This window comes from Lithobates pipiens, unplaced genomic scaffold, assembly GCF_037356315.1.
Source record: "Lithobates pipiens isolate NorthernLeopardFrog02 unplaced genomic scaffold, aLitPip1_a1.2 Scaffold_19, whole genome shotgun sequence".
Lineage (NCBI taxonomy): Eukaryota > Metazoa > Chordata > Amphibia > Anura > Ranidae > Lithobates > Lithobates pipiens.
Genome location: NW_027507764.1, coordinates 582,421,761 through 582,493,849, shown reverse-complemented (window position 1 = coordinate 582,493,849; position 72,089 = coordinate 582,421,761). Strand labels below are relative to the sequence as shown.

Genomic DNA, 72,089 nt, shown 5'->3' with positions numbered 1-72,089 from the left:
CAATGGTACAACACCCAGAAACAGGACCCTGATTAAAAGCATGGTACAGCAAGACCATGAAGAACACCTGCCTGTCTACCTAAGAGAAATTACAAGCCTGACAACCCAAGCCCTAGGAATTAGGGAAAGGTAAGAACAAGGATATTGCCTGGCCAGACAACCCAATTTCCAGGTAGACTGCACAACCACAAAACAAAAATTTTTTACCTCTAAGTCAGCCTGACTTAAAATGGGGTGCCCAAGGAAGGAACTTTGGAAGGTTGGGCAGTAAAGAATAACAGTCTCCCCATCAGTGGCGGCCCATCCATTAGGGGCACATGTTCACCCATACCAGTGCAGGGGGTTATTAATCTCACTGACATCACCTATGCTGGAATTCACGGACCCCAATGCTGGGGGTTATTGAACTCCCTGACACCAGTGCTTGTGGTTATTATTGTGGTCACTGACACCAATACTAAGCATTATTCTTACTGCAACTGACAACAATTCTGGGGATTATTACTCTTGTCTATGACACTAATGCTGAGGTTTTTATTGCATCCACTGACCAATGCTGGGGGTTATTTTTGAACTCACTGACACCAATGTTGGGGGTTATTGTTGCACTCAGTAACACCAGTGCTGGAGGTTTTTATTTCAGACAATGAAACCAATGCTGGGGGTTATTATTGAACTCAGTGACACCAAAGCTGGGGGTTATTACTGTGTCCACCAACACCAATCCTGGGAGTTGTTTTTGCATGCACTCACAGCAATGTTGGGGGTTATTATTGCACTCACAGCAATGTTGGGGGTTATTATTGCACTCACTGACACCAATGTTGGGGTTATTATTGCACTCACTGACACCAATACTGGGGGTTATTATTGCACTCGCTGACGCCAATGCTGGGGGCTATTATTGCACTCGCTGACGCCAATGCTGGGGCTATTATTGCACTCACAGACACCATTGCTGGGGTTATTATTGCACTCACTGACACCAATGTTGGGGTTATTATTGAACTCACTGACACCAATACTAGGGGTTATTATTGCACTCACTGACACCAATGCTGGGAGTTATAATTGCACTCGCTGACACCAATGCTGGGGATTCTTACAGCACTCACTGACATCAATACTGGGGGCTATAATTTCACTTACTGACACCAATGCTGGGGGTTATTATTGCATCCACTCACACCAATATTGGGGGTTATTATTGCACTCACTGACACCAATGCTGGGGGTTATTATTGCACTCGCTGACACCAATGCTGGGGATTCTTATTGCACTTACTGACACCAATGCTGGGGGTTATTATTGCACTTGCTGACACCAACATTGGGGTTAGTATTGCACTCGCTGACACCAATGTTGGGGGTTATTATTGCACTCACTGACACCAATGTTGGGGTTATTTTTGCCCTCACTGACACCAAAGCTGGGGGCTATTATTGCACTCGCTGACACCAATGCTGGGGATTCTTATTGCACTCACTGACACCAATGCTGGGGATTCTTATTGCACTCACTGGCACCAATACTAGGGGTTATAATTGCACTTACTGGCACCAATGCTGGGGGTTATTATTGCACTTACTGACATCAATGCTGGGGGTTATTATTGCATTCAGTGACATCAATGTTGGGGTTATTATTGCACTCACCGACACCAATGCTGGGGGTTATTATTGCACTCACTGTCATCCATGTTGGGGGTTATTATTGAACTCACTGACACCAATGCTGGGTGTTATTATTGCACACACTGACATCAATGTTGGGGGTTATTGTTGAACTCCCTGACACCAATGCTGGGGGTTATTATTGCACTCGCTGACACCAATGTTGAGGTTATTATTGCACTCACTGACATCAATGTTGGGGGTTATTATTGAACTCACTGAAATGGAGGGGAATTTTGGGACTTTAAATGAGGCACATGTGCAATGTGCATCCATCCCTGTTCTATATGGAAAAAAGAAGGAAAGGTGGGACTTTAGATGAGATGGATGACTTTGTGGAGGCAGATTGAAAAAATAAAAATTTTATTAGTAAAAAACATATATGAAATATAGCAATCAAAACCACATATATAATAGATATACTGATTCATATTTACTCCACCCACACATAACATACAAGTGCGGCATGGATAAAAAGTTACAATGATTAATATATTGCATTGGGTAAATTCATATATATATATATATATATATATATATATATATATATATATATATATATATATATATATATATATATATATATGTATATAATCATATAAACCGCACTAGCAGCAAGAGTATAAGTATATAAGATAAAACCGTAATTGATGAATCCATAAATGTCAACATTAGTAATCTGCTGCAGACCAGGGTCAGTATGTCCATTACGACACAGATCAGCATCGCGTATGGCCGACGCGTTTCGTGTAGAGACTCTCTTCAGGGGCGGATGCTCAATTATGTCTACAGAGTGTAAACAGATCATAACATTAGTCTAGTTATATTGGTAATGAAAAGGAGGGGCGAATTAGCCTCTCCTTAATACTCACAAAGGGTCCAATGCGGTAAAATGCTGCGACCATGGAATTAAGGTCCTCAGCTCCCGGGGAAGACTATTTTGGGACCTTAAAGGAGCACTCCTCCCTAAACTGATATTGGCTTATGTTTTGCAGGTAATGGAGGTTGGGTATGGATTTACTGCTCCGCTCATGATATTTCTCTCTTGTTGCGCAGGGGGCAGCGATTGCGTCTCCTGGACATGACGGGCACCCACAACTCCTTCCTGGAGCAAAGCCCCGGCACGAAGAGCACGTTGTCACGCACGGTGACCCTGGCCAAGGCATGCATCGAGCTCTCCAGGAGGCGCCGCAGCGAAGCCACGCAAGCGGCAAAGAGGAGGCGGGGACACGAAAATTCTGCACTGGTCCCGTCCAACCCCCTGGACTCTGTGTATGTGGAAGTGCGGGTGGACCTCTTTGTAAACAGCACGTCCTACTCCGTCCTGCGGGAGGCGCTCCAGGCGAGCGTCCACGGCCCAATGCGCCTGCGGTGCCGTGACCTGCGGGCCAAGGAGCTGTCCCTGCGGAGAACGGTGGCGCTGCTGGAGCTCCTGGAACCGGCGGGGGTGCGCCAGATCGATCTCAGCTTCAACAACCTCGGCCTGGAGGGCCTCAACGCCCTCCTGCCCGCCATGGCGAAATTCAGCTCCCTGCGCAGCCTCAAGCTGCCGTACAGCAACGTGGACGTCCGCCGCCTGACGCCCGACATGGAGGACTCCATGAGGAAATTCGCCGCGCTGGTTGGACAGCTGAGATCCCTGAAGGAGCTGAACCTCGGATCCTCCCGACTGTCCGGGCGGCTGCGGCAGGTGTTGGGGTACGACGCCCAAGTATCTTCAGAAACCGCATTAAGTTTAGTCTGATCTAGAGGCAAAACGCCCTTCAGAATTGGCACCACATCCCAAAAAAATATAATGAATGGGAATAAAGAGAAAAAGGGATTTTGACGGTGCATACCAATAAATATTAACCAAAGATAAACAATAAATCGTATTAATAAATTTCAGAGTTAAAAAGCATTTATACAATAGGAATAGTTGTAGTGGTTCACAAGTATGACATGTTTCGCTGAAATGCTTCTTCAGGGGATGTGCGAACCATCAATTGTATAACAGGATAAACTACATATAAATAAGAGAATAAAATAAGATGGGGAAAATACATACTGTGGAAAACAAAAATAACATTCATAAATTGACACATTAATAGGTAAATATAGCAGCTCCCTGAAGAAGCATTTCAGCGAAACATGTTGGGTTATGTTCTCAAATGTACCAGCTTGTTCAGACCACCATACCTGTGAACCACTGCAACTATTCCTATTGTATAACTGCTTTTTAACTCTGAAATGTATTAAAAATTATTAAAACGATTTATTGTTTATCTTTAGTTAATATTTATTGGTATGCACCGTCAAAATCCCCTTTTTCTCTTTGTTCCCATTCATTATCTTCCGAAACAATATGGCTTCCTCTTAACCCTTTCGCTGCCCACGACTTAACCTTTGCATCATGTATCTGCCCACCTTGTGATAGCAAAGAAAAAAAATTCTAAAACGTCCCCAAAAATGTTTTTAAAAAAATACAGCCACTCCCAAATTATTCTACGAGATCTCTGCATTAGACATGTGCAATTCGGTTGTTCCGAATTTCCAAATTTTTCAATTTCGGAATTTCCGTAATTTTCCGAAATGACAAATTTCCGAAATTACAGATTTCCGAAATTCCAAATTTCAGAATTTTCAAAATGACGAATTTCTGAAATTACAAATTTCCGAAATTATGAATGTTCAAATTTCCGAAAATGCGGAATTTCGGAAATTTAAAAACCCGAAATTTCGGAAATAATAACTAACTAATACTAAATATAAAATTATAGGTATTGGAATTTCCTTTTCAAGTTTGGCTGTTGGTGAACGTAACGGGTATGAATTTATCCGGCAATCTAATAATAATAAATAATAATAATGAAACCTTTTTTATTATTATTATTTATTATGAATTTGTTCCGTTACATTTGTTTAGATATGGCATTCGTTATTTCAGATAATTTGTGACTTCGGATATATTCATACTCGTTACATTCACCAACAGCCAAATTTGAAAGGAAATTCCAAAACCTATACTTTAATAGTTATTATTTCGAAATTAAAAACTGATTTTCTTTATTTATTTTTTTTTCGGATTTTAGAATTTTTTTTTTTAATTCGGAAATTCAAAATTCGAAAACTCGGAAATTTGCGAATTCCGAAAATTTGGAAATTTGCGAATTCTGAATTTTTGAATTTCCGAAAAAAGCAAAAAAAAAATGAAATGGAAATGAACACATTTTTTGTTGGTGCACATGTCTACTCTGCATCCTGGAAAAATATCATTTTGGGGGTTTTAAGTAATCTTCAGGCCTAAAACGTTTCTTTTAACATAAAACATAAATGCAAAAAATGTAAATAGAAAAAAAAAAAGTCACAGACTGCGAAAGGGTTAAACGCCAATGTAAAGAGATTGAAGGGCAGAATTGTTTTAGGAGTCCCTTTTAAAGTGGACCTGTCAGAGCTGGGAGAGTTTCTACAAAAAAAATCTGCGATTAAAAAAAAAAAAAAAAAAAAAAGAAACTTGATTCAAATCCATTTTTTTTTTTATTATTATTATGGATGCCTCGGACTAGGCCATGCCCCGGCCTCGCCTAAAAACTCCTGCCCGCAGCACCTCAGGCCCAAATCGGTGTCAGCGCCGGTCCTGGTGAAAAAAAAAATAATCAAAAAAAATCGATGTGTATGTATTTAACCACTTCAGCCCCGTAAGGTTTTACCCCTTAATGACCATGGCATTTTTTTTTTTTTGCGTTTCGGCACTGCGTCGCTTTGGCTGACAATTGTGCGGTCGTGCGATGTTGTACCCAAACAAAAATTGATGTCCCTTTTTTCTCAAAAATAGAGCTTTCTTTTGGTGCTATTTGATAGGTGATCAAAGAAAGCTCTATTTGCGTTTTTTTTTATTTTTTGCACTATAAACAAAAAAAGACCGACACAGCTCTTTACCTTCCCGCAGTACAAGCCCCTTCCCCACAGTTAGCAAGCACTCCCTAGGAACACGTTTTAACCATCTGATCGGCCCCTGATGTTAACCCCTTTCCAGCCAGTGGCATTAGTACAGTGACAGTGCATTTTAAAAAAAATTTTTTTTAGCACTGGTGTCACTGGTTCCCAAGTAAAGCGTCGCTAGGTGTCTGATTTTGTCTGCCGCAATGTTGCAGTCCCGCTATAAGTCACTGATTGCCGCCATTACTAGTAAAATTAAAAATATCCCATAGTTTGTAGACGCAATAACTTTTGTGCAAAACCAATTACTATGCACTAATTGGGATTTTTATTTTTTTTACCAAAAATATGTAGCAAAATACATATTGGCCTAAAATGATGAAGAAATTAGATTCAGCCTTTAGGGCTGAATGTGTGCAAAAAATATGCAAAAACAGCTCTGGCAGGAAAAGGATTAAGTAGCAAGTGGGCGGGACACATAAAGATGGGTGGGGACACATAAAAGTGGGTGGGGACACAAAGATGTGTGGGGACACATAAAGGTGGGCAGGGACAAAGTAGGAATGATGGAAGGGAGTTCTCACTATTTGATAGGAACACAGGTTATGGGACTCCACCTATAGATATCACTTCTTGAGTGAATTGCTCCTGAACTCTGTGTGTGGTAATGCTGTGCGCACCTTTTTCTTTTCTCAGGGGTATCCAAGAGCCGCTGGAGAGTCTGGAATTGGCATTCTGTTTCCTCCTCCCGCCGGATTTGTATTATTTGACGCAGAGCCTCCACGCCCCCGCCCTGAAGAAGGTGGACCTGAGCGGGACCAACCTCTCGGAGCTCCTCCTCCCCCCCTTGCAGCAGCTGCTGGCCGCCGTCTCCTCCTCCCTCCTCCACCTGGACGTCATGGAGTGCCGTCTCACTGACTCCGCCCTGTCGGCGTTGGCGCCCGCCCTCTGCCGCTGCTCCCGCCTGCGGTACCTGGGACTCTTCAGTAACCCCTTATCCTCCCAGGGACTGAGGACTCTCCTCCAGAACTGCCTGGGGCTCCGGGAGCTCCGATTGGTGGTCTACCCGTACCCCGTGGACTGTTGCGGCGAGGGACTGGATTGGGGGGATTTTTATGGAGCGCCGACAGATGGATTTATTGACCAACAGAAGCTGGCGCGGTTCTCGGCAGAGCTGCAGGAGACGCTGGCGAGGGTGGAGCGGACGGACGTTGTGTGGACGACGGATTTGTGTCTTCACCGGAACCTGGACTACCTGAACCTCTAGTGCCGGCAGTCGCCGAAATACGGACTCGGGGGCCCAAGACGCAGAAGTGGAACGCCCATTTTTTTTTTGTTATGGGTGCAGAAGGGGAATGGCCATATTTTTTTGGGTTATGGGTTGGAACGGCCATCTTTTTTTGGTTATGGGTGCAGAAGTGGGACGGCCATTTCTTTTGGGTTATGGGTGCAAATGGGGAACGGCCATCTTTTTTTTTTTTTTGGGGTTATGGGTGCAGAAGTGGAACGGCGATCTTTTATTTTTTTTTTGGTTAAGGGGGGAGCAGGGAAAGTTTTATTGATGTCTGTAGCTCTATTAGGGGAATTTTTTTTCCTCACTTCCTGTTTTAGCCGACACCCACAAAATCTCTCATACCTTAAAAATCACCCTGGCTCCGCCAACAACTGAAATCATTGGCTATTCCTCACTACAGAAGCCATATGTAGTTATATTTTGTATGAATATTTGCATTTTTTTTCTACGCACAGTGATATGATATCGTTGTAACTTAAATTCAGAATAAAGTTTTATTCTTTCAAGATATTATCTGCAGCGAGAAAATCCTCTTTTCCTAATGAAATTTGAAATTGAATCCACTTTTATTGTGTCCTCCCTGGTTCTCCCCCCCCCCCCCCCAATGACTTCATTTGTTTCATTGCTAATTAGTTAGAAACCCCAAACATTATATCGTATTTAGAAGAAGAGGCCCTAGAGAATAAATTGGTGGGTGTTGCAATTTATTATGTCACATGGTATATGCACAGCGTTTTTTCTTTTATACACTTTTTTGAATTCTATTGGAAAAAAATAAAAGAAACAATACATAGCTAATTTTTTTTGCAAAATATAAAAAATTGTGTTCCGCCGTGCAAATAGATGCCAAACACGTTGCGCTTTAAAATTGTGCATATTCGTGCAGTGGCAACAAATGATGTAATTTTTGCAATCCATAGGCGACACCTTTAAAGTAATTGTAAAGGTTTGTGTTTTTTTTTTTTAAATAACAGACATGTCAAGCTTACCTCCTCTGTGTAAGGGTTTTGCACAGATCGGCCCCGATCCTCCTCTTCTGGGGTCCCCCAGTGGCGCTCCTGGCTCCTCCTCTTCATCAAGTGCCCCCCCATTCGGAGAGCCGCATTCCATGGGGGCGCACTTCTGAGTCCTGCTGCTGTGTCTATTGACACAGACAGCGGGATTCGGCCCCGCCCCCCCCTGGCTCCTGTGTCACTGGATTTGATTGACAGCAGCGGGTGCCAATGGCTCAATCTATCAAATGAGGTCAGAGACAGAGGCTGGAGCTGCTGGGCTCATCCTCAACGCTGGAACGATTGGGTGTGTGATGTCATCACTTCCGGATTACTACAGTGGACAGCCAAACATAGGTAATCCCGGCTTTGCTTGGCTGGCTGGCTGGCCAGATGGCAGACATAGCGTCTGGTGGCTCTGGTCGAGAGAGCCACGGAAGTCGTCGGGGAAGGGGTCCTCTCCCTCTGCTTGTAATAGCAATCCAGTGCCTAGTTAGAGCCGACCGCTGATGCTAAGAAACAATACCTGGGTGTGCCTGCAGCTGCATACCCTCCCCTAATAACCACTGAAAGTCCAGCGACATACGGCTACAACGCTGGCTGTTAAGTTTTTTGAAAGCCTGTGGTGTGCAAAACGCACTCAAAAACTTTACCCGGTGCATAAAAAATGTGCACACACATAAAGAGTGACACAAAAAAGTGCAGATGGGTACACAAGTCCTCTAAAATCACAGGGCCCTGTCCTGAATCCCCCAGGGTGTTAGGCTCCAGACAGGGACAAGAACACTTAAAACTTGGTCTTTCTGGCCGAAACCAGGCAGACCCCGTTCTTTGGAAGGTCTGCTGAAACAGACCCACCCAAATACTAGGTGAGGCTCCCCCATAGGGAGACCCCAACCCTAAGAGAGGGCAAACGAAGCCAGAAGGCTATGTCCACCCCCTCCCCAGACTTTCAGGACAGGCCCTGGGACCTGTGACCCTACTCATCACAGCAAATGTGCAAAGTGACAAAACAAGACGTGACACACAAGAAAATAAATAAATAAAGTGGGGAAGGGATAGTGGAGAGAAGAGTGAAAAGAGTGGCCATTGTGGAAAACAATGACCAGGCCCTCCGGCCAGGAATAAAAAATTCCTCTGGTCCTAGCCAAAAGGCCCGGCCCAAGAGGCAGGTGCTAAAAAAGCGTGTTGTTTCATGGTGCAGTGTTCTTGGTGCCCAAAATCAAAGTGACCCTCACTCACAGTGATGTTTAGGCACCCCTGGACTGCCACTCCAGGAGCACATTTTTTTATTTATTTTTTTAAAAGCCTGTGGCATGCAAAACACACCCAAAAATGTGCAACGGGTGTCTACTGTCCTCCACTAGGAAGGACCTTACCCTGATCCCCCAGGTACTTGTGTAGGGGCTCCCCCGAAGGAAGACCCCCCCAAAGAGAGGGCGAACCAAGCCAGAAGGCCTATGTCCACCCTCCCACAAGACTTTCAGAGTTGGCCCGAGGACCTACACCCTACTAATCAAGCGTGCAGGTGACAAACATAAAACGTGACACACAACAATCAAAAAAATAAATAAATAAAGTGGGGAAGGGATAGTGAAGAAGGAGAGTGAAAAGGTGGCCATTGTGTAATACAATCACCAGGCCACTCCAGGAGCACATTTTTAGATTGAAAAGCCTGTGGCGTGCAAAAGACAATCCAAAAACTTCCACCTGGTGCCAGAAAAAGTGCACACACACATAAAGAGTGAACACAAAAATGTGCAACGGGTGTCTGCTGTCCTTCACTAGGAAGGACCTTACCCTGATCCCCCAGGACATTAGGCTCCAGACCGGGACTGATGTACCAATACATGGCCCATCCAGCCGAAGCCGGACGACTGCCTTTCTCCGGAAGGTCTGCCGAAATAGACCCACCCAGGTACTAGGGTAGGGGCTCCCCCGAAGGGAGACCCCCCCAAAGAGAGGGCGAACCAAGCCAGAAGGCCTATGTCCACCCTCCCCCAGACTTTCGGGGTTGGCCCGAGGACCGACACCCTACTCATCAAATGTGAATGTGACACACAACAATCAAAAAATAAATAAGTAAAGTGGGGAAGGGATAGTGAAGAGGGAGAGTTAAAAAGGTGGCCATTGTGTAAACACAATGACCACGCCCTCCGGCCAGGAATCAAAAAATTCCTCTGGTCCTAGCCAAAAGGCCCGGCCCTAGAGGCAGGTGTGAAAAGATGTGTTATAGTGACGTGACCAAGGTGCCAGATATCAAAGTGACAAAGCATAGTGAATATAAAGCACCCCTGAACTAGCACATCACCATAGGCTTTTCAACAGAAGCATCCCCGACCCCCAGACTACAGCAGCCCCCACCCCAGCTAGAAAGGCATGGAGATCCAGGAGCTTAGTGGAGCCCTTTGCCATCAGTCCTCACCCTCGCTCCCATCTAATTACATTCAGGAAGTACAGGCCGTTCCCCCGGTGGGAGAAAGGGGAACCAACGTTCCCTCCCGAAAAACTGACCGTAGCTAAAGCTGCCCCAATCCAGGCCAGAAGGCCAGGGTCCCCTCCCCTGGCACCGACCAGTGGTTCTCCATCCTCATCAGAAGGCTTCCCTTTCGGCTACAAACCGCTCCGGGTTACTTTCACACCAGCAGGTTTTGCATAGCAACCGCCACCCCTGCTCCACCTCGCCGTAGAACAGGGACGGAAGCAAGCGCCACCTCCTGGTAACTGATAAGAACAGATTTTTTTTTTTTTTGAAAAAAAGCCCATGGCGTGCAAACACACCCAAAAAACTTCCACCCGGTGCATAAAAAAAGTGCACACACATAAAGAGTGACACACTAAAAAGTGCAGACGGGTGTCTGATGTCCTCCAAAAGAAGGACCATACCCTGATCCCCCGGGGCGTTAGGCTCCAGACAGGGACTGAGGTACCAGACTCAACACAGTGGTCCCCAGACGAAACCGGAAGACCTCCTTTCCCCGGGAGGACTGCCGAAACAGAACCTCCTAGGTACTTGGTACTATGGGGGCTTCCCCGAAGGTAGGCCCCCCTCATGGAGATTGGACCAAGCCAGAAGGCCTATGTCCGCTCTCCCAGAGACGTTCAGGATTGGTCTGAGGACCGACACCCTACTCATCACACGTGCAGTGACAAACACACACAAATAAAATGTGAGAAAGAGATAGTGAAGAGGAGAGTGAAAAGTGGCCATTGTGCAATACAATGGCCGGCCCTCCGGCCAGGAATCAAAAATTCCTCTGGTCCTAGCCAAAAGGCCGGGCCCTAGAGGCAGGTGTAAAAAAAGCGTGTAATGGTGACGTGACCTAGGTGCCTAAATCAAAGTGCTGACGCACAGTGAAAGAAGGCACCCCTGGACTGCCACTCCAGGGGCACATCACCATGGGCTTTCCAACAAAAGCATCCCCGACAGCGACAGCCCCCACCACAGCCAGAAAGGCATGGAGATCAGCGAGCTTAGTGAGACCCTTTGCCATCAGGTCAAACCCTCACTCCCGTCACTCCTACCTAATTATATTCGAAAGGTACCGGCCGCCCCTCTGCTGGAACAGAAGAGCTAAGCGTTCCCTCCCGAAAAACTGACTGGGGCTAAAGCTGCCACAATCCAAGCCGGTCTGCCAGGGTCCCCTCCCCTGGCGCCGACCAGTGGTTCTCCGCCCTCATCAGGAGGCTTCCCGAACCGGCTACAAACCAGTCCGGGTCACCTTTACACCAACAGGCTTTGCATAGCAACCGCCACCCCTACTCCACCTCGCCGTAGAGCAGGGACGGTAAACAAGCGCCACCTATTGGCAACTGATAAGAACAGATACTACACTTGATCTTAGCCAAAAGGCCGAGAAGTGGTTAAATAAAAAATTTCCATTTTCATTAACTTATTTTAGATTCAGTGATGTCATCACTGGGTCTCTGCACTTCTCTATGCAATGCAGGCAGATCATGGCTGGTGGGAGGGGCCAGCAGTCTGCTGTATATGGCTTTGTGAAAACATCACAGCACCCGCCCTCTGTACTCCTCTCAAGAGCTCTCAGCCCCGATGCAGGCAGTGAGAGGGGTTATGCTAATATCAAAACTCCTTGATGGGTGGGTGCCAGTCTGGGGGAGTAGGCGTTCCTAGGCAGGGGGTATTTTGCATAGGTAATGCCCACATGTGATGCTGAGTCAGTCTGGAGGAGTGGGCGTTCCTAGGCAGGCTGTATTTGCATAGGTAACGCCCACATGTGACCCTGAGTCTGTCTGGGAGAGTGGGCGTTCCTAGGCAAGCGGTATTTGTATAGGTAATTCCCACCTGTGATGCTGAGTCAGTCTGGAGGAGTGGGCATTCCTAAACAGGCTGTATTTGCATAGATAACACCCACCTGTGACGCTGAGTCAGTCTGGAGGAGTGGGCGTTCTAGACAGGCTAAATTTGCATTGGTAACACTCACATGTGACGCTGAGTCAGTCTGGGGGGGGGGCGTTCCTAGGCTGTATTTGCATAGGTAACGCCCACATATGTGACGCTGAGTCATTCTGGTGGAGTAGGTGTTCCTAGGCAGGCGGTATTTGCATAGGTAACGCCCACATGGGAGGCTGAGTTAGTCTGGAGGAGGGGGCGTTCCTAGGCAGGCGGTATTTGTATAGGTAACACTCACATGTGACGCTGAGTCAGTCTGGGGGGGGGGCGTTCCTAGGCTGTATTTGCATAGGTAACGCCCACATATGTGACGCTGAGTCATTCTGGTGGAGTAGGTGTTCCTAGGCAGGCAGTATTTGCATAGGTAACGCCCACATGGGAGGCTGAGTTAGTCTGGGGGAATGGGCGTTCCTAGGCTGTATTTGCATAGGTAACACCCACATGTAACGCCAAGTCATTCTGGGGGAGTGGGCGTTCCTAGGCAGGCGGTATTTGCATTATGGGTTGTGAAATGGTAAAGGGGGCGCTAAAATACAATAATAATAAAGTGCTTTAGTGCTTGATACCACAAGTACCTTAATAATCAATACATACTGCAACATGCATTAAATACATGAGATTAATCAACTCAAAAAAAGTGAATATATATAAAAAGAAAACAAATTCTCCATATGTAGTGAAAATGAAGTAGGAATAATTCCTGTTGCCACTTTGGAGAAATGGACAAACACAGCACCCAGTGAACTATGGTAAGTAGCCTACTCACCTTGACCTCTTTATTGGAAAAGTAAGGTCAGGTGAAACTTTAGCAGGTTTAAGGAACTGCCAACCTTGATGGGGAAACTCTGCTTAGGTGTACAAGCGATATTATTTCAATCCACGTTTGCTCAGGAAAAAATATAGAGAGAACCGGACCATGGCATAATAACGTTTTATTTAACCACCTTCAGACCGGACCATTTTGCTGGTAAATGACCAGAGGTCTTTTTACAATTTGGCACTGCGCTGCTTTAACTGGTAATTGCGCGGTCATGCAATGTTGTACCCAAACAAAATTTGCGTCCTTTTCTTCCCACAAATAGAGCTTTCTTTTGATGGTATTTGATTGCCTCTGCGATTTTTATTTTTTGCGAAATAAACGTAAAAAGACCGCAAATTTTGAAAAAAAATGATATTTTCTACTTTTTGTTATTAGAAAAATCCAATAAACTCAATTTTAGTCATACATTTAGGCCAAAATGTATTCAGCCACATGTCTTTGGTAAAAAAAAAGTCAATAATTGTATATTTATTGGTTTGCGCAAAAGTTGTCACATCTACAAACTAAGGTACGTTTTCTGGAATTTACGCAGCTTTTAGTTTACGACTGCCTATCTCATTTCTTGAGGTGCTAAAATGGCAGGGCAGTACAAAACCCCCCCAAATGACCCCATTTTGGAAAGTAGACACCCTAAGGAAATTGATAAGTGGCATGTTGAGCCCATTGAATATTTTATTTTTTTGCCTCAAGCGATTGAATAATGACAAAAAAAATTTTTATTTATTTTTTTTACACAAAGTTGTCACTAAATGATATATTGCTCACACATGCTATGGGCATATGTGAAATAACAACCCAAAATAAATTCTGCTGCTTCTCCTGAGTACGGGGATACCACATATGTGGGACTTTTTGGGAGCCTAGCCGCATACGGGGCCCCGAAAACCAAGCACCGCCTTCAGGCTTTCTAAGGGCGTAAATTTTTGATTTCACTTCTCACTACCTATTACAGTTTTGAAGGCCATAAAATGCCAAGATGGCACAAAACCCCCACAAATGACCCCATTTTAGAAAGTAGACACCCCAAGCTATTTGCTGAGAGGCATTTTGAGTCCATGGAATATTTTATATTTTGCCACAAGTTGCGGGAAAATTGCAAACTTTAATTTTTTTTTATTTTTTTTTCACAAAGTTGTCACTAAATGATATATTGCTCACACATGCTATGGGCATATGTGAAATGACACCCCAAAATAAATTCTGCTGCTTCTCCTGAGTACGGGGATACCACATATGTGGGACTTTTTGGGAGCCTAGCCGCGTACGGGGCCCCGAAAACCAAGCACCGCCTTCAGGCTTTCTAAGGGCGTTACAGTTTTGAAGGCCATAAAATGCCAAGATGGCACAAACCCCCCCCCCCCAAATGACCCCATTTTGGAAAGTAGACACCCCTAAATTTAGGGGTACACTAGTGAGACTAGGTAATAAATGGCGGGTGCCCTGAAACTATAAAAAAAATAACTAACCAACCAGCGTCACCTGTAACAGTTATATGGTGATCACTGGTGAAAGGGTTAACTAGGGGGCAATCAGGGGGCTTTATGCGGTAGTATATGGGGGTCCCTGGCGCTATAAAAAGCTGCGGCGAACCTAAATACCCACCTGCCTAACTAGCGTCACCTGTGACACTAATACAGTGATCAGAAAAACGATCGCTTATTAGGCTGGGTTCACACTGGAGCGATGCGGGAACGCCACGAATCCGCGGCGGGTTCCCGCATCACATGCCTCCCGGCGGCAGTTCACACTGCCCTATGCGAACTGCTGGGAGTGTCAGTGAAATGTTAATGACACCCCCAGATCAGTTCGCATATCGCAGTGCGATCTGCAAACTCGGATCGCATGGTGTGAACACCCATGCGATCCGATTCTGCTGCGGACCAAAAAAAGGGTCCCGTGCGAGTTTGCGGCGGGTGCGACACGAATTCAGCCATACTATCTGTATAGCTGAACTCGAATCGCACAGAGATCGGATGTGATTTGCACTGCAGTGCGGTGCGAATCACATCCGTTCTCATAAACTGCTGCAATGTGAACCCAGCCTTAGTGACACTGGCGACGGGGGGGTGATCACGGGGTTAAACCTTTATTGGGGGGGTTAGGGGGGTACCTTAGAACTAAAGGGGGCTAACCCTAACTGCCCTAACAGTTATTACAGTCACAAATGACACCCGCCGGGTGATCAGGGGGTTAAACCTTTATTAGGTAATAAATGGCGGGTGCCCTGAAACTATAAAAAAATAACTAACCAACCAGCGTCACCTGTAACAGTTATATGGTGATCACTGGTGAAAGGGTTAACTAGGGGGCAATCAGGGGGCTTTATGCGGTAGTATATGGGGGTCCCTGGCGCTATAAAAAGCTGCGGCGAACCTAAATACCTACCTGCCTAACTAGCGTCACCTGTGACACTAATACAGCGATCAGAAAAACTATCGCTTATTAGGCTGGGTTCACACTGGAGCGATGCGGGAACGCCATGAATCCGCGGCGGGTTCCCGCATCGCATGCCTCCCGGCGGCAGTTCACACTGCCCTATGCGAACTGCTGGGAGTGTCAGTGAAATATTAATGACACCCCCAGATCAGTTCGCATATCGCAGTGCGATCTGCAAACTCGGATCGCATGGTGTGAACACCCATGCGATCCGATTCTGCTGCGGGCCAAAAAAAGGGTCCCGTGCGAATTTGCGGCGGGTGCGACACGAATTCAGCCATACTATCTGTATGGCTGAACTCGAATCGCACAGAGATCGGATGTGATTTGCACTGCAGTGCGGTGCGAATCACATTCGTTCTCATAAACCGCTGCAATGTGAACCCAGCCTTAGTGACACTGGCGACGGGGGGTGATCACGGGGTTAAACCTTTATTGGGGGGGTTAGGGGGGCACATTAGAACTAAAGGGGGCTAACCCTAACTGCCCTAACAGTTACTACAGTCACAAATGACACCAATGCAAAAAAAAAAAAAAAAAAAAGCAATTGGTGTCACTGTGACTGGGGGGTGATCGGGGGGTAAAGGGGGGGTGTGAGTGTGCCTGGCATGTTCTACTGTATGTGGGGTGTGTTGGTGCAACTCACCGAACCTCTCTCCTCGGTGCCGGAACGAAAACTACCGACACGGAGGAGAGAATACATCACTTCCTCTCCTGTGTTTACATTACAGGAGAGGAAGTGATGTCACCGGACATTTTCATTCGCCGGGAGTGATCGCGAGGGGGTGGCCATGAATGAATGAATGGCCGTCCCCTCGTCCGGGATCGCTCCCGAACGAATACCGACCGCCGCAGGCACCGGGCGGGCAGGCAAGGACGTACATGTAAGCCCTTATGCCTGCCCGTGCCATTCTGCCGACGTACATCGGCGGTCGGCAAGTGGTTAAAATAACATAAAAACAAAAATAGCCAAATGGCCTCTTACTTTAAAAGTGCCATAACCTCGGCACTAGAGGGAACGAATGTATCAGACCCGGTGAATTGGAACCTAGCTGTGCCGCTTCCCTGCTTGAATTGGCGTGCGTTCCACCCCCTGGATCTCGGGAACCAAGCGATTCGGACCAAAACGAATGCGCCTCGACGTACGTTTCGTCATAATGACGTCGTCAGGAAGGTATTTGCATTAGATTTGCCGAAACAATGTAATATGAGGACCAGCCTCACCTATCCAATCAATTTCCATCTAATCACCAGGATGGGAGAGCGAAAGGAGATTGGACAGCCAAATTGAATGTATATGATGAGCTTTGGTGTGCCCAATTGAAGATTTATTTCCTCCCTCCTACTCCGGTGACAACGATGAATTTTTGGATCTCCTATCACTTTTTGTCCTGATCACTGGGACAAATAAAGAGGGTGAATCTCCTGGGGGACGGGGACAGCAATAAAGACCTAACAGGGGTTCTAAACCCTCTCCACTCCATCCAAAACTAAAAAAGTGAACTTTAAAGTATATGGTTTTTTTGGGGGATAGAGTGGGGAGGGATTAGAACTCCTGTCAGGTCTTTATTGCAGTCTGTGTCCCCATTAGGAAGATACAACCTCTCTATTGGCCTCTGGTGGGTGTTGGGTTGTCACCAGAACAAGAATAGAGGGGAAATCTTCCATTGGGGACACTAGTTCTGGGATTTACTCTCACTTCCTTGATTTGTATATGAGACAGGAAGTGAAGGGGAAATCTACTCAATGGGGAAAGTTGAAAAAAACAAAAACTGACAGGTTATAACCCACCCTTACTCTATATATATATATATATATATATTTTTTTTTTTTTTTGCCATTAGTTCTACTTTCATTTTGGAGTAGGTAAAGGTCTTAAGGTGACCACGCAGGAATCTCCTTAACCGGGAAAACAGCATAGAAAGAATTGTTTGCTCCATCCATAAGTAGGGATAAAAATGTTCTGAGTGGAGCGGGTCTACAAAAAAAAAGTCTTTTTTTTTTTTTTAAAAAGAACATTTTATTTTTGAGAAAAAAATATGTTTTTAACCACTTGCTTACCGGGCACTTAAACCCCCCTCCTGCCCAGACCAATTTTCAGCTTTCAGTGCTGACGCACTTTGAATGACAATTGCGCAGTCATACAACACTGTACACAAATTTACATTTTTATAATTTGTTCCCCACAAATAAAGCTTTCTTTTAGTGGTATTTGATCATAGCTGGGATTTTTCTTTTTTGCTAAACAAATAAAAAAAGATGGAAAATTTTGAAAAAAAAATCATGTTTAATAGTTTATTATAAAATTTTGAAAACAGGTAATTTTTCTTCTACATTGATATGCGCTGATGAGGTGGCACTGATAGGCACAGTTTAGGCAGCACTGATGGGCACAGATAAGGCGGCACTGATGGCCACTGATAAGATGGCATGGATGGGTGGCACTGATAGATACCACTGATAGATGGCAATGATAAGCACTGATAGGTGGCACTGATGGGCACTGGTAGATCACACTGATGGGCACTGATAGGTGGCACTGATGTGCAGCACTGTTGAGGCACTGATTGTGGACATTGATAGGTGGGCACTGATGGGTGGGCACTGGTAGGGGGCACTGTTGCCTATTGCTAGGGGGCACAGGTGGGCACTGAGGATCTGGCGGCAGCTCACCGTGATCAGGACTGATGTCCCTCTCACAGCTGCCGGTGATTGGCTTTTTTTTCTCCTCACGCTGTCAGCGCGAAGAAAAAAAATAGCAGATTACTGGCTCTGTTGACATCACATGATCAGCTGTCATTGGCTGACAGCTAATCATGTGGCAAGGGGTGGGGATCGTTCTGTGACCCAGGAAGTCTCATAGACTCGCTGATCACAGAGCATGCCGCGTGCACCCTGCAGGGAGAGCGCGCAGGCCACCAGGGCACGGGAGGACGTCAATGGATGTACTCCCGGCAAAGCAGGTCCACGCTGCAGCCGTCATTCGGCTATAGTGCGGATCTGAAGTAGTTAATATTCTGCTAAAACCTTTGTGAATTAGTACTGCTAGAGGAAAGGGGACCCTCAAGGCTTGCCCTGAAAAATTCTTTTGGCAAAAATACTTTTTTCTTTTTCTTTTACCTTTTGCAAACATAATTTTCTTTTTTTTTTGCAAAAAAGGACTGTCCATAATACTTAAAAAAAAAAAAAAAAAATCTATATCTATATATATATATATATATATATATATATAGTTGGGGAGAGCAGCACCTGGTCTGTATCCAGTGCAATGCAATCTTGTCTTCCGACCAAATATAGAAAAAGTCCAAAGGATTGCTGCACTTATTAATAAATATTTTATGTGCAGCGAACCTTTGGACTATATATATATATATATATATATATATATATATATATATATATATATATATATATATATATATATATATATATATATACACTGTATATGTTTGCAAAATATAACATTTTTATTTCTAAAAAAAGAACGTTTTATTTTTGAGAAAAAATGTTTTTAACATTCTGCTAAAACCTTTGTGAATTAGTACTGCTTTGAAGAAGGGGACATACCCTGAAATCTTGCCCTGAAATATTGTATGTTAGTGCAAATAAAAAAGCATCACGGACAGTACTCAATTTTTGTTTGCAAAAGCAAAAACGGTTTGCAAAAAATAAAAAAATTTGCAAAACAATATCACCAAAAGAAAGCCCGTATGTCCCAAAAACAAGAGATTTGCATTACATTGGGAGGAGATTTACTAACACTGGAGAGTGCAAAATCTGGTGCAGCTCTGCATAGAAACCAATCGGCTTCCAGGTTTTATTACCAAAGCTTTATTGAACAAGCTGAAGCTGGAAGCTGATTGGCTCCCATGCACAGCTGCACCAGATTCTGAGCGATCCAGTTTTCGTAAATTCGCCCCCCCCCCCATTGTTATCATAAGTAATGACAAAGTTATGGCTGAATCAATCGTAACAATCGTTCGGGTGTCAGAGCTGGAGTGGTTAGGCAACGCCCCCCCCCCCTGCTGGTCATGTGACCACGACATCACCACATGGCCCATGTGGCCGGTCACATGACCAGGATGTCTTCCTGGGTCCTCCCCCCCCTCTTGAATGCAGCATGTCCAATCCATGCTGGAGGTGAGTGTTCTGAGTTTTAGATGGTAAGCTCCATGACCAAGGCCTTCCCATTCCTTCTGTATTGTATTTCTTTATATTATAAAGTGCTGCGCAATCTGTTGGCGCTGTATAAATCCTGTATAATAATAATCGCAATATTTGCTGGTTGGAGTCGCCATGTTTTCTCGCCTTTACTTGAGGTTTGTCATGTTAGGCGAATGTTTAGCAAACTAATTTGCGCAGGTGAAAAAAAAAAAGTTTTTGAAGGTTATTGTGAGCGTTCGCTGCTAGTACAGCTCACATATGGCTGATCTGGTATCGCCGCAAATCGCAAGAACAGGAAGCGTTTGGATTCTATTCATCTTAAACACTACCCCAAACAGCGTGATTTTGCAGCTCGACAAAACGCGAGTGTAAAATCAGACTTGGCAATTTGGAATTGCTGAGATTCCAAAATCGTGCAGCAGTTGCTGCAAAACGCACGATGCGTGTTTTGGGTGAAATTCGTGTTTTTTTTTGTTTTGTTTTTTGCAGCGTGACAGAATTGCGCACCAAAACACACCTTTGAACAACTACGTGAAGCTTGTCGCTCTCCTGAGCCCTCATTCCCATTGAACACAGCTTTGTAATCGTGTGACTTCATCTGAAATCACACATTTTCTAAGCCGACCTTTTAGTGTGATTTTATTTTTTATTTTTTTGGAGCTACTTGAAAGCTATCTGTGTGGCTTCATGCACAGATGTCTATTGAAGTAGCACCCAAAATCTCCAAAAGTAGGGCAGGAACTACTTTTGCAAATCGGTCCCACAAAGTTGGCGTCGCACCGATTTGAACTGTGCCATTGCCGGCAATAAGCTGGGACTTTGTCATGCGATTTTGACCTGTGAACAAAGGGCTTAGGCTGCATTCAAGTTTTTTGTGTGGCAAGAACGCATGAGATTTTGTCCTGTTGCACATCAGGGGGGGGGGGGCCCATTCACTTCAATGGGGTTCACTTTAATATATATAATGTTTGGGGGTTCCAAGTAATTTTCTAGCAAAAAAAAATACAGATTTTAAAATTGTAAGAAACAAGTGTCAGAAAAAAAGGTTTAGACTTTAAAGTGGAGTGTCCCCTAAAAAAAAAAAAAAAAAAAAAAAAAAAAATAAAAAAATTTTTTTTTTTTAAAAGGCAGCAGCTACAAATACTGCAGCTGCTCACTGTTAATAATCGGACACTTACCTGTCCCAGGGTCCAGCGATGCGGGGTAACGAAGCCCCCCCTTGTTCCCCGCTCCGCTCGCGGCGCCGTCATTCGTACTGTGGGCACCCGGCTGTGATACGCCGCATAGTCACCTGGGACACGTGACAGGTCCCAGATGACTGTGGGGCGCGAGAAGTGATGTCACCAGCCCGGGCAATGAAGAAGGCAGACTACGAGGGACCCCCTAGCAACAGGCATTTAGAGGTGAGTAAAAAAATTTTTTTTTACAATTATTATTATTATTTTTTTTTTTTATTTTTTTTTAGGAATTTTAAGCTATTTTTTTTTTTTTTTTGGTGGCAACACCACTTTAAGTGGTTAAACTTCCCTCATTTACACACAGAAGCTTATTCCTTTGATGTAAGAAGGAAGAGTTACAATGTTTCTAGTTATCTACTAGCACAGGACAATGTTGTTAAAAACTTGGCAGACTGCCCATTTAAAGAGGAAGTAAACCCTGATGAGTTTACTTCCTCTTTCATTCCCTGCAAAGGCAAAGCATAATGGACTACTATGCATCGCATAGTAGCCCATTATGTGTCACTTACCTGACACAGGAGCCAGCGAAGTCGCCGCTGTCCCCTGTAGTCCGCCGCATCCATCTTGCTGGTGGCGTCTTGCAGCTCCGCCGCTGTCATTCGGCGAAGCCGCGATGACGTCACTCCCGCGCATGCGCACGGGAATCGACAAATGCGGCAGCTCCATTCTTGGAACTGCCGCGTTCAGTGCGCCTGCGCGCCGCTGTCTACGGCGCATGCGCCGTAGACAGCGGTGCCCGTTTTCGGGCAAATATCTCCTAAACCATATAGGTTTAGGAGATATTGCTTGGACCTACAGGTAAGCCTTAATCTAGGCTTACCTGTAGGTCAAAGTGGTTTGTAAGGGCTTACAACCACTTTAAGTCTCTACACTTGTTACATAAAAGAATCGGGAAACTCTGCAATAGAGATTGTGAGAGGGGTTGAATCGAGATCACAATTTTTTTTAACAATTAATTGTGCAGCTCTAGTGGTGTGTGTGTGTGTGTGTGTGTGTGTGTGGGGGGGGGGGGGGGGGGGGTGGCATTAAAAATAATCATGCTAAAGTGCAGTGCATTTCTCTGCAGGTGGTGAACCCATTCAATTTCCTGTACGTTCAACACCCACGGAGATGTGACCCCAGCCTTAGGCCCCTTTCTCACCGAGGTGGTTTTCAGGCGCTACAGCGCTAAAAATAGCGCCTGTGTAGCGCCTGAAAAAAACCCGGCCCTTTTCCCGGCTTTCACACTGGAGCGGTGCGCTAGCAAGACGGTGAAAAAAGTCCTGCTAGCCACATCTTTGGAGCGGTGAAGGAGCGGTGTATTCACCCCTCCTACCCATTGAAATCAATGGTGCAGCGCGGCTATACCGCCGGCAAAGCGCCGCTACAGTGCGTGGCCGGCCACCCACGATCGTTCCACAGGGATCCAAAACAGGGATCTGTCAATTTAAACAAATAGATCCCAGTTCTGTCAGGGGAGTACAGAGTGATTGTTCCTATTGATTAGAAACAGCGATCTCTCTCTCTCTTCTCCCAGTCAGTCCCCTCCCCACACAATTAGAAACGCCTCTCGGGAAACTCATTTAACCCCTTGATCACCATTAGTGTTAACCCCTTCCCTGTCAGTGTCATTTACACAGTAATCAGTGCATTTTTATAGCACTGATCGCTGTATAAATGGCAATGGTCCTAAAAAAGTGTCCGATCTGTCCACAGCAATGTCGCAGTCCCATTAAAAATCACTAATTACCGCCATTACTAGTAAAAAAATTAAAAAAATATAATAAAAATGCCATAAAACTATCCCCAATTTTGCAGATGCTATAACTTTTGCGTAAACCAATCAATATACGCTTATTCCGATTTTTTTTTTTATTTATTTATTTATTTATTTTTTTTTACCAAAAATATGTAGCATACATATTGGCCTAAACCGATGAAGAAATGTTTTATTTTTTGGGGGATATTTATTATAGCAAGAAGTAAAAAATAATGTTTTTTTTTTTGTTTATAGAGCAAAAAAATTTAAAAACGCAGAGGTGATTAAACACCACCAAAAGAAAGCTCTATTTGTGGGGGGAAAAAAGGACATATAAAAAAAATTTGTAGGGGAAAAAAATCAATATTTTTAACCTTTTTTGCTATAATCTCCCCCAAAAATATATAAAAGAATTTTTCCTCAGTTTAGGATAATATGTATTCATATTTTTGGTTAAAAAAAAATCACAATAAGCATATATTGATTGGTTTGCGCAAAAGGTATAGCATCTACCAGTAAAAGCCACTAGGCATTTTTATTATCATTTTTTTTTTTTTTTTACTAGTAATAGCGGCAATCTGCAATTTGTATCATGACTGCGGTGATATTGCGGTGGACAGATAAGACACTTTTGAGACTATTTTAGGACCATTGTTATTTATACAGCGATCAGTGCTATAAAAATGCACTGATTAATGTGTAAATGACACTGGCACGGAAGGGGTTAACCACTTGGGGGCGAGGAAGGGGTTAAATGTGTCCTAGGGAGTGATTCTAACTGTAGGGGGGGCTGGGCTACCAGTGACAGGACACTGATCACTGCTCCCGATGACAGGGAGCAGTATATCGCTGTCCAGTCACTACACAGGAATCCCCCCGTTCTGCAGCTCTGTGACACGATTGCGGGACATCGGCGGACATGGCCACAGTCACGGAGCTCGTGGCGGGGGCGCGCACGCCCACTAGGCGGCAGATTCAAAGCAACGTACCTGTAAGTTGCTTTGCCTGCCTGTGCCAGTGCTGACGTATACGTATGTTAGCCAGTCGGCAAGTGGGTTTTACTTCCTCTTTGTTTGCCGCAAAGTAAAATCATAATGTGCTAGTATGCATCGCCACTAAAAATGTGGCGTTTTTTTAACCACTTGAGGACCAAGCTTATTTCTGACATTTGTTGTTTACAAGTTAAAAATCCAGTATTTCTTCTCCTAAGTCAGGGGACACAGAGCCGTAGTACTTACTACATGGGTTATATCGGTTTATCGGGTGCTGGACACTGGCATGCCCCTTAAGGCGTGAACTTCCCCCATATAACTCCTCCCACTACTGGGAGTCCTCCGTTTTTTCTCCAGTGTCTAAGGTGTTGGGTACGTGTAAAGATTTGTGTACTGAGCTCCACGGGCAGTAATCCTTTGATGCGAGCCAGCCATCCTGACCGTTCTGATGTCTCCGTAATGGACTAAATGAACGGTACCCGGGCCTCGTCATCCGAAGATGCAAGGTTTTGCTTGCGAATGCTTTTAAGCTGGGCCCTGGGATCCAGTACTTTTTGGTAGTAAGGCCAATAAAAGTTAACTGGCAGGGTCTTCTCGCAGGTCCAGGATTGCAGAATTACCTGAGTGTACCCCTGTTCCTGAAGGTTTCCTTTCAAGGTCTTGGAGTCTACCGCGAAGGGCAAGGATTGGGTTTTTATCTCTGATAAAGTCCTGTAGGGGAGGTTTTCTGCAAGGAATCTCTCCTTCCATGTAGTTTTGTTGTCATGTCATGTCTGTGTCACCACTGGAGGCTGTATTGAGCACTCACCATTCTGACGCTGGAAACTGCAGAAGCTTTCTCTCTCAAGCCAGCTCAGGCCCTCAGGTATGAAGGGGGGCTGATCACTTCCTGGGCCCCCAGAGTGGCGATTTTTGTTGCTTTGAATGCCAGCCCGCTGCCTCTTTTTTTTCTTTAAAAAAAAGTTTGTTTTTGGGGCAAATTGCGGCCATTTTACCCCCCCCCCCCCCCGGCGCTGGCCGCCATGTTGCCGGCTGTCATACACTTCCCTAGTTGAAAGGGGGGGGGGGGGGGGCATGGCTAAACTGTGTCAGACGCCGGCCACATGTGGAGGAAGTATTTTAAGCTACACAGGCAGAGCTGCAGTCTAGCGGTGGAAGGACAGAGCAGAGTGGTTGCTGGTCAGGTTTGGTGACACAGGCATCTCCCTTTTGATTGACAACATTGTACTGTATAGCTAGGACTAATAGCAGTTATTGTACTGTACTATAGCCTAGTAAGTGTTGCATTCTTTTGCTGGTAGTGCCTCTGCTTTGTACTGTAAGCTATGAGTGGCAAGGGGGCCAGGAACTCCTCTAAGTGTTCTAGGGGGTTAATGGTATAAAACAAACTAAGACCCTGTCCAAAAGAATGTCTTCCTCTTCGGAGAGTGTTGCGGCCAGTCAGATTGAGCCATCGGGGGAAGCTGTTGCAGTCACTCAAAACGCTTCAGCCCCTGAGTATGTCACACGTGAAGTGTTGTCCTCTACCATTGCTGGCTTAGAGAAGAAGCTTGATGCGATTTTATCCCTTCAGAGTGTGGTTAAACGCAGTAGATCCCCCTTCAAGTGCTCAATATTCTCTGGAGGTTCAGGATGCCGGGGATCAGGCAGATCTTCCTAAAGATATGGAAGATACTGGCTTATCCTCTTCCGAGGATCCTAACACGGAAGGAGTATCACCACAAGAGAGCTTGCTTGTGCACGCTCTCACTGGGTTGGTTCGGTCAACCTTTTTGCTACCTGCAGCGCAGGCTTCTGATGATCCCATCTCTAAGTTGGGATCATTAAAACCTCCTCCGGCTGGAGATGCCTTTCCTATCCATCCGTGGCTAAGAAAGCTTATATACGCAGAGTGGGAGCATCCGGATAAGCAGTTTTATCCTCCTAAGAGGTTTGCCAAACTGTATCCTATGGAAGAGGATTTCTATAAGAAATGGAGGATTCCAGCAGTTGATGCTGTGATTTCCTCCGTAAATAAGAATCTCATGTCCGGTTGATAATGCACTCATGTCTAAGGACTCAGCGGATAAGAAGCTGGAGCACCTTTCTAAGAACCAGATGGCTTTAGCTGGTTCAGCACTGCAGACTGTTTTGGTCGCAATGGGTGTGTCCCAGGCCATTAAGGAGCAATTTGAGGAGATGCTTAAATTTTTACCTTTTGAACAGGTTCACCAGTACGCTGATTTAGCAGACGCACTGTGTTTCACAGTAGATGCTATGTGAAATGCGTCCATTCATATTTCACGTCTGATGTTGGGACTAGTGCATTCTCGCAGAGTTCTTTGGCTTAAGAGTTGGTCAGCCGAAGCACCATGTAAGAAGCTCCTAGCCAGTTTCCCTTTTCCTGGTGAACGGTTATTCGGAGAAGATTTGGATAAATACTTACAAAAGTTTTCCAATGGCAAAAGCACTCTGTTGCCAGTAAAGAAGAAATTTAGACATTTCTCTTTTAAGCGGGCCTCTTCTCCTGTATCAGGGACATCAGCCTCTAGGCAGTCTCGACGGCCTCAGCCATCGGGTTCAAGGGGGAAACCCCAGGGACAGCACCAAGGTCAGAAAAGATCTTGGGGAAGGAAGCCCACCAGGCAGAGTACTAAAGCCTCCTTATGAAGGGGCGCCCCCGCTCACTTGGGTGGGGCGAAGGCTCCTGCAATTTTCAAAGATCTGGCAGGAGCAATATCAGGACAAATGGGTGGCTTCTGAGGTGTCTCTAGGTTGCAAACTAGAGTTCCGAGTTTTGCCGTCTCCCCGGTTTCTAAGGTCAGGGGTTCCCAAGGACCCAGAAAAGAAGGCGGCTCTCCTTCTAGCACTGGACCATCTGCTAGCCAAAGCAGTCCTATCAGAGGTTCCCTTAAAGGAACAGGGCACAGGTTTTTATTCAAACCTCTTCACGGTCCCGAAACCAAACGGGGAAGTAAGACCTATTTTAGATCTCGGAGATCTAAATCAGCACTTGTGCATCCGATCCTTCCATATGGATTTGATTCGGTCTGTAGTGGCCATCCTCCAAGGAGGAGAATTTTTGGCTTCAATCGATTTCAAGGATGCCCATCTTCATGTGCCAATATTTCCTGCTCACCAGAGGTTTCTACGCTTCGAAGTAGAAAACCGTCACTTTCAGTTTGTGGCCCTGCCATTCGGTCTAGCCACAGCTCGAGTATTCACAAAGATTCTGGCTCCTGCTGTATCCAGGTTAAGGGCTCAGGGCATAATGGTCCTAGCCTATTTGGACGACCCACTCTTAGTAGATCATTCGGTTTCCGGGTTAGACCACGGTCTGCTGACAACGGTAAACTACCTGGAATCTCTAGGCTTGGTTCTCAACCTAGAAGAGCCGTCCTTGAGGCCATCAAGGAGAGTACAGTACCTGGGTCTAATCATAAATACCAGGCAGGGAAAGGTATTTCTACCTCCAGGGACAATCAGTTCCATTGTAGAACTAATTCACCTCATCAAGGCAAAGAAAAAGCCTTCAATTCGGTTGTGCATGAGATTATTTGGGAAGAAGGTAGCCTCCTTCGAGGACGTCCCTTACGCAGCAATTTCATTCAAGAATACTATAAAGCGCAATCCTGTCAGCCTGGAACAAAAAGGTTCAGGCCTTAGATTTTCCGATTCAGCTTGCTCCCGAAGTACGTCAGAGCCTAAATTGGTGGCTGATGTCCAGCAACCTTCAAAAGGGAAGGACATTTCTGCCTTCCACATGGAAGGTACTAACCACAGATGGCAGTCTTTCAGGCTGAGGAGAGGTTCTGGAAGAGGATTCTGTCAAGGGAAGGTGGTCCAGGTTGGAAAGGACCTTGTCTATCAATATTTTAGAAATTCGGACAATCCATCTGGCCTTAAGAGCCTGGACGGCCAGACTAAAGGGCTGTCCTGTCAGGATTCAGTCCGACAACGCCACGGCTGTGGCTTACATCAATCACCAGGGGGGCATGAGGAGTCGTGCAGCCCAGAGAAAGGTGAATCACGTTTTGTCTTGGGCAGAACACAACGTTCCTTGCCTATCGGCAGTGTTCATCCCCGGGATAGAGAATTGGCAGGCGGACTACTTGAGCCGCCAACAACTGCTTCCAGGAGAGTGGTCTTTTCATCCCGACATCTATCTTGCAATATGTCAGAGATGGGGTACTCCAGGCGTGGAAACAACTTTGTATCAAGAACAAGGGATCCGCTAGCTTGCGGAACAGACGCATTAGTCTTCCCATGGGATCAGTTTTCTCTGATCTATGCATTTCCTCCAGTTCTGCTACTTCCACGTCGTCTTCGCAGGATCAGACAGGAACAAAGGGAGGTGATTCTCGTGGCCCGGAAGGCTCGCCGAGATCATAAGAATGGCAGTAGGTGTTCCCTGGACTCTGCCATTAAGGCCGGACCTTTTTTCGCAGGGTCCGGTATTCCATCCTACCTTACAGATGCTAAATTTGACGGTCTGGCTATTGAGACCAACATCCTAAGGGGTCGTAGGTTATCTCCTTCAGTCATATCTACCTTGATTAATGCCAGGAAGCCAGGATCATCTACTATAGAGTCTGGAAGGCATATGTTGCCTGGTGCGGATCCAGGGGTTGGCACCCCAGGAAATATGTTATAGGTAAAATTCTTAAATTCCTACAGATGGGATTAGAGATGAATCTGGCCTTGAATACCATCAAGGGCCAGATCTCGGCCTTGTCCATGTTCTTTCAGCTGCCTTTAGCTTCTCACTCTTTTAGTGCGTAGCTTTGTGCAGGGGGTAACCCGTATCAGTCCTCCAATCAAGACACCCCTAAATCCTTCGGATTTGAACTTGGTCCTGTCCGCTTTACAAAATCAGCCTTTTGAACCTTTTTATGGGAGATTCCCTTGGTTCTGTTGACCAGAAAGGTAGTATTTCTGTTTGCCATTTCTTCTGCCAGAAGAGTTTCTGAACTAGCAGCTCTATCTTGTAGGGAGCCATATCTGGATGATGGCTAAGGTGGTTTTACGCCCTCATCCTGAATTCCTGCCAAAGGTAGTGACAGGGTTTCACTTAAACAAAGATATTGTTCTTCCTTCATTCTTCCCAAAGCCTTAATCTAGGGAAGAGAGGTTGCTACATTCCCTTGATGTAGTAAGGGCGGTCAGAGTGTATTTAAGGGCGACCGCTCAGGTTCGTAAGACAGATATTTTGTTTATTCTGCCGGATGGTCCAAAGAGAGGACAGGCAGCATCTAGATCCACTATTGCCAAATGGATTCTTGTTATTGTTCTAAGTTATTGTGCAAGCTTATGGTTTAAAAAGGAAGATTCCTCCTTTTCATATTAAGGCACACTCTACCAGGGCGATTGGTACCTCCTGGACGGTGCATCATCGGGCCTCTGCGGCTCAGATCTGTAAAGCCGTGACCTGGTCTTCAGTTCATACATTTACCAGATTTTATCAAATCGATGTTAAGGGTCAGGAGGATTCTGCACAGTGCATTGCAGGCTGCAGTGTAAGTCCTCTGACTTTGTTTTTTGTTGTGTCTCCCCCCCCCCCCCCCTTCAGTTGCCATTGCTATGGGACATCCCATGTAGTAAGTACTACATCTCTGTGCCCCCTGATGTAAGAAAAGGAAATAGGATTTTTAAAACGAATTACCTGTAAAAATCCTTCTTTTTAATGTACATTAGGGGACACAAAAGTCCCTCCCTTCTTCTTATATTGCTTGGCTACAAAACTGAGGACTCCCAGTAGTGGGAGGGGTTATAGGGGGGAAGTTCACGCCTTAAGGGGCGTGCCAGTGTCCAGCACCTGATAAGCCGATATAACCCATGTAGTAAGTACTACGGCTCTGTGTCCCCTGATGTACGTCAAACAAAATGATTTTACAGGTAAGCTGTTTTAAAAATCCTATTTTTTTTGCTAGAAAATTACTTGGAACCCCCATACATAACATATCTTTATTTTTTTTTTATCAGAGACCCTAGAGAGTAAACTGAAGATTGTTACAATAGTTTGTCACACTGTATTAGCGCAGCGATCTTACAAATTTTTTTGAAAAAATACTTGTTAAATTTTTTCATGAAAAAAAATAAGAAAACAGTAAAGTTAGCCTAATTTTTTTGTACGATGTGAAAGATGACATTACGCCGTGTAAATAGATACCTAACATGTCATGCTTTAAAATTGCGCACACTCGTGGAATGGTGGCAAACTATGGTACTTAAAAATCTCTTACAGGTTACCTGTTTAGAGTTACAGAGGTGGTCTGGCGCTAGAAGTATTGCTCTCGCTCTAACGTTCGCAGCGATACCTCACATGTGTAGTTTGAACACCGTTTACGTTTGTGTGTGCGCCTTGTGTATGCCTTCACTTCTGTGCGCAAGCTTGGAGGGACGGGGCGCTTTCATTTTAATTTTTTTTCCTTTATTTTTATTAGTATTTTTTATTTTTAAACTGTCCCTTTAAAAAAAAAAAAAAAAAAATTGTAATCACTGTTATTCCCATTACAAGGAGTGTAAACATCCCCCGTAATTAAAAAATAAGCAGGACAGGGTCTCTTTAATGCGAGATCTGGGGTCAAAAAGACCTCAAATCTTACATTTAGGCCGCGTACACACGCGGGGACTGTTCGCTGAAACTGTCCGCTGAAACCAAGTTTTGATCTACAACTGCCATGATGCTGCACATGTGATCAGCTATGACACCAGCCATTGAATGGTTTGATAGTTTGGTTGAGAGCACAACCAATGGGAGTGATACATTCATATCTGACACATGCCGGGAAACAGTTTTTTAAAACTGTTAAATGGATGGGTTTACTTCCACTTTAAAAGCAAAAAAAAAGTAATTTTACTTTTACACAAAAAAAAAAAAAAATGGGCCCTTTAAGGTCAGAGGGTGGAAGTGATGTTTGACATCATTCCGGTCCTCCAAGGGCATAGATGACCCTCACTCGACTTTCTGCCCATCTCTCCAGGGGAACGGATTGTTTCCCACTTTACCCATGTCTCCGGTGAACGACGGGAAAGCAGTGGGGGCGGGCACTACCTCTTCTGCCGCCTATAAAAGTGACTCTGTGGCAATTCTGCAGCTAGGACCACTTTCATCGGACATCGGATCGCCTGCTGTTTATAAAAATACCAGGGTTATGGTAGCCAGCTGCTGCCATAACCCCGGTATTTAATCCTTGTGTTATTCGGTTGCGACTGAAGCACCTCAGTCTCAGAGGCCCACACCTCCCTTAAGCCCTGGCACCTCCCACAATGGGTCTTCATTTTGCCTACTCGCGACTCAAAGGATTATCCTCAAACAGTGGATATTACCTCAACCTCCCTCCATCATGGAGGTAAAGAGTTAGTTGAAACTACTGCTCTATAAGAAGCAACTACAGTGCCTTGAAAAAGTAATCATACCCCTTGAAATTTTCCACATTTTGTCATGGGGTCTGTTGGTATTGTTACTTGGGTCACACCTAACGCATAAGATTCGGACTTGGTTTCAGAATGTAGCTATAAATGGGCATGTCGATAAATGATGATACAGTGTTGGCCTGTTTTCCTTGCATAGTGGGCAGAGTTTCTTCCCTTGTAAGTCCTTTGGGAAGGAATAGGGTATAAATGCCCTATGAAGCAATTTAAATTTGGTTTTCCCCCCAGGATTCATTGATAGTTTCAAAGTCGTTTTGTGTCCTCTCTGTAGTAGGTGGGGAAGGTTGTCTAGAGGAAAGTCTTGTCCCCAGGCTTTTGAAGCTGTATACTCCAGTGGATTGGTGTAGAAAGGTATGAGGATTATAGACCTCCGCCGTAGAAAATAGTCAGAGCTGTAATGAGTTTGTCGATCAGAATCTGAGATGTGATTTTTGGACAGATTTTGTTGAAGAAGGTTGAAAGCTGCATGACATAGATGTGTTGGTCCGGAAGATCAAAGTCAGATGCAATTGTTTGGTGGGATTTAAGACGCTCATTGACTGTGTCGTAAAGAGACCACATTCGTTAGGCCTTTAAGCCTCCATGTGTTGAATGCTTTATGGTGGGTGGTCTGCGGTAGCATGGGGTTGCCAAATATTTGGTAGATGGGATGAGACGTGTGGAGAGACCCCCAAATGCTTGCTATGAAGGATAGATGGAAGATGGTATGGATGTGCCTTGGCCGACTACAGCCCAAAGTTAGTGAACTTTGATCCCTTAACTAACCAGTCTAATCCTAGACAAAGTAATCAAGATTAATTATACAATCTAATAAAAGGGAGACCTGCTTCTCCTTCGCTCTTCAGGAGATATAGTTTCATTAAGGCGTTGCAAAGTCTTTTACTAGGCTGAAAGAGCTCTATTGATCTTTTGAATGTCCTTATGCTTGAGTATTGGCATTGTTTGCATTGGGTATAACAGACGTGAGAAGCTGACTGTCTTATAGAGGTGGCATCTCCCGAAAAGCAATAATGGAAGGTCCATCCATGTTTACAGTTTGCTGATTATTTCGGATATCAGAGAAGGATAGTTCAGCTGATAGATGAGGGTTCTCTGCTTATGTTCCCTCATATGTTTCTGATGTTGTGTGGCACTATGGGGAAAGGTGAAGAGGTCATCCAGAGGCTTTTGACACTCTTGTGGAGCGGTAGCACTTTACTTTTAGTCCTAAGCAGGAATTGAAAGTAGTGAAGGTATGTTGAATTAAAGGGATATCTACCTTGGCATAAGCCATAAAAAACAGAATATCATCTGCAAAGAGGTTAAAAAGTAAAAATGATGGGGGGGGGGGGGGCAGCGCATCCTTGTGGAGGGGGATGGGTTCTGAAATATGTCCTGCCGACTCTACCCTGGTAGAGGGAGATGAGTAGAGACCATCAAGTGTGTAAAGGAGCCTAGGAAGCTAAACCCTTTGAGGTCAAGTGCCAACCTTTTAAAGCTGACATAGTCGAAAACCTTTTAGCATCTAAAGTGACAATGGCTATGTCTTCGTTTGGGTGGGCTTTAGCATGTTCAAGTATTGCTAGTACTTTTCTTATGTTCAAGGAGGCCTAGCTACCCTTGACAAAGCCTGCCTGCGCTAGTTGTATCAGGTTGGTAGAATGGTGGCTAGACGGGAAGCTATAATTTAAATAGCAGTTTGGAATCCATGTTGAGTAATTAGATTGGGCTGTAGGACCCTGGTTCTGTGGAGTCTTTACCTTTCTTCACTAAGTTTTTAATATAGACCTCGTGGCCCAAGGGAATGTAGGCTCCCCCTTCCCAGATCCCATTAAACACCTTATGTTAAGTTTGAGGTAAGAACTCAGGAGTCAGTTTATAAAATTCGCCTGAAAGGTCATCTGGCCCTGGTGATTTGTTGCTAGCAAGGGTTTTGATAGCTTCTTCTACCGGTATCTTCCTGAGAGATAGGAGGGTTGAGAGAAAGAAGTTGTTCTGAGGAAATCTGGGGAAGTTTGGCCGAGTCCAGAAAGTGTTTGACTTGAAAGGTATCTATACTGTCTGCCGCGTAAAGGGGCGTGTAAAATGATTGTAACATTTTATTGATGTCTACGGGGGAGGATGCTATGTGTCCCTGGTGATCTTTTAGAGTTGTAATGTGAGTAGGTTTGAACTGGCCTTTACAGAGTCTAGAAAGCAATTTCCAGGCTTTGCCATATATGTGGAAGTGTAGGCCTGCGTGAGTGAACTTTATGCGTTCTCGTTGTTCATCCCATGTGTCAAAGGAGTACTTAGCCTCATGTCATGCCTTTCTATCGTCTGAGCAATCGCTCTGAGAAAGAAGGGCTTGGGCTGCACCTAATCGTTCACTTGCCTTTTTTATGGTCTAAGAGTGTTAGTTAATATAGTAATAGGAGGTGTACAATATTATTTGCCCCTCCAGAAAGGCTTCCCCTGTATTTCATAACAGATTGGGTTGATGTAAGTGGGAACTATTTGCGTCAGTGAATTCCTCCCATGCTTCGTGCAGTATATTTTTCAATTGGTCATCATGAGCTAGAAAAGAAGGGAATCTCCATAGTTTGGCTGCATCTTTGAGTAGAAAGTCGCTAACATAGACTGATATCGGGCTGTGGTCCAATTATCACCAGTTTGTGGATAGTGGCTTCTCTAACATGTGGTAATAGGGAGGGTGTACTGAAGAAATAGTCAAGCCTGGCAAAGGATTTGTGAGGGGAGGAATAGAAGGTGTGCTCATTATCTGGAGGGTGAGAGGTGCCGGGGACCTATTAAATTGGCTCTCAGCGAGAATTTTTCTAGATTTGAGAGGCGGCCAGTTGGATCCCGTGAGGAGGAAAGATCACCGGTAGATCTGTCTTCCCCTTTTTCTTATGTAGCACTGACCCCCGAAGGAGTGGCTGATTTTATTGGGCTTACCGTTACCTTCTTGACCTCGTGTATGTCTAGGGATTTCCCGAGGTTAATGGCCCAAAGGATTGTAGAGACTGACACTAAATCCAATTAAAGGATTTTTATTTGCAAAAAAGGGTAGACAAAACAGTCTCTCAACAAGGGTTAGAGGGTTTTAGGTAGAAAGTTCAGGTACTCTTAGAACTTATTCAAATTGGGTAGTCTCTCACTATAGCAATCCATAGAATAGCCATTCACAACTGGATCCTCACTGCTACCGGATAGACCTCCTCTCACTAGACCTAGCAGCCGATAGTGTTCAGATAAAGCAAAGCCTCTGCCACAGACTTGCATATAGAACATTTGAATAAAGTCTCTGCCACAGACTTGTTGTAGAACACTTGTAGTACGGTCTCTGCCACAGACTTGTTGTAGAGCACTTGTAGTACGGTCTCTGCCACAGACTTGTTGTAGCGCACTTGTAGTACGGTCTCTGCCACAGACTTGTTGTAGCGCACTTGTAGTACGGTCTCTGCCACAGACTTGTTGTAGCGCACTTGTAGTACGGTCTCTGCCACAGACTTGTTGTAGCACACTTGTAGTACGGTCTCTGCCACAGACTTGTTGTAGCACACTTGTAGTACGGTCTCTGCCACAGACTTGTTGTAGCACACTTGTAGTACGGTCTCTGCCACAGACTTGTTGTAGCACACTTGTAGTACGGTCTCTGCCACAGACTTGTTGTAGCACACTTGTAGTACGGTCTCTGCCACAGACTTGTTGTAGCACACTTGTAGTACGGTCTCTGCCACAGACTTGTTGTAGCACACTTGTAGTACGGTCTCTGCCACAGACTTGTTGTAGCACACTTGTAGTACGGTCTCTGCCACAGACTTGTTGTAGCACACTTGTAGTACGGTCTCTGCCACAGACTTGTTGTAGCACACTTGTAGTACGGTCTCTGCCACAGACTTGTTGTAGCACACTTGTAGTACGGTCTCTGCCACAGACTTGTTGTAGCACACTTGTAGTACGGTCTCTGCCACAGACTTGTTGTAGCACACTTGTAGTACGGTCTCTGCCACAGACTTGTTGTAGCACACTTGTAGTACGGTCTCTGCCACAGACTTGTTGTAGCACACTTGTAGTACGGTCTCTGCCACAGACTTGTTGTAGCACACTTGTAGTACGGTCTCTGCCACAGACTTGTTGTAGCACACTTGTAGTACGGTCTCTGCCACAGACTTGTTGTAGCACACTTGTAGTATGGTCTCTGCCACAGACTTGTTGTAGCACACTTGTAGTACGGTCTCTGCCACAGACTTGTTGTAGCACACTTGTAGTACGGTCTCTGCCACAGACTTGTTGTAGCACACTTGTAGTACGGTCTCTGCCACAGACTTGTTGTAGCACACTTGTAGTACGGTCTCTGCCACAGACTTGTTGTAGCACACTTGTAGTACGGTCTCTGCCACAGACTTGTTGTAGAACACTTGTAGTACGGTCTCTGCCACAGACTTGTTGTAGAACACTTGTAGTACGGTCTCTGCCACAGACTTGTTGTAGAACACTTGTAGTACGGTCTCTGCCACAGACTTGTTGTAGCACACTTGTAGTACGGTCTCTGCCACAGACTTGTTGTAGCACACTTGTAGTACGGTCTCTGCCACAGACTTGTTGTAGCACACTTGTAGTACGGTCTCTGCCACAGACTTGTTGTAGCACACTTGTAGTAACTGAAGGATGTAGGTAAATTTAGAGAGCCCTCATACAGTACCAGTATCTTGCAGCTGGTTCGGCGATACCGTACAAGCGTAGATTCACTTGGGGTCTTTCAACTAAGCCTCCAGGCTCTTTCTGAGAAGCCAACCTTCAGTATGGACTTCTCCCAAAGAGTCCTCCCCTGGTTGCTTCCTCAGTTGCTGGGCCTCTCCACAGATGAGACGGCACCGGACCACCTCCGAATCCTCCCTCCAGTTACTTTGCCTCAGGCTAGCCAGCCCCGAGACTTGGAATTGGATGGATCCGCACCCTAGGCCATGAGAGCCATGAGGGCTGGTCAGGAGGACCAGGACCAAGCAGACAGATCTTCTGGACCGGCACCCAGAAGCACGTGATCTCACTACCTTAAGTACCCTCTCCCAGAATGCACAGCAAGATGACACTCCCACTGGGCTGGTTCCTAGAAAGAGTGGCACTCACTGCGTTCTCACACCTGTCAGTGATGACAGTACAATCCAGCTAGACTGGTAATGAAACAATAATTTGGTATAATCAAACCCAAAACCAAATTGCGGTTCTAGGAACTTTAAATGGAGAAAAACGCATAGCACGTGCTCTTCAGGAGCCAGCACTACTTAGGACAGAATTAAAGTCTCCTCCAATCAGACGTGAGTACTGAGGCTTTTTTCAGGATCCATCTAGTGGCTTCTTGAACAAAGGCTGCTGAAGAAGATTTTGAGGCATAAATGTTAGTAATCAACAGTTCTTTAGTCTGAAATTTGAGATGGGCTGTGACCATTCGGGCAGAATCATCTCTGTCCACTGCTAGGTCATAAGTTAGGCGTTTGTGTAGTAGAATAACTACTCCAGCCTTTCTTCCAAATGCTGCCGAACCCACGACCTTTCCCACCCATAATTTTTGGAGGCGGTGATAGTCCTCGGGGGACAGATGTGATACTTGGGGACAGATGTGATACTTGGAGAAAGCTATGTCGGTTTTGAAACTTTTTAAGTGTCTGGAGGGCGTTGGCCATGAACTTGTCTTGCATTACAAACGGCAAATAATTGTCGGCCAACAAATGCAAAACTATGTGGTATTTCAGCTCTTTAGCGCCACCCTTTGGGCAACTTCTGCTAATGTTGTGTTATGGTGAGCATTGTTTCCGAACATGCGTGTTTGTACTTTGGAGTTTTTTGATCGGATAATCCGATCTTGTGTACGAGGCTTTACAGTCACTATAGCACGTGACCAGAACTTTCAAGTCCTTGGTGCTAGACCTTATTGTTGAGAGGGCCCCCCCCCTTGCAGCTAAGTTCAGCGTACCCCTGGGAGTGAGACAGGGAGTATGGTGCCCAAAGGTGCATGGGTTGCCGGATGTGGTTTGCTGGGTAGCTAGGTTGCTGAGGGCAGCTGGGTTGCGCTGGTAAAGCAGATTGGGCAGCCGTGCGTGGAAGGATTCCAGTGGAGCAACCAAGAGCAGGATCGAGCTAAACCAGGGGTCATACACAACAGGATCAGTCCAAGAGGAGGTACAACAGGATAAATCAGGAACAGAGTTGGTAGCCAGGTCAGGGGTCAAACACCATGTGGACAAGCAAAGGTACAGGAGTGCAGACGGGAGCGGAGTCGGGTCCAAGCCGGGGGTCGGTGCAGACGGAGAGCAGGAAGAGTCAGGCAAGTCAAGTAGTCAACATAAATCAGATAGAGGCAGCAGGTTCAGGGGACACAGGAAGCTTACGATAATCCAGCAACCAGCCTACATCTGCAGCAGGCTTAAATAGGCCAGAGGGTGCCAATTACTGTCACTGTGTGTGCGCATGTGCCCGGGGATTCACCTGATGCGACCATGACGGTTACTGGCAGGAACGCCAGTCTTATGGCTATTTCTCTGACAAGAACACTCCTGTGTATGAAAATACCACTTCAACTTATAGCCATTCACTTTATGCAAATACTTCCTGCAGATATAAGTTGCAAAACAAGATCGGCCCCACCTTGTGCAGAAAAATGTGCGTTGCGTCCTCTGGTTTCTGAGTGTTGGAGACTTTCAGTTTAATTTCTCTCTTCTGTTGTCAGAAATGGCGTCTGCTGAAGTGAGACAAGAGCTGGAATGTTCCATCTGCCTGGAAATGTATGCAGATCCTGTAATGCTGAGCTGTGGGCACAACTTCTGCCGGGTCTGTATTGATTGTGTGTTGGATACACAGGAGGGGTCTGGAGCTTATTCATGTCCTCAGTGCAGAAAAAGGTCTAGGAGGCGTCCTACACTGCAGAGGAACATAACATTGTGTAACATAGTGGAGACTTTACGATCTACTCATCCAGATCAGAAGAAGACTGGAATCTTCTGTACACAATGTATTCACTCTCCTGTACCTGCTGTTAAATCCTGTCTGATGTGTGAAGCTTCTCTGTGTGATGATCACCTGAGAGTCCATAGCAAGGCACCAGAACATGTCCTAACTGATCCCACCACTTCCATGGAGAACAGAAAATGCTCCATCCATAGAGAACTTCTTAAATATTACTGCACTGAAGACTCTGCCTGTATCTGTGTGACCTGCCGGCTGGATGGAGAACATCGGGGACACAAAGTGGAGACTCTGGATGAGGCCTCCGAGAATAAAAAACAGAAACTGAGAAATGTTCTGCAGAAACTGATTGTTAAAAGAAAGGAGATTGAGCAAAGAGTCCAGAGTCTTCAGGAACTTAAGGGAAAAGTACAAGAAAAATCAGCTGGTCTAACAGAGAGAGTCACTGCCCTGTTCATAGAGCTCAGGAGACATCTGGAGGACCTGGAGAAGAGAGTCCGGAGGAACATCTCCAGCCAGGAAGAGCGGATCTCACACTCATTGTCTGATTTGATTGGTCAGCTGGAAATAAAGAGGGACGTTCTGTCCAGGAAGATGGAGGACATTGAGGAGCTGTGTAACATGACTGACCCACTGACTGTCCTCCAGGAATCAGACACAGGGGACTTGTGTGATACTGAGGAGGGAGAGGATGACAGAGAGAGACATGATAGACTCCTCCATGATGGAGGGGATCTGGATGTGTCTGGAATCTCACACACAATACACACAGGGTTATCTGATATGATGAAAGGGGGAAATGTATTATTCTATATACAGGAAGCTTCAGACATATTACTGGATGTGAACACAGCTCATAATATTCTACAGATATCAGATGACATGAAAACTGTATCCAGGTCAGATATAGAGCAGAATCGTGCAGAAACACCGGAGAGATTTCAATTCTGGTTCCAGGTATTAAGCAGTCAGAGATTTTCCTCGGGGCGACATTACTGGGAAGTGGATGTCGGTGAGTCAGAACATTGCAGTGTCGGGATGTGTTATCCCAGTATAGAGAAGAGAGGAATGCAGTCATGGATTGGATATAATAACAAGTCCTGGGGTTTGCACATGTATAGTACTGGGTGTTCTCTAATACATGACAATAAACCGATCAGAATATCTCCCAATCCCTCCAGTAACAGAGTCAGGATCGATGTGGATTATGAGGCCGGGCGGCTGTCCTTTTATGATCTGTGTGACCCGATCAGACACCTCCACACCTTCACCACCACCTTCACTGAGCCCCTCCATGCCGTGTTATGTGTAAGAAAAGGTCGTATAAAGATCTCTGGGAGGTCAGGAGATTTTTAATATGATCATTTTACAGGAAATCTGAGCTGAATCTGGTGAAATCTGGTGAGAAATGTCAATCTGGTTGATAGGATGACAGTTTGTACAGATAAAGTATTTCTTCAATCGGTGGATCTGGAAGATCTCAGCACAGGAGAGTCTCCTCCATCACTTCCACACCCAATAATCAAATGGTGGGATTTGGGGGTTTATTTATGCAATCTGATTGTACAATCTCCTTTTAGATCTACCATCAGCTGTGTAGTATATGTGCCTGCCTGATTTTAACTAAATCAAATGAGTTTTCAAGTTGAATTTGACATTTACATATTTTTGGTAAACCTAAAGGAGATTTGGTTAGGTATAGCCAGCTTTAGATTTACCAAAAATATAAGGACACACATACATTATCCATTCAAATTGTATCCAGGAAAGTACTTACACTACATAGTTGATAGTAGATCTAAAATAGATTGTATGGTCAGCTTTAAGGATTATGTTATGTTAGGGGTAAGGTGTTATATATTATTTTTTAAGTGTTTCATTAAAGTATAACTAAACTTTTTTTTTTTTTTTTTTTTTTGCAACACGTGGGAAGGAATTTAAGCCCCTGTCAGATTTGTATTGCTGTCTGTGCCCCCATTAGGGAGACTCCCCCCTCTCTATTTGTCCTGTTTTATTGATATCACAGAGAGTGAAAGAAAATTACAAATTTTTGGTTGTTACCAGAACAGGAATAGAGGGGACATTTTTCCATTGCGGACACTAGTTCTGGAGATAACCCGGGATTTCCTCTCACTTCTTGTTTGGCTATGGGAAAGGAAGTGAAGGGAAATCTCCCCAATAGGACACACAAGCTGATAGAGGTTATTATCTTCGCTTACTCAAAATTCAAAATGAGAAAACGTTTTGCCTGTAGATCTAATTTTATTATTTTGAAGTGTTCATTTTCATGCTTTGGTTAAATTTGTATATAAAGCCCTTTTCTTAGTGAAGAGAAAGCTTCCAGAGATACAAAAAGTGAGAAGAAATCTCTCCAAGGTCAGAGGAATTCTCCTCTTAGATCGGTGTCACCGGAACACATTAGAAGGTTTCCCCACATCTCCTGTTCCAATCAAAGCCATAAAATCTAAGCCTTTCAGTTGCGTTCTGTGTCTGTGGTCACCTGGGGACATCTCTACAGTGGGGAAACAGACGGCAATAACAACTAGGCAGAGGTTCTAACCTTTCACCCCTCTATCCAAAACTATAAACAGTTTTGAGTTTAGTTTTAGAGATCAGAGACGTGGGGGGCAGAGCAAGTGTGTGCACGGTTTACGTGCATTTTACATGAGTTTTTAGCTACAGTTCCATTGATTTCTATTGGGATCGCTTGCTTTTGCCGCATTTTTCGGAAAATTACCGCATGCCAATTCTTTGGTGCGCTTTCCGAAACACTGCAAAACATGTGATCTAATAGAAGTCAATGGGACTGTGGCTAAAACACATGTAAACCATCTCTTTGTAATATTATTTAATATTATTATGTAATATTATTATTATTATTATGGGCTAATATTTGTTATCACTGTTTCTAATTTCATTGTATTGATTTAAGATTGTTTTATGGTATAAAGAAAAAACTGGTTGTTTGATTTTTGAATCCTTGATATTTTTACTTTTTGGTGTATTATACTATATATATATATATATATATATATATATATATATATATATATATATATAATGTGTGTGTATGTATGTATATCTTATCTTATAAAGAATCTGTTAGTAAATCTCGGTGATGGTCAATATATCTGTATAAATTCACCAATAAAAATATTAGAAGCAATATTTGTTATCATGTGAGTTGAGGGTTGTACAGGTTGGGGGGGCTAAGGGTGGTAAAAAAGGTAAATTTTTTAATGTAACTTGGACAAAAGATATGCTGCATCATGTTGATGTTTTCTTTATTATTCTGTCTGCTTTGCCTTTTGTGTGTGGTGTGTTTTTTTTTTTTCATTTTTTGTGTATTTTGTTATTCAAGGTAGGGGGGAGTAGTACAAACCGCAAAATGTTAAAGTGCCAGATCATTTTTAGGCGCTTTTATTATTTTTAATGTGTTTTAACGTAAAATAAAATATACCAAAACAATAAGGGGAAAATGGGGAAAAAAACATGTGTACTGTCTCTTTTAAATTTTAACTACTTCAATATCGGGCACTTTCACCCCCTTCCTGCCCAGACCAATTTTCAGCTTTTAGCGCTGTCGTACTTTGAATGATAATTGCGCGGTCATGTAACACTGTAACCAAATTCAAATACATTTTTTCCCACCCACAAATATAGCTTTCTTTTGGTGGTATTTAATCACCACTGGGGTTTTTAATTTTTTGCTAAACAAATTATAAAAGACTTACATTTTTGAAAAAATAAGTTTTTCTGTTTATAAAATGTTGTTTTCCAAAATGACAGCCACCCGAGAGATCATGGCTCCATCTCCCAAAAGGAAACTCCTCTTCCATCAGAGCTTTTTAAGGAAAGCCTCCACGCAGCCTCCTCAGTTTTTTGTGTTTCCTCCAACTGGGAGGAACACCTCCGGTGGGAGCCATGGTCTCTTGGGCTGGCCTGAGAGTGGTTAGGTTCTCACCTTATTTTTCCTGTGGATCTGGTCCTCCCATCCGCCTCCCTGTGAGGACACATGGGCTCTCTCTCCCCCTTCAGTGCTTGGGGAGAGCCAGTATGCCGGCAGTCTTTTCCCCAGAGCAGAGCTTGGCGGCTGCAGGGTTTGATTTTCCCCACGCACATCGCATGCTGCATCGCGGGAGAGGCGGCCGCTATCTTTCTGGTGTCCAGGAGAGCCTTCGGCCACATCCTTTGGGAAAGGGGCAGGACTTCTGGTGGCGCGCAGCGTCATTTCCTGTCGCTGGAATGCAGGGGGAGAGAGGAGGGTCAACAGGCGCCTTATTTCTGGTTCCGGGTCGGCGCAGCAGCGATTTTGAATCCCGGGACCGGTGGTGCATGATTCCACGCGTCTGCTAGAGCTAACGATGGAGAGCAATGCAGACAAGGGGTCAAGCCAAGGCGCCAGCAAGGTGAAGGTAGGAGCAGTGTCTCTCAATGGCCGGATCCTTTTTGCTCCTGTGGGGGGAGGGAAGTGATCACCCTCCCCTGTTTTCCCCGCACCCCCCCTCCCCCTTAAGGGGTCAGTGTTGTTTGCTGGATGGTGTGGGGTGTTGGGGGTGTTGGCTTGCTGGGCACTGGGAATTGTGTGGTCTTCCCTTGTTGCACCTGGGTGTCATCTGCATTAGTTTTTTTGGCAGAGTTTAAATGCCGTAGTTTTGTTTTTCCTTGTCTCTTTTCTGTTTAAGGCAAAAAGTGCTGCCCAACCAGTTAAGAGGAGATGCCCTGTATGCAAGGAAAAACAAAGTCAAACCTGGATCAAAACGCACTGTGTGTCTTGTATCTCAAGCCTGGTTTGGGAAGAATCCCCATCCATTTGTGGTGATTTAGTAGCAACCATTAAGGATGAGCTCAAGGCTACCTTTTGGGCTTTCAGGTCTAATTTGCTGGAAGATCCTGGAACATCAGGAGAGCCTAGAACCCCACAGTCATCTTTGGAGCCCCAGGGGTGTTCTCAATTGATGACGGGGGGGGGGGGGGATGTCACAAGACACCTCACAGGATTCTATCTCTTTGGCCTTGCATGAATTTGATTCGGAGGAAGAGGAGGCAGCCTCTAAGTATAAATTATCCTTAGAAGAAGTGGGAGGTCTCAAGGAGATCTATGCGACCTTAGGAATTGAGGAAGAGAAGAAAGAGCTCTCTCTACATGATCGCATGTATGCTGGGCTAGGGGATTCCAAGAGTCGCACCTTCCCCGTTCATTCCCTGGTTTCTGACATGATTAAGAGGGAATGGTTAGAGCCCGAGAAGAAACCATTTTTCTCTAGCGCACATGAGAAGGTTTCCTTTTTGAAGACAGTCCAGATTTTGTTTGGAACAAGGTCCCGAAGTTAGTTAGATTCGGCCTTTTCTTAAGTCTCAAAATCGACAGACTTGGCTTTCAAGGACATGGACACCTTGAAGGAGCCTATGGCTAAAAAGATGGACCTCCTTCTAAAGAGAGCCTGGCAGTCAATAATGATTTGAAACCGGCCATGGCAACAATCTGTGTGGCAATAAATCTAGATCATTGGGTCAACCAGTTAAAAGCATACATCACGGCTGATTTCCCAAAGCAGGAGATTTTAGACTCCTTTTCTACGCTTTCAGCAGCAATTGCGTATATTGCGAGTCGGTCCGCATGACAGCCAGGTCAGCCACCCTGACTAATTCTTGTGGCTGAAAACTTGGCCAGGGGATGCGGCGTCAAAAAATAGACTTTGCAGTATTCCCTTTGCAGGGGATCTGTTATTCGGCTCAGACTTGGAGTCTATTCTTGACAGGATGGCGGACAAGAAGTCCTTTCTGGTCAAGAAGAAGCCAGGGCAGATGCGTAGGCATTTTTTTCGGGCCCCAAAGGGGCAATCGGAGAATAGGACGCAGAACGAGAGGAAACCCTGGGCAGCACAAAAACCCAAGGGTCCAGAAGCCCTCAGGAAATTTCCGACTCCATTTTAAACCTCAAAGTGCTGAAGAAATCGGTGCAGTACGAGAGGTTTCGGATGGATTCCATCTTCTCCATAAGGAACCTTCTGAATCAGGGATACTATATGGCATCCAAAGATCTGCAGGATGCATATCTCCATGTCCTGATTTTCCATCAGGTCGCAGAGATATCTGAGTTTGGCACTAAGGGAAGGGAGCAGGGTAGCTCATCTCCAGTATAGAGCCCTCCCGTTCGGCCTGTCCTCATCTCCGAGGGTGCTCACCAAGATTATGGCCGAAGCTTAAGCCCCCCTACATCTAGAGGTAATCTCAGTGATCCCCTATTCGGATGACCTGATATTTTTTGCCCAGACCAGGGAAGGCCTGCAAGAAGACCTGGACAGAGCCTGCACCCACCTAAAAGTTAGGTTGGATTATAAATCTACAGAAATTAAATTTGGTCCCTGCTCAGGAAGTGATCTTCCTGGGGTTTCGTATCAGCTCTCTGGATCAGAAGATATTCCTGCCGGAAGAGGAGAGAGAGGCTGATACAATTAGTATCTCAACTACAGTCCAATCAGTCCCTGTCCATAAGGAAGATTATGTCTGTGTTGGGAACTTTAAATTCTTCCATCCCAGCGGTCCAGTGGGCAAAGCACCACTTCAGGCTTCTAAAAACCTTATTGAAGGTTTGGGACCACCAACATAGCTTGTTGGATTCTCTGGTAAGGATGCCCACCACAGTAAAGAGAACTCTATGGTGGTGGAGGAGCCAGGAGGTTCTTTTTTCCGAAGGCCTGTTTGTTGTGGTCCTTCACAGTCCAGGTTCGGCTGACATGGACAGTCAGTGGTTTCAGGGCTCTTGGTCCACAGAGGAGGCAGGGAGGTCCTCAAATCGGAGGGAGCTGTCGGACAATGCCACAGCTGTGGCATACATAAACAGGCAAGGGGGAACCAGAAGCAAGGCGCTTCAATATCTGGCAAAGGGTATTCTGGCTTGGCTAGAGCAGCATACGCTATCCTTTTCAGCGATCCACCTTAAGGGATTTCTAAATGAAAAAGCAGATTTCCTCAGTAGGAACCAGGTCTTAGAGACAGAATGGCAGGTCTTCAGGTTGATCATGGACAGATGAGGACAGCCAAATGTAGATCTCTTTGCCACTCAGGGAAATGCCCAGGTCCCTCTCTCCTTCTCCTTGAACAGGCACGAGCAGTCAGTGGGAGTGGATGCCTTGGAATTTTCACCTATGTTGCGCCTTTCCCCCGTTTCAGTTGATACCGCGGGTTATAAGCAAGATCAGGAAAGAAGAGGCAAAGATAATTCTGATCACTCCATTTTGGCCCAAAAGACCGTGGTTCCCGGCTCTACTACAGATGCAGCTAAAACCATACTGGCATCTTCCTCTAAGATGGGATCTCCTCCTGCAGGGCCCTCTGGTCCATCAAGATCTAGCAAAGTTAAGACTCACGGCTTGGTTTCTGAGGAGGAGCTCTTGAAGAGAAAGGGGTTCTCAGACAAGTTGGTGGCTACTCTGATGTCCAGTAGGAAGAGGGTCACAAGGGCAATATACTTCAAATATTGGAAGGTGTTCAACGCCTGGTGCAAAACTTCTGCAAGATCGCCAGGACAAATTGCTTCAGTATTGGAGTTTTTGCAAGAAGGGGCGGACAATAATCTAGCAATCAGCACCCTCAAGGTGCAAATAGCCGCACTGGGGGTTTTCCTGAAGAAACCTATTGCCTCAGACCCTTTTGTAACCAGGTTCTTCAAAGCTCTCTCTAGGTCTAGACCGGTCGTGACCAAGATTTGCCCAGTATGGGACTTGACTACTGTTCTACAGGCCCTAACCGGGGGGTCCTTTTTGAACCTATTAATTTGGCTTCCCTGAAATGGATTACATTGAAAACCGTTTTTTTTGTGGCCATTACATCAGCTCACAGAGTCAGGAGTTGCAGGCCTTGTCAATCAAGGAGCCATTTTTTTCTGTTTTTCCAGATAGAATAGTCCTAAAAATGGATCCTAGTTTTTTTGCCCAAATTGGCGTTGGTTCAGAACCGATCTCAGGAGATAATTCTTCCTACATTCTGCTCTAATCTGTCAGGTAAGAAGGAAGAATAATTCCATACCTTGGATGTTAAGAGAGCAGTCCTAAGTTACTTGGAAGCCACTAAAGACTTTAAACGTGCGGATGCTCTATTTGTTTTATTTTCAGGCAATAAAAAGGGAAAGCAAGCTTCCAGAGGAACCATAGCGAGATGGTTAAGAATGGCTATTGAGGAAGCCTATTCGTGTACTGGCCTGAGGAGTCCAGTGAGTGTCCGGGCTCATTCCATAAGGGCTACAGCAGTGAGTTGGGCAGAGAAGGCTGACGCCTGTCAGGGCTGGCTTAGCCCTTCCTCCTCTGGGCTGGCCGCTCAGCTGTTTGCTAATTGCCAGTTCTCCTCTCTCTCCACAGTTACCAGCTGTTTCCGATGATGCTCATCTGGCCTGCCTATTTAAAGTCTCCAGCTCATTTCTCCATTGCCTTCACGTTTGGTCACATCACTAGGAACCATCTCCTACTGTTGTTTCAAGACTGGCTTGCTAACATCCCTCCTGGCTTCCACCCTGCTTGCAGTTGCTGTCCTTGGATCCCTGACATCTGGACTGGCTGATTACCCAATCTGGTTTATGAACTTTGGACTGGCTGACTACCCGATTTGGCTACTGGACTCTGGCTTGCTTGACTACGCTTTTTCCTATTTACCTTTTTTATTTTTATTAATAAACAAGTGTGATTTGATTGTACTTCTGTCTGTTTCATGGTTCCTGAAAGTACGTGAAGGCCATGAATTCAGAAGACACAGTCAATCCACTTGTTGGTAATATTATAATATAAGAGGTATGTCTGGTTCTGCTCCGCTTCCCCAGCGATTTGGGGGCGATTCAGTTCAATGCAGAGGGTTTCTCAATCAGGTTGCGATATACTTCGAAATGCTGGCCCAGGCGTTTCCCACGGACAGAAGCGAAGTAGGTTTCGTGATATCTTTGCTTTCTGAGAGAGCCTTGGCCTGGGCTAACCCTCAATGGGAGATGCAAAAATCTGTTGACTTGAGTTACCCTCAGTTTGTGGCCTCCTTTAAAAGGGTTTTTGATGTCCCTGCACACTACGCTTCTGCTGCCAAGTGCCTCATGTCCATCAGAGTATGAGAACTGTTGCCGACTACACCATTGAACTCCATACTCTGGCAGCAGAGGTTGCTTGGAACAATGAGGCCCTCGTGGCTGCTTTTTCTCATGGCCTCTCGGATTCCATCAAGGATGAGCTAGCAGCCCGAGATATTCCCACTGAGCTGGAGAGCTTGTTCTCGTTTGCCATTCTCATTGACTCCAGACTCGGAGAAAGGCTTTCTCTTAAGGAGCGCTTGCGGAAGCCTCCTGTAAGTTTGCCTCCGAGCTTTGTAGTCCCACCCATGCCTCCCTCACTTCCCATGCCTCCTGGTACCGAGTTGGTCAGTGAAGATGAACCCATGCACCTGGGCTTCACGCGTCTCTCTGCGGATGAGAGAGCCTTTAGGAGGAGGGAGAGATTGTGCCTTTATTGTGGCCAGGCAGGTCACTTTTTGAAGTCTTGTCCTACCCGTCTAGGGAAGGCCCGAACCTTGAGGTCCTGTCATGGACAGACCATGGGTGTCGTTGTTTCGTCCCCAGTTATCCAGAAGGATAAGCCTCTGGTTTTGGTCACCCTTTCTTGGGCTGAGTCGTCCATCGAGATACAGGCTCTAATCGACCCTGGGGCTGCAGGCCTGTTCATTGATGCTGCATTTGTTTGGCAGCACTCGATTCCGCTGCATCTGCGGGACACTCCACTTGCCATTGAGGCTCTTGACGGGAGACCTTTACAGCCTGCCCATGTGACTCATGAGACGGTTCCGTTGTCCATGGCCGTAGGGGCTCTTCACCATGAGATAATCCAATTCCAAGTTATTTCCTCTGGTTATTGGTTATCCTTGGAGACAGAGTCACAACCCTTCTTTTGATTGGCTCCGTGCTGAGGTTATCTCCTGGTCACCACAATGCAGTGAGACATGCTTCCTGTGCACCGCTTCACTCTCCTCCCTGCCGGAGGAGTACCGTGATTTTGGCGATGTCTTTGATAAAGGTCAAGCCGGTAGTTTGCCTCCACACCGCCCTTATGATTGTGCAATTGACCTTCAACCTGGTGCCATACCTCCTCGTGGCCGGGTTTACCCTTTGTCGGTCTTGGAGGATAAGGCCATGGAGGAGTATGTTGTTGACGCGCTTTGTCGAGGTTTCATCCGCAAATCCTCGTCTCCTGCTGGTGCTGGTTAGTGATGGCCGAACGGTTCGCCCGGCGGTCGTTTTGCGGCGAATTTCGGCCGTTCGCGGTCCGCTCGTTCGCTCGCCTATTGCAGTCGTTCGCCCCGGCGGACTTACGTGTTTAATGTGTAAAAGAACTTTGACCCATGATGACACATCCATCATGGGGTACAGGACAGCCAATTGAGACATGACAGCACATGGACACTTGGACATTTCCCCCTAACCTATAAATACACCCGATCCGGTGGCCATTTTACATTCTTTCTTCTGTCACTATAGGGAAAGGTTGTTGTGTGGAGTAGGGAGAGATAAATCGCTAGCTATTTGGTACACAAAAGTCCTTTTCAGGACTGGTATAGGTGTTAGGTATATATAGGTTTGCTGTGCTACTGATTCTTGCAGCAGCCTGAGTGTCTTTTGTCAGTTTAGAGAAAGGGACAGGACGGTGTGTGCTACAGGGAGAGTCAGATTAGTCATCATCATCATCATCATCATCATCATCATCATCATCATCATCATCATCATCATCATCATCATCATTAGCTGTTACTATCAGGTCCACAAAAGAGCTATTCCAGTAACCAGTAATCTTTCCAGTCTCCTCTTTTTTGCCACTTTGTATAGGGACAGGAAGGAAGCAGTGTGTCAGGCAGTGAGGGTCAGTTTAAAGACTTGCTGTTACTATTAGTTCCACAAAGGTTCTTTTCAGGACTGGTATCAGTGGTATGGTAATAGGCTTGTACACGTATAATATTCTTTCTTCCAAATATAGAAAGAATATTATACTTGACTGCTGCCCTTCTGCTGCAGTCTGCTAATCATTCACAACTCACTTGTTCCACAAAGCTCTTTATCAGGACTGGTAACTTGGTCTGGGGTGCTACAGTACATAGGGTTGAGTGCGGTACAGTCTGCTGTTCTGTAAGGACCGCTATCGGTCCACAATAGATAGGGTTGAGGTGCACCACTGCTGACCGCTGCCCTATACTGCAGCAGTCCTTCATTGGTATAGGGACTGACGTACAGTCTGCTAATCACTAGCACACAACCTGCTTGGTCCACAAAAGTTCTTATAAGGACTGGTAACTTGGTCTAGGGTGCTACAGTACATAGGGTTGAGTGAGGTACAGTCTGCTATTCTATAAGGACTGTTATCGGTCCACAATACATAGGGTTGAGGTGCACCACTGCTGACCGCTGCCCTATACTGCAGCAGTCCTTCAGCGGTATAGGGACTAAGAGTTTTGTCACAGGGTGATTTAAAAAATGACAGGCAGAGGAAGAGGCAGGCCCTTCCACAGGGGTGGTAGGGGTAGGGCAGGAGCAAGAGCCTTGAGCCAAAGTGGGAAGTTGCAGAAGGTGCGTTCAATTACTTTAAAGGATGCACCAGACTTGGTTGAGTGGCTCGCTCAGCCTTACTCTTCTGCACCCTCCTCATCCTCTCGATCTGCACCCTCTTCTTCACTCTCTGCTATGTGCACCCCCAAAGACACTACCACCAACAACACCACCACCACATACCTTCCGCTTGAGTCACAGGAATTATTTTCCGATCCATATCAAGAGGACATTTCTGATGCGCAGCCACTCTTGGTATTGGATCAGGAAGAGGAGGTAGCAACAACCGCTACTCAGCAGTCTGACGACAGTACCCAGATCAGCCCAAGGAGGAGGTTGGTCCCCGGTGTTGCTGCCTACTCCGAGATCTCTACTTATAGCGGTGGGGAAGGTGACGTTGATGATGACGTGTCTAGTGATGTCACGTGGGTGCCCACAAGAGAGGAAGAGGAGGGGAGTTCAGAGGGAGATATGGACCAGCAGATAGGGAGGAGAAGCAGGAATAACTTACATTGCACAGGAGGGACAAAGCAGACTGCAAATGTATCAGGAGCGAGTCATCGACCATGTACGGTCACATCTGGCGCTCCCAGGACACCGGCACATGGCTCCGCAGTGTGGGCTTTTTTTAACGTGTCCGCTGCTGACAATAGCGTTGCCATCTGCAATCTTTGCAGTCAACGCATTAGTCGCGGTAAGCCCAACACTCACCTAGGGACGACCGCCTTAAGAAGGCACATGAGCAGCCATCACCAAGCCCAGTGGGAGCAACAGAACACACAAAGCCACACTGCAGGCTCTCACCGTCCAGCCTCGTCTTCTACTTCTCCTTCTCCTCTCTCCTCACAATTGTCCTCTACTCCACCTTCCATCACGCCAAGCTCACGTTTTTCTGCAAAAAGGCAGGCTTCCGTGGGCCTAATGTTCGAGCGTAAAAAAATGATGACGCCGGATAACCCTCTTGCCCAATGGTTGACGGCTGGCTTGTCAGAACTGATAGCCCGCCAACTACTGCCATATAAACTGGTGGACTCGGAGGCCTTTCGCAAATTTGTGGCCATTGGAACACCACAATGGAAGGTCCCAGGAAGGAAGTATTTCTCAGAGAAGGGCATCCCAGAGCTATATGGCCATGTTCAGCGGCAAGTGAATGTATCTCTGGCACACAGTGTCGGTGCCAAGATACATCTGACCACAGACACGTGGTCTAGCAAACACGGGCAGGGAAGGTATATCAGTTTTACTGCCCACTGGGTGAACCTTCTGACGGCCGTCAAGCATGTAACCCGTGGCACCCGTGTAGATTTGGTTTTACCGCCACGGATTGCATGCAGGCCTGACTCTTCTTCTCCTCCTCCTCCTACTCCATCCTCCTCCCTCTCCTCCTCAGCTGCCTCCTCCTTTTCTGCTGCTAGCGTCTCTTCCGCTGCACCGCCCAAGCTCCTCAGAACCTATTCCACATGCCAGGTGAGACGTTGCCATGCCGTGCTGCGTCTGTTGTGCCTGGAAGCCAAGAGCCACACTAGCCCGGCACTCCTTTCAGCTTTGCGTTCACAGGCAGATCAGTGGCTAACACCGCTCAATTTGACAGTTGGTAAAGTGGTGTGTGACAACGGTGCCAATCTGCTTAGCGCATTGAAACAGGGCAAAATCACGCACGTGCCATGCATGGCACATGTCTTAAACTTGGTCGTGCAGCGATTCCTTGTCAAATACCCTGGGGTCCAGGACATCTTGCGGCAGGAAAGGAAAATCTCGGCCCATTTCAGAAGATCTTACACGGCCATGGCTCGCCTGGCTGACATTCAGCGGCGACACCATCTGCCGGTCAGACGTCTTATTTGCGATTGCCCGACGCGATGGAACTCAACCTTCTATATGCTTGATAACTGCACGTTTCTGCTGGAGCAGCCTAACGTCTACCTGTATGAACTCTGCGAAAGAAACGGTTCTGGGGAGCTGTTTTTTTTTTGCACTGCGCCAGTGGCTGCTCATGCGCGACGCATGCAGACTTCTGCAGCCATTTGAGGAGATCACCAAACTGGTCAGTCGCAGCCATGGCGCCATCAGTGACATGGTACCTTATGCCTTCTTTATGGAGCGTGCATTGCGTCGTGTCATTGATCAGGCTGTGGAGGAGCAGGAGCGGGAAGATGAGGAAGTAGCAATGCTGGATGAATTCCCAGGGGGGGCTACTCTATCTGAGACAAGTCAACAACAGGAGTCTGATGAGGTGTCAGAGGAGGATGGTGCCGGGGCGGATGAGGAGGAGCAAGAAGAGCATGCTTTAAACCTTTCTGGGATCCCTGTTGTGCGTGGATGGGGAGAGGAGAATGAAGAGGACGACATTATCCTGGATGATGAGCAGGAGCCAGGCCACCACACCGCTTCCACTTTAGTGCAAATGGGGGCCTTCATGCTCCAGTGTTTTAATAGGGACCCCCGTATAAAAAGCATAAGGGTCAAGGACCAGTACTGGGTGGCAACGTACTTAGACCCCCGGTACAAACACAAAATGGCGGAAATGTTACCGCCGTCGCAGAGGGCTGTCAGAATGCAGCACTTCCAGGCCTTGCTTCGAGAAATGCTGCATTCTGCTTTTGCGAGCGCTGGCAGAGGAGCAATTCACACTCCCAGAGAAGGAGTTGTGGATACCAATCCAACAGCGCCTGCAAGAAGAGGCCGGTTTGAAGATGTGTTGGTGACTTCGGATATGAGGTCATTCTTTCAGCCGACCCATCGACAGGTGTCATCCGGATCCAGCATCAGGGAACGCCTAGACCGTCAGGTGTCCGACTACATCGGGTTAACAGCCGATGTGGACGCTCTGAGGAGTGATGAACCCCTGGACTACTGGGTGGGCAGGCTTGACCTCTGGCCCGAGCTTGCCCAATTTGCAATCGAACTGTTGGCTTGCCCCTCATCCAGTGTCCTGTCCGAAAGGACGTTCAGCGCAGCAGGGGGGATAGTGACCGATAAGCGTACTCGCCTAGCTCACGACAGTGTTAACTACCTCACATTTCTAAAAATGAATGAGGCATGGATCTCGGAGGAATTCAACACGTGACCAGTAGACCATGTATAGGTCTATAAACAATTTTTTTAATCAAGCACACAGACCTTCTTTCTTCATTTGGCTCACTTCCTTGTCCCAAAAAAGCACACCGTACTATATGCCCCTACCCTCCTCTTTGAAGAGGTTGAGCGGTGTCATATTTCTACTGGGGCTGCTTATGATATCCCTGTGCTGTGCTGACTTCCTCCTGGGGGGTTCTTATTATGAGGGGATCACACCATCCCTGTGCTGTGCTGACTTCCTCCTGGGGGTTCTTATTATGAGGGGATCACACCATCCCTGTGCTGTGCTGAGTTTCTCCTGGGCCTGCTTATTATGAAGGGATCACACCATCCCTGTGCTGTGCTGACTTACTCCTGGGGCTGCTTACGGTGCTGCTGTCAGTGCTGTATATCACGGTGCTGGTGTGAGTGCTTAATGTCACGGTGCTGCTGTCAGTGCTGTATATCACGGTGCTGATGTCAGTGCTTAATGTCACGCTTCTGATGTCAATACTCTCTATCACAGTGCTGCTGTCAGTGCTGTATATCATGGTGCTGATGTCAGTGCTGTATGTCACGCTTCTGATGTCAGTGCTCTCTATCACGGTGCTGCTGTCAGTGCTGTATATCGCGGTGCTGATGTCAGTGCTGTATATCGCGGTGCTGATGTCAGTGCTGTATATCACGGTGCTGATGTCAGTGCTGTATGTCACGCTTCTGATGTCAGTGCTCTCTATCACTGTGCTGCTGTCAGTGCTGTATGTCACGGTGCTGATGTCAGTGCTCTCTATCACGGTGCTGATGTCAGTACTGTATATCACGGTGCTGATGTCAGTGCTGTATATCACGGTGCTGATGTCAGTGCTGGATATCACGGTGCTGATGTCAGTGCTGTATGTCACGCTTCTGATGTCAGTGCTCTCTATCACGGTGCTGCTGTCAGTGCTTAATGTCACGCTTCTGATGTCAATACTCTCTATCACAGTGCTGCTGTCAGTGCTGTATGTCACGCTTCTGATGTCAGTGCTCTCTATCACGGTGCTGCTGTCAGTGCTGTATATCGCGGTGCTGATGTCAGTGCTGTATATCACGGTGCTGATGTCAGTGCTGTATGTCACGCTTCTGATGTCAGTGCTCTCTATCACTGTGCTGCTGTCAGTGCTGTATATCATGGTGCTGATGTCAGTGCTGTATGTCACGCTGCTGATGTCAGTGCTCTCTATCACGGTGCTGATGTCAGTGCTGTATATCACGGTGCTGATGTCAGTGCTGTATATCACGGTGCTGATGTCAGTGCTGTATATCACGGTGCTGATGTCAGTGCTGTATGTCACGCTTCTGATGTCAGTGCTGTATGTCACGCTTCTGATGTCAGTGCTCTCTATCACGGTGCTGCTGTCAGTGCTGTATGTCACGCTGCTGATGTCAGTGCTCTCTATCACGGTGCTGCTGTCAGTGCTGTATATCACGGTGCTGATGTCAGTTCTGTATGTCACGCTTCTGATGTCAGTGCTCTCTATCACGGTGCTGCTGTCAGTGCTTAATGTCACGCTTCTGATGTCAATACTCTCTATCACAGTGCTGCTGTCAGTGCTGTATGTCACGCTTCTGATGTCAGTGCTCTCTATCACGGTGCTGCTGTCAGTGCTGTATATCGCGGTGCTGATGTCAGTGCTGTATATCACGGTGCTGATGTCAGTGCTGTATGTCACGCTTCTGATGTCAGTGCTCTCTATCACTGTGCTGCTGTCAGTGCTGTATATCATGGTGCTGATGTCAGTGCTGTATGTCACGCTGCTGATGTCAGTGCTCTCTATCACGGTGCTGATGTCAGTGCTGTATATCACGGTGCTGATGTCAGTGCTGTATATCACGGTGCTGATGTCAGTGCTGTATGTCACGCTTCTGATGTCAGTGCTGTATGTCACGCTTCTGATGTCAGTGCTCTCTATCACGGTGCTGCTGTCAGTGCTGTATGTCACGCTGCTGATGTCAGTGCTCTCTATCACGGTGCTGCTGTCAGTGCTGTATATCACGGTGCTGATGTCAGTGCTGTATGTCACGCTTCTGATGTCAGTGCTGTATGTCACGCTTCTGATGTCAGGGCTCTCTATCACGGTGCTGCTGTCAGTGCTGTATGTCACGCTGCTGTCAGTGCTCTCTATCACGGTGCTGCTGTCAGTGCTGTATATCACGGTGCTGATGTCAGTTCTGTATGTCACACTTCTGATGTCAGTGCTCTCTATCACGGTGCTGCTGTCAGTGCTGTATATCACGGTGCTGCTGTCAGTGCTGTATATCACTGTGCTGATGTCAGTGCTTTATGTCACGCTGCTGATGTCAGATGCCTCTATCACGGTGCATGTGTCATTGCTGTATGTCACGCTGCTGGTGATCATCTCCTGCACCCTCTTCTTTGCCTACCCTGGTCCCTGACCTTCCCTCTCCTCCATTGCCTTCATGCGCTCCACAGTCCTGAATTGTCAGAACAATTTCCCATATAAAAAAAGAATGCTTGTAGTTATCGATCCCAAATTCACCTCATACATGTATTATGTCATTGGCAATGTGGTGGGACTATGTTTGCCCAGCTAATAATTATCTTGTGGCTTCAAATTTGACCTAAAGGTTGGCGAAGTTCGCCTCCCATTGAAGTCAATGGGGCCCGCGGCGAACGGTCGGCCTCGTTCGCGGTCCGCGTTCGCGAAACGTCCCGTCGGAAGTTCGTCCATCACTAGTGCTGGTTTCTTCTTTGTGAAAAAGAAGAGCTGTGAACTGAGACCTTGTATAGATTATAGGGGTCTCAATCATGTCACGATTAAGAATGCCTACCTGATTTCATTGATTACTGAGTTATTTGACCGCCTCAAGGGAGCAATGGTTTTCATGAAGCTTGACCTGAGAGGGGCATACAATCTCGTGCGCATTGAGGGCGACGAGTGGAAACCTGTGTTTAATGCCAGAACAGGCCATTATGAATACCTGGTAATGCCTTTTGGCCTTTGTAACGCCCCGGCAGTTTTCTAGGAATTTATTAACGATGTCCTCTGAGATTTGTTGCAGTTGTGTGTGTGGTGGTTTATCTCGATGATATCCTCATATTTTCCAAGTCCTTGGAGAGCCACCACACAGATGTCTGTTGTGTGATTCAGAAACTAAGAGAGAACAATCTCTATTGTAAACTGGAGAAGTGCGAGTTCCATCGTGAACAGGTTACATTCCTGGGCTATGTCATTTCCACTGCTGGTTTTTCGATGGACCCAGAGAAACTTTTGGCAGTCCTACAGTGGCCTCGACCCTTGGGTTTACGTCCTCTGCAGCGTTTCCTGTGCTTTGCCAACTACTATCGGAAGTTTATTCATAACTTCTCGTCTCTGGTCAAGCCTCTGACTGACATGACCAGAAAGGACAGTAATCCACAGAGTTGGTCTCCGGAGTCCATTAAGGCCTTTGTTTCTGCTCCTGTGTTGGCACGTCCTGATCCTACATTGCCTTATCCTAGAAGTTGATGCTTCTGAGACTGGAGTTGGCGCCCTTCTGTCTCAACGTCCTAACTCTGTGAGCGCTATGCATCCGTGTGGCTACTTTTCCAAGAAATTGTCACCTGAGTGCAATTATGAGATTGGTGACAGAGAGCTGTTGTCTCCATTCTTTCAGGGCTAAAATGATCGCCATCTCCTTGAAGGTACCACTGTGCCCGTTCTTATTCTTACTGACCATAAGAATCTTACATTCTTGTCTGAGGCTAAGCGACTCTCTCCCAGAAGGGCACGATTGGCTCTTTTTTTCTTGTCGAGCTTTAATTACATTGTCTCATTCTTACCCGGTACTAAGAATGTAAGGGCTGATGCCTTGTCATGACAATTTTCCTCCACTTCCAAGTCGGAGTCGGTTCCGGTTCCTATGATTCCTCCTGATCGTATCTTAGCTACGGTTCGCACCAGTCTTCTCCTTTTGGGTGACAAAATTCTTGCTGCTTAGGTCCATGCTCCTCCTGATAAACCTTGTGACCGCTGCTTTGTCTCAGAGAGTCTCCGTACTGCAGTGCTCCAGACTTATCATTCTCCCAAGGCAGCTGGCCATCCTGGGAAGAATCGACTCATTTGGGCCATCTCCCAACAATTCTGGTGGCCTAGTCTACGGGCTGATGTTACTACTTTCGTAGCTGCCTGTCCCATGTGTGCTCAGAGTAAGACTCCACGACACCTTCCAGTGGGCCTCCTACAACCCATACCCAATGGAGAGAGGCCCTGGACTCACCTGTCTATGGATTTCATTGTGGAATTGCCCAACTCCCAAGGCAACACGGTTATCCTTATGGTGGTTGACTGGTTCTCAAAGATGTGTCATTGTATTCCACTTAAGAAGTTGCCCACCTCTAAGGAACTGGCTTCCATTTTTGCTCGGGGGATCTTTCGCTTACATAGGCTACCCAAGGTGATTGTCCCAGGTAGGGGCAGTCAGTTTGTCTCCCGGTTCTGGTGAGCCTTTTGTGCACAGTTGGGAATCTAGCTTGCGTTCTCTTCTGCGTTTCAGTCGCAGTCTAATGGGGCCGCAGAAAGAGCCAGTCAGTCCTTGGAGCAATTCCTACGTTGCTATATTTCTGACCATCATAACAACTGGTCTGACCTATTACCTTGGGCAGAGTTTGCTCACAACAGTGCCTTGAATTCTGCCTCCCGATTGTCTCCATTTATGGCAAATTTTGGTTTCCAACCTTCCATGTTGCCTGACTCGTTTGTTCCGTAGAGTATTCCTGCATTAGAGGAGCATCTCCGTGGTCTTCGTTCCACTTGGGTACAAGTCCAGGAGGCTTTGCGTCATGCTAATGATAGGTACAGACTCCATGCTGACCGCAGACGCCTGTCAGCGCCTTCCAAACCAGGTTGGGGACAGGGTCTGGCTGTCATCTCGCAACCTCCGGCGTCGTGTTCCCTCAAAGTTTGCACCTCGCTTTATTGTGCCTTTCCGTCTCCTTCGCAGGATTAACCCAGTAGCTTACGCGTTGGAACTTCCTCCTAGTATGCGCATCTCAAATATGTTTCATGTCTCCTTATTGAAACCGTTGGTCTGTAACCTGGTGCATTGGAAGGGGTACGGTCCGGAGGAACGCTCCTGGGTTTCATCCTCTGACGTACATGCCCCTGTTCTCCTCCGCGAGTTCCATAGACTGTTTCCCCTCAAGCTCGGTGGCCCTCCGAGGGAGAGGGGTCGTTGAGGGGGGATACTGTCAGGGCTGGCTTAGCCCTTCCTCCTCTGGGCTGGCCGCTCAGCTGTCGGCTAATTGCCAGTTCTCCTCTCTCTCCACAGTTACCAGCTGTTTCTGATGATGCTTGTCTGGCCTGCCTATTTAAAGTCTCCAGATCATTTCTCCATTGCCTTCACGTTTGGTCACATCACTAGGAACCATCTTCTGCTGTTGTTTCAAGACTGGCTTGCTAACATCCCTCCTGGCTTCCCCCCTGCTTGCAGTTGCTGTCCTTGGATCCCTGATGTCTGGACTGGCTGATTACCCGATCTGGTTTATGAACTTTGGACTGGCTGACTACCCGATCTGGCTACTGGACTCTGGCTTGCTTGATTACGCTTTTTCCTATTTACCTTTTTTATTTTTATTAATAAACGAGTGTGATTTGATTGTACTTCTGTCTCTGTCTGTTTCATGGTTCCTGACAACGCCACCCCCAAACAGATATGTAAGGCAGCTACCTGGTCAAGTCTGACGACATTTGCCCACCATTAAAGATTAGATCTCATGATGGCTGGGGATCAGGCTTTTGGAAGGAAAGTCTTACAGGCTGTTGTCCCGCCCTGAATGCAGTAAGTCTCGGTAATCCTCTCGGGTGGCTGTCCTGAAAGTCATTTTGGAAAAAGTCAAGTTAGACTTACCGGTAACTTGTTTTCCAATAGGCTTTCAGGACAGCAGTAACCCGCACGGTTTTATGTTATTGCTATAATACTATGATATAACTGTCACTTATGTGTTTGCAGCCAGGGTCGCAGAGTCTCTACAAACAACTGAGGAGTCTGCGTGGAGGCTTTCCTTAAAAAGCTCTGATGGAGGAGGTTGCTTTTGGGAGGTGGAGACATGATCTCTCGGGTGGCTGTCCTGAAAGTCTATTGGAAAACAAGTTACCGGTAAGTCTAACTTGACTTTTTCTCCTTCACTGATGAGGCGGCACTGATGGGCACTGGCAGGCATTACTAATGGGCACCGATTGACAGCTGTTATGGGCACCTCTGATGAGGGGGGCTGTGCTAATATTCAGAGCAGATCCACCCCCCCCCCGTCGGGAGAGCCACCGATCGGCTCTCCTCTGCTCGCGCCTTGTCGGCACAAACTGAGGAAAGCCGATTACTTGGCACTTCCTGTGATTGGTCTCACAGCTGATCACCTGGTAAAGAGACTACGTTATGGGCTCTTAATTTAACCACTTGCCGACCGCCGCACGACGATGTACGTCGACAGAATGGCACGGGCAGGCATATGGGCGTATCTGTACGTCCCTGCCTTCCCGCGGGTGGGGGGCCCGATCGGGCCCCCCCCGGTGCCTGCGTCGGTCGGTATTCGTTCGGGAGCGATCCGGGATGAGGCGGCGGCCATTCATTCATGGCCACCCCCTCGCGATCGCTCCCGACGAATGGAAATCCTTCGTGACATCACTTCCTCTCCTGTAATGTAAACACAGGAGAGGAAGTGATGTAATCTCTCCTCCGTGTTGGTATTTTTCGTTCCGACACCGAGGAGAGAGGATCGGTGAGTTGCACCAACACGACACTTCACAGTAGAACATGCCAGGCACACTCACACCCCCCCTTTACCCCCCGATTACCCCCCCAATTACCCCTGCCCCCCCCAGTCACAGTGACACCAATGCATTTTTTTTTTTTTTTTGCATTGGTGTCATTTGTCACTGTAATAACTGTTAGGGCAGTTAGGGTTAGCCCCCCTTTAGTTCTAATGTACCCCCCTAACCCCCCCCAATAAAGGTTTAACCCCGTGATCACCCCCCGTCGCCAGTGTCACTAAGGCTGGGTTCACACTGCAGCGGTTTATGAGAACGGATGTGATTCGCACCGCACTGCAGTGCAAATCACATCCGATCTCTGCGATTCGAGTTCAGCCATTCGCCGCACCCGCCGCAAATTCGCACGGGACCCTTTTTTTGGTCCGCAGCAGAATCGGATTGCATGGGTGTTCACACCATGCGATCCGAGTTTGCAGATCGCACTGCGATATGCGAACTGATCTGGGGGTGTCATTAACATTTCACTGACACTCCCAGCAGTTCGCATAGGGCAGTGTGAACTGCCGCCGGGAGGCATGCGATGCGGGAACCCGCCGCGGATTCGTGGCGTTCCCGCATCGCTCCAGTGTGAACCCAGCCTAATAAGCGATCGTTTTTCTGATCGCTGTATTAGTGTCACAGGTGACGCTAGTTAGGCAGGTAGGTATTTAGGTTTGCCGCAGCTTTTTATAGCGCCAGGGACCCCCATATACTACCGCATAAAGCCCCCTGATTGCCCCCTAGTTAACCCTTCCACCAGTGATCACCATATAACTGTTACAGGTGACGCTGGTTGGTTAGTTATTTTTTTATAGTTTCAGGGCACCCACCATTTATTACCTAGTCTCACTAGTGTACCCCTAAATTTAGGGGTGTCTACTTTCCAAAATGGGGTCATTTGGGGGGGGCTTTGTGCCATCTTGGCATTTTATGGCCTTCAAAACTGTAACGCCCTTAGAAAGCCTGAAGGCGGTGCTTGGTTTTCGGGGCCCCGTACGCGGCTAGGCTCCCAAAAAATCCCACACATATGGTATCCCCGTACTCAGGAGAAGCAGCAGAATTTATTTTGGGGTGTCATTTCACATATGCCCATAGCATGAAAAAAATAAAATATTCAATGGGCTCAACATGCCACTTATCAATTTCCTTAGGGGGTCTACTTTCCAAAATGGGGTCATTTGGGGGGGTTTTGTACTGCCCTGCCATTTTAGCACCTCAAGAAATGAGATAGGCAGTCGTAAACTAAAAGCTGCGTAAATTCCAGAAAACGTACCTTAGTTTGTAGATGTGACAACTTTTGCGCAAACCAATAAATATACAGTTATTGACTTTTTTTTTACCAAAGACATGTGGCTGAATACATTTTGGCCTAAATGTATGACTAAAATTGAGTTTATTGGATTTTTCTAATAACAAAAAGTAGAAAATGTCATTTTTTTTCAAAATTTGCGGTCTTTTTACGTTTATATCGCAAAAAATAAAAATCGCAGAGTCAGTCAAATACCTTTAAAAGAAAGCTCTATTTGTGGGAAGAAAAGGACGCAAATTTCGTTTGGGTACAACATTGCATGACCGCGCAATTACCAGTTAAAGCAGCGCAGTGCCAAAGTGTAAAAAGACCTCTGGTCATTTACCAGCAAAATGGTCCGGTCTGAAAGTGGTTAAAAAAAAAATAAAAATTTATTTTTTATTGCAGTTTTTAAAAGTGAAGTACAATACATTACAGAGCCTATTGGGCATACCCAGGCTCGGATAACACAATAAAAAACAAAAACACAAAATGCTAACAAACTACGTTTGGACCATCTGTGCAGACGGAATCACAAGGATATTCTATTCCCACAAACAACCTTATTGATTGATGAAATACATCCGCAACCCCACCCCGATCTGCTCTACCCAGTTTAGAATCCACCAAGTGAAGCATATATGTAAAAAATACACTACATGAACTACATTGAAATACATATCAAGTATTGAATAATTATCCAGAGAGTCTGCATATGGGCCCGGGGATTCCACCCGTATGTCCCACAACTTCAAGACAGGGAAGTGGCCTTGTATAATGGCAGAGCTAAATTTAACTAACCGTTTCCAAAAGTTAATTGAGGGTGCAGAAGAGACTTGTCCACCTGAGGACAATGGCCCTGCGTGCATAATAAAGTAATAGCCCCAGTAGGGTTCTGACTCCCTGTCTGGTAAACCAATGGGTCTACAAGTCCTAGCAAGCACACCTTCACTGTCAATGGGATCTGAATGGTAGTGACAGATGAAAACGTTTTGGAAGGAGGTTACTACTTTTACCAAAAACCCTGGCACGATATCCACACCACTCACCTTCCTCGGACAACCCAGCACTAAAGCCAAAAGCCTCTGAGTCATCTTTGACTCAGACATGACAATGGATTCACAAATAGGATCAGTAGTCAGCGGATCCCACTACCTTCTTCACTTATTGCGTAGACTCATCCCCTTCATCCCGGAAGGAGATACAGCAGCAGTAGTTGGAAAAATCATCAATTCCCGACTCGACTACACAAATTCCCTCTACCTAGCACTTCCCAAATACCAAATTTCAGGTCTACAAAAAAGAACCAGACTGGTAACTGCAAAAAAAACCCTGGGAATCAATCACCCCATTCGTGAGGACCCTCTATTGGCTATCCGTTAAGGATTAGATAAGATAAGACTGGGTTACATTTAAGACTCTCTGCCTCGCTCACAAATGTACCCAAGGAAAAGCCCTGCAATACCGCTGCGACAAAATAAAGCACTACACCCCAGGTCACTCCCCCTCCGGTCAACTAACCAGAAACTCCACATCCCCAAGACCCGTTATAAATTAAAAGGCAAACTAAGGTTTGCAGTCCAAGGACCATGGCTATGGAACGCTTTACCTGCAGACATCTGCTCGGAAGAAAACCATCTGGCCTTCAGGCTGAAGCTCAAGACCCATCTCTTCTGAAAACCCAGATGGACACTGGCGGCAAAAGCGACTTGAGGCCATTTAGTTTGCATATATAATGCTATATAAGTTACTCATTCATTCATTTACTTTATCAGGGGACAGCTCCAAAATACGTGGGAAAAGTCGGCTGAGGGTGAGGTGCACCCCCAGCAGGAACCCGGAATAGATTAATACATTTTGTGTAAACACATGGGTGTGAAGTATACTTTATGCATAATTTTGAACTGTACTAGTCTGCCCCTAGCAGAGACCAGTTGTGAGATGGAGCACTCCTCCATTTCTTCTGAATCTTCCATATCTATTGCCGAAAGCCCCCCAATCACTTACCTTTAAGGGTCTCTAGTCCCGTGTGAACTTATTATTATTATTTTATGATTATTATTATATATAGTGGACAGAGGTTTAATCATAGATTCGTCTGAGCAACGTCATAGGATCTTTACCAAGATCAGAGATGCAGTGTGTGTGTGTCAGGGCGACACACTGCACCATCGATCACCGTTCTGCACGCTTGGGGAGCACGAGCGGCTTATCCTGCTGGATGTCATATGATGCCTAGTCAGAATAACTATAACAATATATGGTATTATGCTCTCTAGGGCAGGCATGTCCAAAGTCTGGCCCGCGTTCCAGTTTTGGCTCCCGCCTGGTAATTTTGGAATGTATATCTTTTGTGGCCCCCAACGATTCCCTGAGCACCGGGGGCCACAAAAGAAATATGCTGGCTGCCTTGGAGGGGACGGAAAGAGTGCTGTACATACAGGAGAGGAGTATTTCCTGTTTACATGGTGTCCTGTGTAAAATGAAGTCCCACCACCTGGGCTGCCATTGGACGACTGTTCTGTCCATCATAGAAGACGGGACTTTTTATTAAAGAGGCAGAAAACAGGAGTTTCTCCTGTATGTCTGTTGGCGCTCATCCCACCCCCTCCCTGTCTCCTCCAAGGCTGCCAATTGACATGAATCAGACTGCACTGATTTCAATGGTGAGTCTGCATTCAGGTCAACGGAGGGTGCTGCATTCATGGCACTTGTGAGGCTGCAGATGGGCACTGATTAGGCTGCATTGATGGGCACTGACCCTTATTTTGCTTCACAATTCTATATTTAAACTTTTTTTCTTCCTTTTTTAAATTGAAGGTGCGTGTTTATAAGCTGATAAATACGGTATATCCAAATAACACGCCCAAGCTCATCTCTTCACCACACACAGCCACAAATGCAAGATAATTCTTGTTGGGCAGTGTATTAGTGCTCGGACGAACACATTTAGACCGAATTTTAATGGTTTAAAGAATGTCGGACAAAATGGTTGGCTTTCACGCATGTTCACTTCATCAAATCTGGCTCTCTTTGAAAAAAGGTTTGGACACCCCTGCTCTAGGGGAAGCACGTGGAGTCCTACCTAAATTTTAGATGTCCTATGTGATTTTTTTTTTTTTTATTTGGGAATCCGAAAATTTAAAATAACGAATAATAATAACGATTAAAATATAGATATTTGAATTTCCTTTCAAATTTGGCTGTTAGTGAACGTTACGAAAATGAAATTATCTTAAATTACGAATTATCCAAAATAAGGAATGCCACATTTAAACAAAAGGAACGTATCTAATAATAAAACGTTTATGAATGTTAATTATGTTACTTTCACCAACAGCCAAATTTGAAAGGAAATTCCAATACCTATAATTTAATAGTTCAATTATTAGTTAGTTATTTCAGATTTTCGTTCTTTTGAATTTCTGAAATGTAAACATTTTCGGATTTTCTAATTTTCACATTTTTGGATTTTCGAATTGCCGAATAGTCGGAAAAATTTGGATATTTCCAGTTTAATTAATTTGTTGAAATTGGTTAAAAACCAAGTTTCTGAACTAAACAAAATGCACATGTCTAGAAATGTGCCTTGCCTGCAGATGATGGATCATATCCATGACATTACTTTGGCTTGGGTGCAAAGAGGTTGCTTGCCCTCTCAAAGTTGACAGTTGGAATCATTTTTGGAGAGGATGAAAGAGAAAAGAGTTGGGCTACATTGTGAAGTATGGAACCAGAAGAGGCAACATGAATGGATAGTAAAAAACGGGGAGTAGAAAGAGGCAGCAGAATGAGCTTAAGAGAAGAAGAACGTAGGGAGAGGAAGCAGAGAGAATGAAATATTGAGGGTCAGGTAGAATTATGGAGGAGATAGAGAGAGGAATCGGAGAGATAGCATTTAAACAAGGTGATGGGAGAAGGCAGTAAAACTGGATTGTAGAGGAGGTAGAAAAAAAAAATCAATGAGATTTGATTGTGGAGGAGGTTGGGAGAACAGGCAGCTGGACCACATAATGATAGAGAAGATAGTGAAACCTGACTGCTAAAGAGGATGGGAGAGGAAGCAGGGTGACCGGATTATAAAGGATGGAGGAAGGGGAGGAAGCATTATCAAATTATTGGGGTAGTAGAGAGAGGAATTATGGAGGCAGTAGGAAGAGGAGGCAGCAAAATTTGATCATGGAGAAGTTAGAGATTAGAGGCAAATATTTAAAAAATTATAGTGCCCTTAGGTTTTTACCTTTTACAGGCATACTATACACACCCCCCAGGTACGAAATTTAAAGGAATATTACACTTTTATTGTTTCACTTTAAGCATTATTAAAATCACTGCTCCCGAAAAAACATCAATTTTTAAAACTTTTTTTTGCATTGATACATGTCCCTTGGGGCAGGACCTGGGTCCCCAAACACTTATTAGGACAATAACTTGCATATTAGCTTTTAAAATTAGCACTTTAGATTTATCCCATAGACTTGTACAGGGTGTTGCCGAATTTGCCACAAACGCCCCAAATTGTTCACTGTTCGGCGAACAGGCAATATTCGAGTCGAACATGAGTTTAAGGCTAAGTTCTGAATCAGAATGTGTGTTTGGGTAAAAAAAAAATTCTGTTTTGGGACCCTGTGGATTTCACTTGGGACCAGAGAATAAGGGGAACAATACAAAAGGGGGTTCAAGTTTTCTTAAATTCTGCTAAAATATTGGGGTCCGAGGAAAAATATTTAGAGATATGTGTGCGTGTGTATATATAAAAAAAATATATATATATATATATATATAAATGAAAATGATGCTAGGAAACATTTTATGTCTGCATACTTGGTGGACTTATGGACTTATATTTGAATAAATGAAAGAATATTGTTTTTAACAACTCCAAGGTAAGGAAGTTTTCTTTGGTAGATTGATCTGTGATCCTATGCTCATTCATGTTAGATAAAGAGTATCCATTTTCCCCAGCCCCAATTCAAGTGCAGATATGACACCCCCCCACCCCCTCCATCTACACAACTGAAGAATGAGGCGAGTTCCTTTTTATGGGGTGGGTGTCTACTGAATACATGAATGAGTACAAAATTGAACCTTTAGAGGTATTTTAGAGTTTAGAACGTTAAATTAAGGTATGAAATAATGTAGACTACAGAGTCCTTGGAGACAAAGAAACAATGTCCTTCCTGGGTATGACAAATTTTTGTAGAGCCTGGATTCCTGGGTATTCCATGCTGATGGCCTCACTTGTTCAGGCAATACATGAGAGCCCTATGGCCCCCCGGGATGCTATAAAAAGGAGTGAGGAAACGGAGACAGCCTTTACTGACCCAAACAAGTCTTTTCTAGTTCATCAGTGCTAGCCTTACCAAACTATGACAAACCTTTCAAACAAACAGTAGACTCAAGGGAAGGTCACATGACATTAGTACATACACAGTTACATGGCGGGCACCAGAGGCCAATTGCTTACTAGTCTACAAAATTAGACAGTGTAACTAGAGTTCGTTCGTTTTTTATTTTCGAAATAGGTTCCTATAAGCTAGTGCATTGTTGGTTCACTTACCTTTTTTCTTCGATTTCCCTTCTAAATGTTTTTTTTCTTTGTCTGAATTTCCCACTTCCTGTTCCTCCACAGTAAACTGTTTTGGCAGACTAAACACCCCTCGAATGATGGTGTGAAGTTTACAGAGGAGAAACAGAAAGTGAGAAATTCAGACAAAGAAAAGAAACGGGGGCGTGGCCTGGACATGGCCGGATAGCGACGTGTGGTCTCTGAGCTCCCGGGCCGGTCCCTGCAGTCCTAGCTATTTCAGCTTAATACCGTACATTATTCACTCTGTAAAGAAGAAGAACACTAAGGGGCACAACAAGGCGGCTAAGTCCGCAGCTTCTACGCCGTCAGCGGGTGAGATTCAGCGCTTGTTCCACATTTCCCAGACGAGCTCCCCGGAACCTAAAATGGCGGACCCGCGTGCGGAGCAGGAGAGGGGGGCGGCGAGCGGAGCTTCCACAGCCTTACGAGCGGCGCCTCCGGACCATCTCCCTGACGTGCAGTGTGCTGAGGGGGTTCCCCGCTGCCATCCCCAGCCGTGGGCGGGAGACCCGGACATTAAACAGCTGCTCCAGGCACTCCCGACCAGGTCAGACATAGAGACCCTGATAGGGAAGGTGGAAGCAGCACATAGGAAGGAGATGGCGGCAGTGCGGGTGGAGGTGACAAATCTTGCTACTAGAGTAGATGCAGGCGAGACACAGATCTCCATGCTGGATCGGAGGCTGACAGAAATGGAGCACCAACAGAGGCAGCAACACTTGGCCCTGATATCCCAGCAGCTACATGCCGAAGACATGGAGGACCGCAGCCGCAGGAACAACTTGCGGCTGCGGGGATTGCCAGAGGCAACCGGCATGGAAGACCTTGCAGACACTGCTGTCGCCATCTTTCGGAGTATTGCGGGAGTGGACCTACCAGAGAGGGTGGAGCTGGATCGCATACATAGGGCACTCGGCCCTAAATCAGCGGACCCCACTAGACCGCGGGACGTAATCTGTCGTCTGCATCATTATGCACTCAAGGAACGCATCATACGCCAAGCTTGGGAAGCCGAACATCTGGAATTCGATGGCGCTGACATCAAGATTCTCCCTGACCTAAAGCGACCCTTCAACGCCGAGCCATGCTCAGGCCTTTGCTGGATCTGGCCAGGAGGCACAACACGACCTACAGGTGGGGTTATCCCCTATCAGTCACATTCCGGAAGGATCAGCGCTCGTTCACGCTACGGGCCCCGGATTCCCTACCGGCGTTATTTGAGTTCCTGGGCGCAGCGCCCATTCCCATCCCGAATTGGCTGGACCTGCTTCCGAGGTTCTCGGGGCGGGAAACAGGGCCCACGCGCAGTGACAACCTGTCCCCCAGACCACAGAGGAGTCACCGCCGTCAAAGAACAGCATCGCTTGAGGAAACACATGAGTCCTAATAGACCTTTCTGATGAGCGATTATCCCCCTTCCCATATGTTGCACCCTGCCACTGCCACAAGACGTGACTTGATCCTTTAATGGCAGCCGCTGCCGTGTCCGGGGGAGGACTGGGGGGCGGGTGTGGGTTATGGGTGGACGCTCAGTTGGGTGTTTATACTGTTCTTTTATGCTACCGCCCGGACTCTGCCACCCAGTCCCTCAAGAACTTAAGTTATGTTCACCCCTGTTTGGTTTCCTGAGCCATGGGAAGATGGGAGCTGATGGACCTGGGCCCCCCCCCCCCCCACGCGCACACTTGGTGTCGGACTGCAGGGGGTCTCCCCCGCTTTTCGCGACTCAGGCTGGAGTGTTGGGGTGGTGATCACTTGATCACGGGGGTTGGTGACCTATGGGGTTACTGTGTTGCAGACTCCCGGAGCTTCTGGAGGTGACTTAGTGCTGCCAGGGACACACCTTTTCATCTACGACTGGAACCGGTAGCCGAATAGGACCCGTCCATGCCAATTTTATGTCTGGCGGTGTACGGACATCACGGGATTGGTTTAATGGGGGCTCGGGGGTTTATGGGTGCGGGGTGGATGTATGGACTTGCCATTATTGTGAGACGTATGTCTGAACCTTTCATGTGATGGATGATCAACCTGGTCTCCACCTTGCTCTTCTCGGGGACTCTCCCCCTAATGGAGAAGTGCCCGTGACATCTGTGCTGGCCTGGTCTGTGTTTATCTGCAGCCCGTTGCCGTGCTCATATTCGCGGCACGGCGCCAGCTGCCCACACGCTGCCCGGCCACTACAGTTGACCTCTGTATGAGAGGGGACTACGCTTTTCCGGGATGTGAAATTTGGGCATTGTCCTGTTGACCTCCTCGGACATGTCTAGCTGGGGACGTTAGTTGGCTTGGTTCAGGTATGGGGCCTGGGTGGCGGGGCGCTGTGGTGGGGGGATGATCTGATGCTGACGATACGGTTACATAGTTGTTGTTGGGATAATTGTTGTGTTATACACCGATTGCCACAGAGTTGCAGTGTATTATTTCTAATGTTTTGGCTGGGATGGCAGGGAGGTTCGGGACCTCGCTGTCCGGCCCTGAATCTACCCCTCCCCCACGTAGGAAAGCGCACTTCCTGGGGGGTGTAATATAACCTCCTAGGAACGAAGCGCACCTAGGATACTTTTGTAGGTGGTGAAGCGGTTGAACCCGCTCTATTTTTATTTATTTTTTTCTTTCTTTTCTGTTCTCTCTGTTCTTCCCTCTCCTTTTATTACCCCTCTGTCTTTCCTCCCTTGACCCATTCCCACCCCCTCTCCCCCCCTTTCTACAACAGCTATGGGGATGGATAACCTCAAGATAATGTCACTAAATGCTAAGGGACTAAACATACCGGAGAAGAGACGCATGTTGTTGCATGATTTACGGCGATTTCATGTTGATGTCGCCTTTCTTCAGGAAACGCACTTCCGGGACCATAAATTCTCTCTCCTTCAGAATAGATATTACCCTGTAACCTATCACTCGGTGAACCCTTCCGCGAAGTCGAGGGGAGTATCCATTCTGATCTCCGGTGGACTTCAGTGGAAGGGACAGGATTCTTTGACAGACCCGCTGGGCCGCTATATTTTTGTCAAGGGCCTCCTGGGGTGACCTTGGCGACCATCTATGCTCCCAATGAACGCCAAGACGTCTTCATTGCAGGGGCTCTGGAAAAACTGCTTCACTTTAAGATGGGACAACTGATCCTTGGGGGGGACTTTAATATCCCCCTGATGCCCTCTGTAGACACTACGGCGGGCTCTGTCTCTACACCGACAGGCCAGCTGAAACGGATTGCAAAGGCCATACATAGAGCACAATTGGTAGATGTATGGCGGCTTCAACATTCCGGTGACCGAGATTATACATTCTACTCAAACCCGCATAAATCGTACACCAGAACTGATTATTTCTTGATCCCCCATGTGCAACTACATGCAATACGCACCACAGACATCGGGAATATCACATGGTCAGATCATGCGCCGGTCTTCTTGACGTACGCTCTATCCCCGACGGCATCCCTTAAACATCGCTTCTGGCGCCTGAATGAGAGTTTACTGCGGGACCCAGAAATATTGGCAGATGTTACGAGAGAGATCAAGTCCTACTTCCATACCAATGGTACCCCAGACTGCGACCCAGGCATACTATGGGAGGCGCATAAGGCTGTGATTAGAGGGGTCTTTATAAAACATGGCTCTCGAGTTAAACGGGAACGTAATGAACGGCTTAACAGCCTGCTACGGCAGTTATCTGCTGCCGAAGCTAGACATAAACATGATGTCTCTCTTGCGTCGGAGTCAGATCTACGGCTGATTAGGATGCAAATAACGGACCTATTACACTATAGGGCAAAAGCTGCCATGCAAATTTGTCATAAGACGGGTTACGAGTCCGGTGATAAGTGTGGTAAACTGTTGGCGAAGATGGTGAGCGACCAAAGGCTACTAACGTATGTCCCTCATATTGTTAACCCTAGTGGACAGAAAATGTCAATGCCTAATCAAATCTCTCGTGAATTTCACGACTTTTACTCGCACCTTTATAATCTACCGCAAACCCCTCCCCCCCAAACTGTGATTGATGAATATCTCGATTTGGCCCAGATGCCATGTATTTCCCCCGAAGCTAGGGAGGAGTTGGACTCCCCCATCTCTGTGGCAGAGCTTCAACAGGCCGTTGGAGCGATGAAACCAGGGAAGGCGCCAGGCCCTGATGGGTACACTATCCAATATTATAAGACGCTTCTCCCGATCCTGGGACCCCACTTGGTTAAGTTGTATAATGCGGTTGGTGCGAGCGGGACACTTCCCAAAGACATACTACGAGCCCATATTTCGGTGATACATAAAGACGGCAAGGACCCTGCGTCGTGCGGCAGTTACAGGCCGATTTCTCTGCTAAATGTGGATCTCAAATTACTAACCAAAATTATAGCGACTAGGCTAGCGCATCGCCTACAAACGTTGATACACCTAGACCAAGTTGGTTTTGTACCCTCTAGAGAAGTGAGAGATAATACTACGAAAGTCCTGGATCTGCTGCACGTCGTACGATCCACAAACACCCCCAGTGTTTTTATAAACACTGATGCCGAAAAGGCATTTGATAGGGTGAGCTGGCCGTATATGTTTTCGGTGCTGAAGAAAGTGGGCCTTGGAGCTGTTATGCTCAACCGAATAGCTGGGGTATACTCCACCCCGTCCGCCCAAGTTAAAGTTAATGGGGTTCTGTCGGCACCTTTCAGTATAAAAAACGGGACGAGACAGGGGTGTCCGTTGTCTCCCCTCCTGTTTGCTCTTTCGTTGGAACCATTTTTATCCACTGTTAGGAGAAATCCAGATATTAGGGGTGTACAGGTGGGAGATGCTCAGCATAAAATTTCAGCGTACGCGGATGATATGATGTTCACCCTGACAAACCCGACGATCTCGCTCCCAAATCTCCTTAAGGAATTCGATGTCTATGGTGCGATATCTAATTTGAAAATTAACTTCACCAAGTCAGAGGCCTTAGGCGTCGGGTTGACGCAGAGTAGTATTAGGGGGCTGCAAAATAGCTTTGAAGTTTTAAGTGGACTTCCTCTACTCTGCACTACTTGGGCACGTACATACCGGCGGACGTCACACGGGTATATCAACATAATTTCCCCACGCTGCTTACTGACACTAAGAAACTGCTGGCAAAATCGCACACGGGTTTACACTCTTGGTTCGGTAGGTGCAACCTCATTAAAATGAGCATACTCCCGAAATTTTTATACCTATTTCAGGCCTTACCAATTGAGATTCCTCCCCTATATTTTACACAGGTGCAGGCCATGTTCACTAGGTTTGTTTGGGCTCAAAAGAAACCCAGAATTCCCCGCTCTGTTATCACTCCCGAAACAGTATGGTGGTCTTGCGCTGCCGGACATCAGGAAATATTACAGAACGATTCATTTAGGTAGAGTGGTCGATTGGGGCCGTCACGTAGAACTGAAACAGTGGGTCCAAATAGAGAGTAAACAAATAGCATTCCCCTTGGAGAGGGCGCTATGGTGTTATGATTTCTTACCGGAGGAGGTTAAAACACACCCGCTCATAGGCAATACATTGAGACAATGTTGTCGAGCTGCACGGGCGGCTTCTTTGACAACGACGGAATCCCCCCTGACCCCGGTTTTGGGCCATCCCCGTTTCCCTCCGGGACTGCCTAAGCTGGCCTTTCCGACATTGCGTGAGGCCAATTGTAAATGGGCCTCTTGTTTTGTAAAAGACGGGAGATGGCCCACTATAGAGGAGCTTATGGATGCAGCGGGACCGTATTGCCTTACGTTCTGGCCGGCAGCACAAGTTAATCATTTTCTACATTCCCTC

General features: G+C 46.2%; 2 protein-coding genes and 1 pseudogene across 4 annotated transcripts in view; 2 read left to right on the top strand and 1 right to left on the bottom strand.

The window, feature by feature from the left end:
* Positions 1–7,396, top strand: part of LRRC14 (leucine rich repeat containing 14) — a 13,816-nt gene extending 6,420 nt beyond the window's left edge. For all 3 annotated transcript variants that reach the window (XM_077493490.1, XM_077493491.1, XM_077493492.1), the window contains exons 3-4: positions 2,731–3,372; positions 6,289–7,396. In XM_077493490.1, coding sequence (XP_077349616.1) covers positions 2,731–3,372; positions 6,289–6,859 — 1,213 coding nt within the window. In that variant the 3' untranslated portion in view covers positions 6,860–7,396. The remainder of the gene's footprint in view (positions 1–2,730; positions 3,373–6,288) is intronic.
* A 4,265-nt stretch (positions 7,397–11,661) lies between these two features.
* On the bottom strand, positions 11,662–11,743 carry LOC143999746 (U2 spliceosomal RNA; annotated as a pseudogene).
* Positions 11,744–19,654: 7,911 nt separating this feature from the next.
* On the top strand, positions 19,655–39,880 carry LOC143997709 (E3 ubiquitin-protein ligase TRIM39-like). Its single transcript, XM_077493489.1, has 2 exons — positions 19,655–19,688; positions 37,782–39,880. Exon 2 carries the CDS (start codon positions 37,784–37,786, stop codon positions 39,371–39,373), a length of 1,590 nt encoding a protein of 529 aa, XP_077349615.1. The 5' UTR covers positions 19,655–19,688; positions 37,782–37,783; the 3' UTR covers positions 39,374–39,880.
* The last annotated feature ends 32,209 nt before the right edge of the window (positions 39,881–72,089 follow it).

Excerpts from the sequence above, each read along its gene's own strand:
- LOC143997709 (XM_077493489.1), top strand. The coding sequence starts at position 37,784 with ATGGCGTCTGCTGAAGTGAGACAAGAGCTGGAATGTTCCATCTGCCTG.